Source organism: Lytechinus variegatus, chromosome 1, assembly GCF_018143015.1.
Source record: "Lytechinus variegatus isolate NC3 chromosome 1, Lvar_3.0, whole genome shotgun sequence".
Lineage (NCBI taxonomy): Eukaryota > Metazoa > Echinodermata > Echinoidea > Temnopleuroida > Toxopneustidae > Lytechinus > Lytechinus variegatus.
This window is the reverse complement of record NC_054740.1, coordinates 14,339,022-14,399,969: the sequence shown is the minus strand read 5'-3', so window position 1 is coordinate 14,399,969 and position 60,948 is coordinate 14,339,022. Positions and strand designations below refer to the sequence as shown.

Genomic DNA, 60,948 nt, shown 5'->3' with positions numbered 1-60,948 from the left:
TTTTTTTCTCATACAATCTTCTCTCACTTTGTGGATAAAATACTGTCAAATATTCCGCACCTATACATGTACACTAACCAAGTAAATTAGTTGCAGGTACTCAAACCATAACATAATTTCTAAACGAATAATTACATAATTTAGACATTCTGCATTATATACACTATGCACATCACATTTCAAATCATCCTTCTTTTTTGTAAGTTTTTTTCAAAATTTTCTTCTTTTTTTTTGGTGGTTCCCTTATCCATAAAATTTTGAACTACATGTAAAGAGAGAAAAGGAAAATAATTGCGTACTACATGCAGCCTTATTCTATAAGGCAAATTAATTTTTGTTTTTGCTTTTAACACCCCAATAAAGATACTTATCAAAGCTGAAATAGATGGCATATTGGGCAAACAAAATGTAGAGTCAAAAAGCCTCTCCTTTCATTTATTTCTCTTGAATAAATATCACTTGCATTTTTTTTTGGGGGGGGGAATCAAATCAGAATATCAAAATTATTAATCCAGAAGCAATTCTTTGAGGTGCTTTAACCTCTAGATGAAATAGGCCCACACAACCATTTGTAGGTTATTTTTTTACCCAAATCAATTTAAAAACAGGATCTGAATTTCGCATCTATTCCTAAAAAAAAGCTGTAGAATTTTCTACAGCTAGAGGATTTTAACATGAAATTGCAAAATAATTATGCTGTTTTGCATGCTCAATATTAAAAAAATAATATATTATTTCATAAAATGTTAAAATGCAAAATTTAATCTGGATTTAATACCCATTTAAAACAAAAAGGTTAGTTGTAACTTTGTGAACATAATGACCAATTAACTTCAATCTCCTTTTCCACTACTCAAGTCTAAATTTAAAGAATTTCTGATTTTGATGACATGAAAATAATAAGATATGCATCTATGAATACCAGTGAGAAGATCTCAAGCAAGAAAAAGTTATCAAATATTAAAATACCATGAAAATGAAAGAGTATTATATGAAAACTCAAGTCTGCAAAGCTAGACACTACAAAAATATTGTACTACAATTGTTCAAGGGAATGTTTTAACGTGATGTAAGTTTTCAAGACATTTAAGCAATTGGCTATTATACTTCCACACAGTGGACACATACATGTACTAAGTGCATCTTGGAGGCATCAACTAAAATTGTCTCATAATATCTCTTTTTTATAAGCGTATAAATTTATACTTATTTACATTCACACCCAGAGAGGAAAATTAAACATTATCAAGGCCAGTAAAAAGAAAAGGTAAAGAGACAATAATTTTTGTCATCATACATAGAGACAGCCAAAAAACAAGGTTTTTTTTGCATCTGTCATTCTAAAACATGAGATACAAAGTAGCATATCGCGGCTGGGCTGATAAAACCTTGTATCTCAAAATTTAAATATTTTGATGAGAGCTCAGAATAAGCTGGAGTTAAAACACGGGTAACAACTTTCTTTTGCATGGAAAGCGTTCTTCACAGGTATCAGGAGACTGTTTTCAGACAATATGAGACTCCCACCATTACTATATTTTTTCAATTACAGCCTTCTCAAGTTGCCCTCAAAACTTTTAAAGTTTGAGATACGAGGTTTTATCAGCCAAGCCACGATACATTTTATACTACTACCTCTACCATAGGGAGTTTCATGACCAAGTAAATGAGAAGCATGATGACCAATTACAGGAATAAGTTTACAAATATTATAATCATTTATCCAGGTTTCTAAAACATTACGACAGAGCTTCTGGTGGTTTTCTTTAAAAAAATTCTCTGCTTTCTCTAATATAAGAATTTTAAAAAATCAAAGATGACTGACATAATTTTTTTTCATCAGCCTTCCTAACTGAAAAGCTGCTTCAAAATAAAATACCATGACTTTTAAGACCACCTGAAAGTTTCTGTGTATAGTGCTTGTATATAATTGCAATATACTGTAAGAATTTCATTAAAAATGGGCCTACTATTATTTCATGGTTTTCTGTGTTTTATTTGAATGGTGAAAGGGAGATTGGTTCAATTGTCCAGTAGCTTGACTAAATCTTTTGTTTAAAAAAAAGTTTTTGAAGTAAAAGTACATTTGAAAACAAAATTAGTCAAGGTATTGGGCTAATATCTTTAAACTAATTTCCGTTCAACCATTCAGATCAATAACACCATGGACGCCAATAAATAATAGGCCAATTTTAAAGAAACTATTACAGTATAATACAATGATATACATGTGCCATAGACACAAAGTTTCAGGAGATGGTCTTAAACTTTTGCAAATGAAGGCAATACGTACAGCATTTGGGACTGGCACAAATAAGAATTTTTCTCCTATATCCATTCTCAGGTTTAATCACATTTTATCAAAAATATATTGTGACATATGCTTCATCTTCAGAGGCACCTTATCAAAATCCTGTGCTGGGCCTTTCTAGCAGGAATCTTGCAAGCAGTTTTTCATCACTAATCCTTAGACTTCATCATTGACAGAACAATGGGAAATGCAGGAAAGTCGCAATGAAAGATGCTGAGTGCCTTCAAGGTGGGATACCGGCTTGAGGACATGGCACAGACTTTTTATTGCGTATAAGTGTCATTTGGATATATAGACTGTGGGATGGTCGCTAAAATTGTGACTTTCCGTGGGGCGGCAAATACAACCACGGTTCTTGGACATGATAATTTGTAAAATATTATGAGTGAATACCTGCACAATGTTGCCATCGGTAAATTTTGCTCCTGACCTCAAAATTAAAATAATAATATGCAAAATCGTACCATTGATTCGACTGGAAATTCCGCCATTCACCCCGTGTGTTAAGGACTTCCGTGAACGGGCGCAAGCGTGCACAATGCATGTAACCTCGTTCGCGTTTTATTTTTTTTTATTCGCTGTACATGATATACGTTATAATACAGAATGTACGATGGCGGATAAGATGTCGTCGTCTTCGTCGTGTTTTGACAGCGAAAATGACGATTTATCACTAGCAAATATATGCTACATGCACGTCTTTCCCAAGGAAAGAGGGCCAGTAAATTCCTTTCAAGTAAAGAGCTAGAACAAATTTAAGCCTTTGCTGCATTCGTTGATGTAGACTACCTGGGACTTCAGAATAAAAATAGCTATTCGTGCAGCAGAGAAGTTTGCGATTGACTTGCAAGCATGCAGCCCGGCCCCGGGAGACCAGCCCGACGTCCGACCAGCTTTCAGCAAGATCCGAATGGATCAAAATAAATATAGATGTTCGATGTAGGCCTACCGCGTTTACATCTTGCCCAGAGCCAGGTCAAACATCTTTCGTATCACCAGCATTGAGCAATCAATCGATCGAAGGTATAATTTGTTTTCACTTTGTGCTCTTGCATTTCACTCTCTGCAAAAGTGAAGCGGTGCAAACTTTGATGATTTTTTTTGTATAGGTCTACATCTAGATTTCTTAATTGAGTCGATGAATAATGTGACTCATGACTTACTTCGTCTTCTATTCATAGGCTTGTAAATGTGGCGGTTAAGTAAGTCATGACATGAGTCACATTATGTATCGATTCAATTAAGAAATCTAGACCTATACAAAAATCATCAAAGCTTGTACTGCTTCACTTTTGCACAGAATGAAATGCAAAAGCACAAAGTGAAACAATTTTGGCATGGACAAAGATCGCTATAACAAGGATCACCATCTCAAAATCATCCTCTGTATCTTTTTCACCTTCGATAGTTTGATTGCTGGAATGCTGGTGATACGAACGATGTTTGACCTGGCTCTGAGCAAGATGTAACGCGTTACATCTATAACGTTAGTTTGATCCATTCGGATCTTGCTGCAATGCTGGTCGGGCTGGGCAGGAGCGTAACGGGTCGGTGGCCATGCAGGAGGGGCAAGAGCAAAAAAATCTCCGGTCTTATCAGGGGCAGATCCATGATTTTCCAAAAGGGGGCTAATTTTTCAGAGGAAAGTTTCGACCAGCCCCCCCCAAAAAAAAAAAGTTTTTCAACCAATTGACAAGCAAAAAAAAATGAAAAAGGTTTTCACCCACAATGAAGTATATTTCGTACACGGAAAAAAGGGTCTTCAATTTCAAAAGAGGGGGCACACCTTTGTTTTAATGGCATATTTACATTACAAATTTTAGTATTTTGCTTCTCAAAGGGGGGAGGGGCAGGCAATGGCGTCATGAGGCAACATTTTGAGGGGCGATATGGTGTATCGGGAAAAAAAAACAATGCGAGTGAGCAAAAAATTATACATTTTTATTATATACAAAAATCCAATTTCAGATTTTGACATAATGTTAAAGAAGATAACATATTTTTCACCCTTCTCTCTTTCCTTTTCCTTTTTTTTCTTGGTCTGTACGCCACGGTAAACAAGATTTTGTTTATGATTTTGCATGCATGCTTATTTTTAAAAAAATAAAATCACCTTTTCATGACAATCTATCTGTTCTTCTTTCTTTCCTTTTCCAGTTCCTCTTTTTCCCCTTTCCCTTTCATTCTCCCCCTTTTCTTTTTTCCCCTTTCATTCTCCCCCTTTTCTTTTTCCCCTTTAAGTTCCCGGTGAACTCCCCCAGGGGGATAGCTTGCCCCCCCCCTGCACTGTTAAGCCACTGCTCCCTGGGATGGACCGGGTTGCATGCAAGTCAATCGCAAACTTCTCTGCTGCACGAATAGCTATTTTTATTCTGAAGTCCCAGGTAGTCTACATCAATTAACAAATGCAGCAAAGGCTTAAATTTGTTCTAGCTCTTTACTTGAAAGGAATTTACTGGCCCTCTTTCCTTGGGTAAGACGTGCATGTAGCATATATTTGCTAGTGATAAATCGTCATTTTCGCTGTCAAAACACGACGAAGACGACGAAATCTTATCCGCCATCGTATATTCTGTATCTAACGTATATCATGTACAGCGAATAAAAAAAAATAAAACGCGAACGAGGTTACATGCATTGTGCACGCTTGCGCCCGTTCACGGAAGTCCTTAACACACGGGGTGAATGGCGGAATTTCCAGTCGAGTCAATGGTACGATTTTGCATATTATTATTTTAATTTTGAGGTCAGGAGCAGAATTTACCGATGGCAACATTATGCATGTATTCACTCATAATATTTTACATATTATCATGTCCAAGAACCGTGGTTGTATTTGCCGCCCCACGGAAATGAAAAACTAGAGACATTTTCCTTGTCCATCCCACAGTCTAATATCTAGTCTTCACACTTTTATCCAATAATTCTGAGCATCACCATGGTCAGGAAACACAAAGCTCCTGGATTGATTGTAGGATTACATAGGATGAATTATTATGATTGTTTCCATCATTGGAAATAATCAATCTCACATATCGAATGTTCCATCAATCTAAGCTTTGTATCATGAAAAGATTGTGGCTTGAGGTCACGCATAGTTGCCAATACATATGTCTAACACATTTTCTCACACACGACCGCGCAGAGATGCGCATCCCGCCAAACACAATCTGACCAATATGGTGATATGCAACATGCCACACTCGTCTAAGAACTTAAAAGTAACTTAAAGTCACATCAAACACTTCTCGACCGTTGCCATACATTTTTTACATTACGTAGATAACTATTAGATAGAAGCAAGTAAAAATATTGTGAACTGAACACGAAATGCAGCATAATAAAAGTCTACAAATAGATAAATATATATTGACGGACAATGTCAAGGACAAAACAAATATAATTACTTATACTTGTGCTTAAGAAAGTACTTCATATCATATATCTGGATGGCCTCCACTAATCTAGTAAAGAAGGATTAGGGTACTAATATAAAAGGTCAATTTTAAATGAGAACTTGATCAACAACGAAATTTGGCAGCCTTAACCCTATCTAGGCCGGGGTATTTTTGGAGTTCCTATGGCCGGGGGGGGGGGGGGGGGGGGGGGCCCTGGGAGGCCCCCCCCCTAAGATCTCGGCCGTCGACCGCGCGATCGCGCCGAAAATTGGCACGCGGTTTGCCTGGAGCATAATCTACAAGATTGTATAGTAATTTATTTCATGCGAATCGCTATTAAGTGATTATGCTAATTTATGCGTAATTAGTATGCGAAATCATACTTTTCCCTTTAACTCCCTAAATAAAGCTCCAAATGTACTAATTTTTGGTACAGAAACTCCTTGTGGTGTCCTTAGCAAGTGTACATGAAAAAAAATTGTGATATCAAATCATTTTCTTATGTATTATATTGTTTTTTGCAATTTCTTATGTATTTCTTTGTTTTTTTCAATGAAATTTGTTGGGGACTCTTCTGTGATCATAAAAAGCATAAAATGAATACATTTAGACTAGAAAAACTAAAAATAATCATACATTTATGAATTTTGGTTGAAAATACAATTTGCATTGACTTTGTACATGAAATCACGTTTTTGAGCAATTTTCGGTCTGACATGCACTTACATAATGTTGCGTAATTTCGTAACCATGTACCCGGGTGACGCAAAATTGGTCTCAAAAGTTGGGTAAGACTTGAAAGTAAAAAGTCAGCGAGCGGCGTGGTCAAAAAATTTCGCACGACGAAAATATCACGCGATTCGTTGAGGAGGGGGCTCCGAGGGCCCCCCCCCCCGGCCTAGATAGGGTTAAAGAGGGTGGAAGGTGAACAGACCTCAAACAAAATGTGATCTCATTCACTGAACCTATTTTGATCAAAACCACTCAATTTGATCCACTTGAAAGGATAGATGAAGACATTCCTGAAAACCATCCCCCCAAAACAGTGTCACTTATTGCTGTTGAAAATCTACATTTGTAATATCATTTCAGATACAACTTTGCACCATCTCGCGATTAAGAACTGGTTTTGGCACCAGTTTCACAGAGTTACAGCTATGGTTACTTGCTGAGCCCTGTTACCATAGTAACAGGGCTCATCAATCAATTACAACAACAGTTTCCCTGGTAGACACTATAGTGTTAAAATTACCATAGCTGTATATATTTATGAAAAGGGCCCCTGTTTCATAAGACTTGTGGTTATAGTAATTGTCATGGCAACCTGGTGGAGTCCGATTCGCTGCTCAGCCATGCTGCCATACTAGTTGCCATAAAAAGGACAAAGAACTATATTCACACAAGGGACCCTGAGGAAAACACCCAACATATTTTAACTCCAATAGGGGGCAATACAGCAGTGGTAACTACTTTTGGCAAAGGTTGGGTTACAAGCATTCCAAGGATTCATTAGAATGAGCAGGGTCAAATGCATTCATTCCATCATAATGGTATGGCTTGAAAGAAGAAGACAGTTACACTATGTAAACATCATCCAAGAATTATACTCGAAAATATACTTCACCAAGGACACGTCTTGCTAATCATTTCCTGTGTATTCAAAAGAAAATTGACAGTGAAGAAAGAAAAATAGAAGCTAGCCCCAAGCTAAAGAGCATGCAAAATCTCTCAAGATTAGCCTACTCAAGATACCAGGAGGCTTTTCATAAAGAATAGTGATTGATCGCCATTCTGACTTTTATGATTGATTACATTGGTCATTGTGTACAATCAAGCGTGGGAATAAGATGTACGATCAATTGCTAAACTTTGTGTTATGAGCCAAATCTCACCAGGCATTGGGCTACCAATAATGTAATTTGGATCATTGTTGTACACTCACATCGGGTTTTAAAGATGGGAAAGGCATCTATATTGTGCTTCTAACAACAGTGCTAACATCAAACTTGGAACCACCGATTGATAAGAGAGGGTATCATGGCAACTGTTAAACATCGTAGGAAGGAAAACACCGGACGCCTCTCAGCTCATGGCGATGCCTGACTGGTCAGTATAGCCAGGGTATAAATTCATGGAAGCAGATGACCTCCTGACCAGTAATGATCCATAGAGGGGCCCGACGGTCTTCGATATCAGTGGCGGAGAAACTCATTATCTATGATGATTAATTCCCAGATACCTAGTTTTCGCATCCCACTATGAAATTGAGCATGTTTTCCTTAGATATCCTTAGTAATCCGTGGTCGAGGACAGCAAGTTGCACAACTGGTCCAGGAGTTGATGCCTTCCGGGCCGAAACCCCATGCAAACTGAATGACTCCACTTCAGAGCGTCTGTTCCTACCAACAAGCATGCCACAGAAACGTGTTTCCAAGATCAGTCTTTGACGATTCACAATGCTGCAAGCTCAATGGCCCATCAAATCACAAATGGCATAATTCACATCCCTCAATGACAAGATGGCCATCTAGATGCTTTACTGCTGTGTAACAATGTTCTAGTACCATACGAAGCATTTGAATCCTGCGGGGGGTCGAGACAAGGCATTCATTCTTCCGCTCCCCCGACAGCACCCTGAGATTCCAGATTGCTCTGCTGTTCTGATTGGTCGGATGTGGACTGTTGTCTACTTCGACTGGACTTGGACTTCTTGGCGTCCCCGGATCCACTGGACTTCTTGTTCTCACTGATAGGGGGCTGCAAAGGACAATATAGAAAACAGTACACATGTGATTTCAAATAGAGCAGAGTCTGCTTAACTTGACCTTCTAGAAGTTGAATAATTGCCAAAGTAAAAGAAAATTCATGTAAGATTATACAAAACATGGTTATTTACATTGTTTCACCCAAACCCAACCGATTTATGTTGTCATCAGGGCAGATTAATCTGTTTGGGGTATTTGTGGTACATCAATAACAAGTTTTTGCTCAGCAACGCAGAATGAATCCTACAAGGGAAATGCATTGAAAATGCAAGCCTACGGGACGAGAGTTTCTTCTGATGTTTCTGAGCTGACAAGAAATCACAAATATCTTAAGTCCAGAGTGAGACGAAGCTGCCGTTTCAATTCAATGACCTCCGACAAAGAGTTCATTGTCATGAAGGGCATTTGACAATAGATTCTCTATGTTCCAAAAAAGCTTCTGCGTAGCTGTTGCGAAATCTCCCTATTCACCACAAAAGGGTTTCAGTTGTTCTGAAAAATCATGAATATCTAACATTTTGAAGAAATGGCCCAAGACTTTATCAAGCTAGGACACACGATGCAGAGAAACTGCCAAGAACGGAGCAAGCACACATACCTCCACCCTGAAGTCTTCAAGTGTCCTGTACTTCTTGAGTGCTTCAGACAGCTCGGGCAAGGTAGTCAGCTCTCTCAATCGGGAATACTTCAGGTAAGCCCAGAACTTCTCTAGACCATACAGTTGCCCTACATAGTAATCATTCAATGTTACAGTATTATAATATCATATCAATATCATCATAATAATATTTGGTTCTTTGACTCTATGTCACAATAACTGAAGAAGGAATGACTTCATGAATGCATAACTAGCCCCATTGAAGTAAATGTATTATTAGCCCCATTTAGTCAATAATACATTGATTACCAGACTAGTCGGAGAAAATGTTGAGGTGGTGATACCAAGTATAAATGTAGTAAATTCCATTAAGTGAAATATAACAATGCTTTGAGACCATACCTGATTCGTAATCCCGTAATGTCTCCGTCTGGAAGTCCTGATAGATATCTGGCCTAAACTTGACCTCCAGACCATAACTGAAATACCTAAAGAGACACTCTAGTCCGTAACGGTAGCCCTGCATCGAGTCCTCCACTGCAAGATTCTTGAACTCGTCGTACATCTTCTTGTTGAAGTTCGTTCGGAGGAAGAACGACCAGAAGCGGAAGAGGGTGTTCATTTCTTGAGACTTGCCGATTCCAAGCTTCTTGCGGTCTGAGGGAAAAAAAGGGGAATTTAATGAAGACTTTAGAAGAGATATAGACATTACATTGAACTTAATTTGAGAAATAAACAAGTATCAGTTCCATCACTGTTCAATAAGAAATCATTGCAAAATGGATGTAGAGTACGAACAAAATGGATAAATTGTGAACTACATGAAGTAGAAATGAATTCCTACACCATTACCAAATCTGAATCATACTGCACACTCATTTCCCCCAAAATTGAAAAAATGAACAGAAATTGATGCATGGGACTACTGTGACACACAAATGATCTTCCAGAAGTGTCAGCCAGTCCCCTAGATAAATGTTTGCCAAACAATGAGGGTCAATCGTCTATGATAATATCATGAACAGAACTTGAAACCTCACATATCATTTTTAGCTTGGCAAACTTATACTTTTTAAGACACTTTTGATGGTAGAATGAAGGTCAATTTATTTTCCCTCAATATCATGAACAGAACTTGAAACCAATTTTTTTTATCTAGATTGGGAAAACTTAAAAATACCTTTGAGACACTTTTGATGGTACTTGTGGTAAGCATGCTGAGTGAAGTTATTCTCTTTGAGAAGCTCATGGGAAGGATGCTCAAACTTGGGGAAGTTGAGTGGGGTTCCATAACTGGTGCTGATAGGTGCACCCTCTGACGGTGAGCTGAGAGAGAAAACAAAGAAACATTACCGTGCTGTTAAAAGCTACTCAACATTTCTAAAGTGAACACTCTAATAGTAATGAGACGAGAGTAGGTGTATTCTTAACACTTCATCAAACTCAACAATTGATTTTTTTAAAGCTTGAATGCAGAAGGAATAATTTTCTTGATATCGCATTGCAACTCACTTTTTTTTTAAGACTGCTACACAATGGTTGTTTGTGAAGAAGCACCTCAGAGGTTAAACTCACCTTGTGGTTGCGTGTACTGACCAAGCCATGCGTTCTCTTAGGTCTAACACCACATCTTCAAAGCTCTACCCAGGTGGGGGTGCTTTGCTTTGTCTTGATTAACCAAATTGTCCCCCCCCCCCCGACAAAATATGTGATTAACTCTTTGTGTGTTAGGCCATGAACCCCTGTGTGCTAAATTACTTTCAGGGAGGGAAACAATGCATTGTTTGCTTGAGAGTGAAATGCGACATTGAATTGAATTGAATTGAATTTATTTCCGTTAAAAAAACAGATAACAATACATATAAAATTATACATATGGATTGGTAAATAGAAAACGGGAGGATGGCCCTACTCAGCAGCATCAATCATGGTGCTGCTGGTCTACCGAGGGGTCCTCATATAGCATAAAAGAAAATTACACAAATATAAATTATACACAATATATAAATAACATACCAAAACAATAAGAAATAAAACTAATCGGTCATAACATCTAGCCCCCCACCCCCTACGTTAACACACCCTACATTTCAATGCATAGGAATTGAGCAACAGAGAATAATGTACAGTCAGACCCAATTTAAGATATGGTTATTAACTACGTTATTAAATGAGCTATAAGAAACAGAACATTTAGCATCACGTGGCAATTCATTAAAATATGTCGTACCCCTGTATGAAAACATTCTTCTACAGTATTCAGTCCGTGGTTTAGGGAGAGAAAGATTTTTATCAGAACGGAGAGAATATTTATGAGTAGAAAACTGAAATATATTATTCAAGTAAGGCGCACTAAGACCATTCAGACTCTTATACACCATTGAAAGAGTATGCTTTATACGCCTTGATTTTAATGACTCCCAGTTTAAGAGTTGATGAACAGTATGGTTTGATATATATTTATACGGATTAATTTTTAGTATTATTCTGCAAGCTCTATTTTGTATTTTTTGCAATTGTTGGGTACATTTCAAATTTGATGAATCAAAGACTACATCAGCATAATCAAACAATGGCAAGATTACTGAACGGTAAATTAATTTCAGACTATCCTCATTTAAAAATGAACGAAGCCGACCAAGGAAATTTACTAATTTACTGGTTTTAGCACAAAGTTTATCAATGTGGCAATTCCATTTTAACTCTGGATCAATAAAGACCCCCAAATATTTCACAAATTCTTTAGACTGAATATATTTTCCTGAAATTCTGACATTAAGAGACTTGTGCACAGACAACATGTGACGTGACCCAAATAACATACTTTCAGTTTTGTCGATATTAAGACTTAATTTACTTAAACACATCCATTCGTATATACGATTAAGGTCGGCGTTTAAATTGTTTTCAATGAGATTTACGTCATTATCAGAAAAATACAAAACAGAATCATCAGCGTATAGATGGATTTGACAGTGCTTAACTTGTTTAACTATGTCATCTATATATATAGTAAATAAAATAGGGCCCAATATTGAGCCTTGTGGTACTCCATAACTTACAAGCAAAGGATCAGATAACGTTGAGCTAATGAATGTACTGATTTGACGATTACTCAGATAACTTTCGAACCATATGAGACCATCATTAGATATTCCAATTGATTTAAGTTTCTTCAACAAAGTATGATGTTCGACCGTGTCGAAAGCCTTTTTCATATCGATAAAAACGGCTCCAGTATATAAACCAGAGTCAGTGGCGCGTAGCCAATCATCCGTAACTCGAATAAGAGACGTTATGGTCGAATGTTTTTTCCTAAAACCAGACTGTTCCATTGAAAGTATATTATTAGTTCTTAGATACTCGGTTAACTGTTTTTGAACTACTTTCTCCATAATTTTGGAAACAGGAGAGAGTATAGCGATTGGACGATAATTTGAAGGGGATGATTTGTCACCCGATTTATGTAAGGGAATTAACTTAGCCTGTTTCCATCTTATTGGTAGGACACCATCTGACATTGATTTGTTTATAAGGTAAGTAAGAGAACGGACAATGATGGGGCAGACAATTTGAGCATTTTCATTGAGATACCATCGATTCCAACAGATTTCTTGTTTTTCAAGCCACATATGATATTGAATACCTCGTCTTCAGTTACAGTATGAAGCGAAACAATAGAATCGGTAGAATCACAATGAGAGGAATTATGGGGAACTGTTGGAGGTATATTAGCAGCAAGGTCAGCGCCAATGTTTGCAAAATAGCTATTGAATATATTAGCTCTGGGTTTATCTTTTTGGGTGGTATCAGTGGATTTCGATACGTCTTTAGGCATCACTGATTTAAGAATAGTCCACACATCATTTTGAGTATTTGTCGACGATATTTTATTCGAAAAGAAGGATCGTTTACGTTTTCTAATCTTACTTGTGACCAAGTTCTGCGATTTCTTATATCGGGTCCACAGTTCACCGTACTTCCTCTCCAAAAGTTTTCTTTGAGATTCCACTGTTTCCTTCAACAAATTATATTTAAGTTTCATAGCTTTTGCTTTACACCTGTCTCTCTCATTTATCAACTTTACAATATCAGGACACATCCAGGGAGAGGAATTGTTTTTAACACGTATTTTACGGATTGGCATATGTTTGTTAATAACTTCAAAAACGAGATTCTCCCTACCTCCACAGCTTCGTCAATATCATCTTTATCAGACACAAGTTGCCAGGGTTGTAATTTTAATTCCTCAATATATGCGTTAGGATCAAAGTTTTTCATTTTTCTATACGTTATGGTGAGAGGTGCATAATTAGTAATATGGTGCTTCCAAACCAGAAAACAAATAGAATTATCAGAAATACCGGAGTGTATAATACCATGAGATGCAACCATATCAAAACAATTAGTCAACATATGATCAATAAGACTGCACGAGTCTTTTGATATCCTTGTATATTCTTCGGTGTTAATCAGGGATAAAGAATAAATACTATGAATTTGGTTTAAGTGTTTAGTCTCATTACTTAAATTTTGTTTCTTAATGTCACAATTTAGATCACCAACAATAACAATGTTTTTACCAAATGAATCAAGGAAAGAGAGTAATTCTTCATAATAATTAAACATTCCGATGGAACTATTTGGTGGACGGTACCATGTTGTTAGAATAGAAGATCTCGAGTGGTTGGTACCCACCAACAACGGAATGGCTTCGATATGTTCTAAGCTACTGTGAGTCAACAGCTGAAATTGAAGGTTGTTTTTTACAAAAATTGCTACACCTCCACCATTTCTATTTCTATCTTTCCGTATTAATTGGTAGCCATCTACATGGACTTCATTATCTAAAACAGAGCCATGAAGCCAAGTTTCATTTAACGATATAATATGCACATTATTTTCTATCAATAGAGTCTTGATTTCTGAAAAATTGCGGAGTAAACTGCGAACATTCAAATGTAGCACTATGAGACCTTTTTGGTGATTTAGTTCTTTAAATTTCAGATTTTTATCTCCCTGTTTATCAGGATGAGACTGAAAGAACGAAGATTGTGTGGATGCTACGAATGAGCAAGTCTTGTCATTATCTTCATCAGATATGTAGTTAGGCAAGTATTGAAACAAACATTTGGGACATTTCCAGTATAAAAAAATCACATAATGGATCATCATAATCAACAATACTAATTCCAACACATGCGATGTGAACCCATTTATGACATATTGTACAGCGTATTCCCTTCTGGTTGTGTTTTACAGGTTTAGAACAACTAACACAAGAAAAAACCCTGACCATTGAAACGAGAAAAAAAAACAATTAAATAAATAAATCACTGAATGAAATTAAAATCAAAGTTCAAACAAGCAAGAGCTAAAATAGCAGGATACACCAAAGCTCCAAGAGTACAATGTTGCATACATAGCAAAGTACAACTGAGTTTATTTTCAAACTGATCAAATACTGTCCAAGTCTCTTTCATGCGTGATGAGACGTTTTATTGTTTTTCCGCCACTGGCTGGGAGCAACGCGAAAATCCTTCCGTCAGCGGACCACGAAGCAAGAACCTTTTGACAGTTTTTCACTTTGTGTAGAAGCTGTGCATTGGGCCTGGTTAGATCCTCCTCAATGCCCAACTTTGACCCCTTGAGGACACGCCTTTTCGAAAGGATCAGACTGCGCATGCGGTAAGAGAGGAACTTGACTATTATAGTTCGCGGTCGTTCCGATTGCTTGCTGTTTCGCGCCGCTTTTCCACCAGCAGTTGAATTGCTATCTTGTTTCTTTGATGAAAGACGATGAGACCTTTCAATGTCATCTTTTGACAAAGCAACTTTAAGCTTTTCATTTGCTAAAATTCAAGCAGCACCAAGTGTGCATTGGCATTTAGTAATACGCAGAAAGAGTAAAAGTGCAGCCACATTCTGTTGCATGTTTTGGAACTAAATTTATGAAAACTCAAACGAATGGTCTTTTATTTTAAACAGATGGAGCACGGCTTACCTTGTAGATGCATGCCTGGATCTTGCTATATGTTCTCTTGAATCTAACACCCAACCAACATGGCTCTCGACAGGAGGGTCTTCACTGTGCTTCGTCTTGCGTTTCCTTGGAGTCTAGATGACAAAAAATATTAATAAATATGGGTTTAAACAGAGCAATGATGCCAGCATACCTGCCAACCTTGACAGCAAAGAAATAGGAACAAAGAGACCTTATGCTAAAAAATATGACACCATCTCACTAATCCTGCAGTCCTTGTATTGGCTGCCTGTTTAAAAAAGAGTCAAGAATCATCTTCAAATTTCTTTTACTAAGACATCATTCAGTTTATTCTCTCTCCCCAAATATCTGCGCAGATCTACCTCAAAATATCAGCCTACAATTGCATGATATATATACAAAATATCTGATAAACTCCTCAAAAAATGTTAGAATACTGTAAATTTTGAAGTGCGATGTTTGGAAAACGGCATGAAATTTCCTGACCGTTCCGTTCCGTGGAATTTCCCAGAACTAAAAATAAAGAGATGGAATGATGAGCTCACAAATGGATTGCATCACCACAAAACAAGCTCCTTTGGCACCACCCAGAGGCCTTTGCCTTGCAGCAGGCTGCACATGGCTGATGATGATGATGAATAAGAAGGAATTAAACCTTTTCTTCAAATAAAAATAATAATATGCAACATTTATATAGTGCTTAATACAAATGTTAATAAGCGCCGCATACTACTACCCCTGCTTTAGTAAGGCTATCCTGATTGGATGCTGGAGCATTCAAGGATTTTCTTCCTACCACGTACCCAAATTTACTACACCTGGGTGGATAGTGGTAAATATATACAATAGGCCTATAGATGAACGCCTAGCAAAAGGACGCGAATGCTGCAGTGGAATTTGAACCCCAGACCTTGTGGTTCAAAGTCTGGAGACTTATCCACTGAGCCACAACACCTCTACAGCCTCAAAATTGTAAGTGATCTCACCTTGTTATCAATGGGCTTGGTCTCCTTCATAACAGGGTAGAACCTAGGTGACATCTGAGCCTTGCCCCTTGGGGTACGTGGTGTCCTCATGGCCTCACGCAGGAGAGGGCCTTCTGGTACCGCTGTAGGTAATGACCTAGCTACCACTGACGATTCTGCCTTCACTAAACGCACTAGTTGGGGGGTAGACAAAGTTCACTCATATCAATGCATGGAAAAACATATCTGACTACTATAGGGGATGCCAATCCCACAAAATGAATTGCAGTATTTTTTGGTATAAAGGAGTATATATCACTAAACCTGCAGTGCTTTCATCCCCCTCCCTCCAAAATGCATAAAACACTGAAAAACAAGAATTGTTGGCATCGCTAAGCAACCATTTGTTTAAAGTATTGCAGCCATTGATTTATCTTGTCATTGATAACTAAAAAAGTTAAGTCTGAGGGTATATCCACTCTTTGATTGGTTGAACGCATAGAAGTCAACTCTCACTGACAAATATTTTCTACATGGAGTAGATCGAGTCCTAAAAGCAGCACCCGCATAATCCGTATTAATCATGCCAATCCTCAACATTTCCTTGATTGAAATAAGCCGCATCCAATCCGCACCCACAGATTCATGGAAGGGATAATAGCAGGAAAAAAAAATCCCTGTGGCTACTTTTTGAGCTCACCAGCCCAAGTTTGCTACATTGCATTACAGTCTACATTGGAACGTATGGATATTTCAGGGGCTCTTGATTAGTTTTACAGGGCTCTGTAGGGCATTTCAGGGACAGATATGCCGGGAGCCCCCATATATTTTGATTTTCCTGGGTATAAGCTACGTGCTACAGGCCCATGGAGAAAGTGAGTGGAACGAACACTCACCTGCACTCTTCTGGATTGCAATGCCTCCTTCTTCTCCTTCCGCTGCAGTCACGTCACCCTCTGGACTGCTCTCTGCTGGAGGAGCAGGGGGTACTGCCTGCCTGGTGTGGGGTTTCTCAGGGGTCAAGCAGGAGAACTCTTCGTTGGTGATGGTCTGGATTTTGCTGAAAGGTGTGTGGGTTCCCGTCGATGCAGCCAGTGCTGCTATGTCACCCTGCAATGAAAGAATAACAAAGGGAAATATTCATCTGTAGAATTCTATAACATGTCCATATTACCATTGAAAATTGTTATATCAATCACACTAAAGTGAGTGAGTGAGTTCTTGCTGGTGCAACCATTATCACTAAGCCACCCTACAAGATGAAAACAATGAATCATAACAGCAAAGAGATATATTTTCTAATAGATTTCTACAAGTACCCATACTTCTATTCAAGAGAAATAAACTCTCCACCGAATTGAAGAGAGAAGTACATACCTACCCGATGAAAACCAAGATTGGATGTTTTAATAGATTTAGTCAGGGACTATTCATTTCTAGTAAACAGGGGGGAGTTCACCCTGACGATAAGATGGTTTCATGAACTAGGTCCATATACTTTCTAAGCAATGATGACATTTCCATAACTTAACCTTAGAGTTTAAGATAAGCGACGCCTATAGTCTCACTCTGCTCTGCAGGTGAGACAAAAATTATAAATCTCTTATTCTTTGATGCTTTGATGTGTTTCATCAGTCCTTCATGGGTAATTTCTTTCATTTTGTTATTTTTATCGAAAACAAATATTGTCAAGGTTAACTTCCCCTTAACTCTGCTAAGACACAATAGCTCATCATACCTTAGTAAGATCTTCATCCCATAGATCCATTTCATAATAGTAGAGTCCATCGTTGATGATCTTGGCTAGGTTAGCGGTCATCTTGGAGCGTGAGACATGGTATCCTGTCCTGTCACCTCCGGGGTGCTTCTTCAGACAGGGCGGGGTCTGCGTCACGATGATGATCTTGTTGAGATCGTTGTCTGAGATCTCATAATCCTCATCGTCGTCATCGGACCTGTTCATTATTAATAATAATAATAACACAATTCAGGAAATAAATTGATAAAATACTTTCCTGGTGCTACTTTTTGAGCTCACCCAGTCCATAGTGGAAGTTAATGTATGGAAGCTCGCTTTCCCGATGCAGACATAGAGGGCCTCCTTGCTCCTAACTCAGTGCCAGTCCCCTCATCTCCCCTCCTGATGAGGGGACTAGCAATGTGATTGAGAGTCAGGCCTTGTGGTGTTAGCTTTGGTATAGGGAGTTCAATTAATTGTCCAATCTTGACTAGGGCCCACCAGGTAAAAATCTGCAAGATTGTATTACAATGTATATCATCAAGTATAGTACAATGAATATTGGTCCATATGGGAATTTCCAAGATTTCTTCAGTTTGGAGGCAAATTTTCCCTACGCCCCATGTAAGTTTTTTTCCCCTGAAGAGCTCGTTAACACTCTACTCAGTGCCCAAAGTGCAGCACAGAAGCATGAAGTAATGTTTGATCAGATTTCTCATCTAGATTGGCAAACAGTTATTTCTCTAAATGAAATAAACAGACATTACAAATAGCATACTTTAATATTTGAATGTGTCAGTTCACAAGGAGAAGTGATAATCTAATTATTTGACCAAACCACATTATGTGGCCAGTTGGACTCTCACCACTCTGAAAAGGTATTTTTCCTGCCAGTGATCTCTGTAAGCTCTTCATCAAACTGAAAGTCCAGCTCCTCCTGAGCTCCTTCAAAATGATCCTGTGATTCGGTTTGCGGAGACATCATCTTCTGAAAAGACAAGGTTCAATGATTATCTATCACAGTAAATCGGTATTCAAGTCAGTTCTTTTTTTTATTCTGAAGACAAATTTGATAAACTACTTTACAATAAAATACAAAAGAATAAGTTAGGATATGACATCATCCGCTCATTCATTGCATTCATATTCATGAAGACATGCAAAGAACTGTTTTCTAAAACTAATGCAAAAATTCAAAAATGTCATAGTTTGTCTGATTTTTATTCAATTTTCAGTGCTTTGTTTGACTATTTTACTTTACATGTTTAAAGCAGGTAACTTTCAGCTTGAAGTACCCTTATAAGCAAAAAATTTTAAAGAAACAAAACTTGATTTCACTAATATGGAAATTCCATATAAAATGATAAAATAATTTTTTTTAATAGGATGTTTTTCTGGGAGGGCATAGGAAAAGAAGGAAAAGAACACCATAATAAATTTTAAGAAAACTTAGAAAATAATTGTCACAGGATAGTTTAATTCATATTCTTTCCTCCAAATAAGAATGGTTTGGAGCAGAAGAACAATGAGCCAAAATTTACCGAGGATGATTGGATGGATACATTTGCAAGCAAGCCAAATGCTAATAATAAATATTCGGCTAGATTTTGGGTGTAAAATTCAGATTATATAGAAAGCAAAAGTAATTAAAGCAAATAACAATGTTGAAATATATCAACGGCACAATGATTTCACACCAAAATCATATCAAGAATTTGGAAGCACAGGCCCCCCCCCCATTTCAACCCAAAATGCTTGGGAGGGCAGCTGCAGCAGCCCTGGCCCATCATCCCCCCCCCCCCAACATCATCAGTGGTGTGAAATGAAGGGACAAAAGACTGTACCTTATCCTTAGGAGTTGGCGCTTTATGCCTCCTCTTGACCTCTGTCCAATTTCCTGGTTCTTTCTCTGGTAGGCTGGTGGAAAGTCCCGGTGTCATGGGTACCCTCATACTGGACATTCCTTGACCGCTGGTCTCACCATCAGAGGCTCTGTCACTAGACTCAATGGTCTCCACAGGTGTGGGGGAGACTGGTGCAGATTCTATGGATTACAGAAGATTTGAGGTTTTGATCAGTGAAGGTATAAAATACTGTCATTTGAATTCTGTTGTTTATAGGAGGGGGTTACAACTGAAATCAATGTAACAATGCTCCTCTTCATTTAAGTCCACTTTTGTCCAGGCTTCATCTTTTAAAATAAAATATGACAGACACAGTTGGCATATGGAATCTTGCAACTCAGATACAGATTATAAAATCAATAGCAACCAACTTTATCTGTACCTCATATTGTTTATATAGTGTTCCGTTTCTTTTTTAATTCTGAGATCCAGACATGTTTAAGACAAAACCATTTTGAAAGGGTGTGTTGTAATTAATTGCACTTTTCAGCATAAATGTCCATTCATGACATCCCATTTTGAAAGCATTAACTAAGAAATCAAGGGTCCAATACTCACCTGTATCTTTGTTATATGATGAGGTGTAAGGATAGGGTTTGCCAGGGATGAACTCTGGGCTGTCATAGGAGAGCTCGTATTTGGTGGGTGTTAGCGGATCGTTGATGACCCATTGCATGGGAGAGAGCCGGCAGCGGACCTTGGACTTGTCTGATGATAGCTCCACCTCGGTGCTGTCATTCAGGGCCTGTATCGAGAAAATTAACATCAATACACAAATAACGAATAGGCACGAGAACGATGGTACAAGATTTCGATCACGGTTAAAGAAGCTCTATCCAACAAGGAGTAGCCGAGTTGAATAGAATGTCTCCTTCTTTCACCTGCATTTACTAAGCGCTGTGCACTGAATCCCTTTGAATCACCTTGTTCCTGACGACCGTGCAATGGTATATCATGGACGGTACAAATGCAACGGTATGAATGTTTGACATTCGTCCTCCCATTTACTCGCGAACAACAAGCTAAGTGGGCACTGTACAATCGAGAGATGACAAAGGGGTTAGACATACCGTGGTGATGATGCCAACATCACTAGTCAGGGCCTTGACTCGATGGAAACTGGCAATAAGACTGATCGGCAGGTATCCCTCTGCATCCATCTGAAACAACACAAAAATACAGGGCTCGAATTAGGAATTCCAAGGGGCACGGCCATTTTGTAATAGGGCAATTAAAGGAAAGGGAAGGCGTCCAAGGCCATTAAGGAGGGGCATCATTTATAGTAAAATTTACTCTTCAATGGGACACATGCACTGGATTACAGCAGGGCACCAAGGTCTCGGGCGGAAAGAGCATCTTATTTTGGCCTTAAGTCTACAAATATTTGGAAGGGCATCAATATCATTTTGATTAAGTTCTCGGCGATCATTTAGAAAATCATGGACAATACATTGTGCACTGATTTGACCAATAGGGCGCAACTAAAGAGAGAATTATTTCTTTAAACAAGTGGAATGCCTCTGGCCGTCTCACCTGCATCACGTGGTTCAATATAGCAGCAGTGCTGACTTTGCATACTACTCTAACTCGCACAAGATGTTCAGTGATACATGGTTACTCTTATGTCATCTTTTTATGAACTAGACCAATAAACTTACTGAGATATGATGGTTATTCAATAAAAAACCCCAACATGGCCAAAGTTCATTGACCTTACATGACCTTTGACCTTGATCATGTGACCTGAAACTGGAACAGGATGTTCAGTGATACTTGATTACTCTTATGTACAAGTTTCATGAATCAGATCCATAAACTTTCAAAGTTATGATGGTAATTCAACAGATACACCCAATTCGGCTAAAGTTCATTGACCTTTGACCTTGGACATGTGACCTGAAACACGCACAGGATGTTCAGTGATACTTGGTTACTCTAATGTCCAAGTTTAACGAACTAGACCAATAAACTTTCAAAGTTATGATGGTAATTCAACAGATACCCCCGATTCGGCCAAAGTTCATTGACCCTAAATGACCTATGACCTTAATCATGAGACCTGAAACTTGCACAAAATGTTCAGTGATGCTTGATTACTATTATGTCCAAGTTTCATGAATCAGATCCATAAACTTTCAAAGTTATGATGGGAATTCACAGATATCCCCAATTCGGCCAAAGTTCATTGACCCTAAATGACCTTTGACCTTGATCATGTGACCTGAAACTTGCACAAAATGTTCAGTGATGCTTGATTACTATTATGTCCAAGTTTCATGAATCAGATCCATAAACTTTCAAAGTTATGATGGGAATTCAACAGATATCCCCAATTCGTCCAAAGTTCATTGACCCTAAATGACCTTTGACCTTGGTCATGTGACGTGAAACTCATGCAGGATGTTTATTGATACTTGATTAACCTTATGTCCAAGTTTCATGAACTAGGTCCATATATTTTCTAAGTTATGATGACATTTCAAAAACTTAACCTCAGGTTAAGATTTCGATGTTGATTCCTCCAACATGGTCTAAGTTCATTGACCCTAAATGACCTTTGACCTTGGTCATGTGACATGAAACTCTAATAGGATGTTCAGTAATACTTGATTAACCTTATGGCTAAGTTTTATTAACTAGGTCCATATACTTTCTAAGTTATGATGTCATTTCAAAAACTTAACCTCAGGTTAAGATTTGATGTTGACGCCGCCGTCGCCGTCGGAAAAGCGGCGCCTATAGTCTCACTTTGCTTCGCAGGTGAGACAAAAACAGCAAAAAATGTCTGGGATTTACAGAAACAAGAAATAGCACACTGATCTCACAGCAGAATCAATTTTATTTCTCTTGAATTTTACGAAGAAGAAATCAATAAGCCAAAAAAAAAGAAAAACATGAAAAACTAACTTACAGTCCATATATCACTTGCTTCCTTTGTCAAAGTAAGGCAACATTATCATGTACCAACGTTAGTGATGGTTCACCACCAAAGTTTCAATCAATCCCAATTTACTTCCTATCTTATCAGAACAAAAAGGAAAGTCTTTCCTCAGAAAAAAAACAAATATTGATGGTATGCAGAAAACCACGGAATGAATAAAAAATATAGAAGTAATCAAAAGAAATGCATTTACATGGTAGTGTGTCATGTAAGAAACGTGAAAAGCCAATAGGAATGCATTGATTGAAGTATATTACCTTCTTCCTCAAAAATATATCCTTCACAAGATTCTCTACACTGAAGTAGTACTCACTGAAAATAAAACAGAAAGTAAAACGTCCATGAAAAGAAAGAAAGAGATTGGAGATTTGTCAATCAAATGATTAATATATCCATTACATATGCAAATATATTACACATCAATAACCTTAGGAACATCATTATCTTTCATGTTTCATTTGATAATCATAATACTTGATAGCATATATAGTGATTACCAAGATTCAATGGTGCACTTTATTTATTACTCCTGTTAGCTGCAACTAATATTCAAATGAAATAACTAGGCAGTAGTACTGTGTCAAGTGACAACGGACTCAAAACCTCTCAGAGCAGGATCGAATCTGGCAAAGCTGAGAATTGCCAAACCTTACAAGGAATATAATGGTAGACACTATGGCGATAGATCAATAATCAATATCTCATCATCAAAAATAAGTGTCAGTCTGCGATGATGTTAGCATTTTCCCCAGCTCATAAATGTAGTAAAAGAGACAGCAATAACAAAACTCACATTTGTTTCTTGACATAATCTTTAAGGGTGCCCTCATCCAGAGAGAAGGAGAGAGACGACGTCGAGGCAAGGCTTGGAGTATACACCGGGGTGGAGCCATCGTAGAATACAGGGTTGTTATACTGCGGAGTCACAAACTGAGGGGTATCAAAGTCTGCATCCCCACCGGCGCTGGCCGATCTGGTGCCAGTGCTGACCCTGGAGGTGGTGGTGGTGGTAGTGGTGCCACCGGTGGTGCCTCCGGTTGCAGTGGCATCGGCGCTGCCCAGGTCATAGTACTGTGGCACAAATTCTTGGAATAATTCAGAATCTGGAGATGCTGTGATGAATGGGAAAGGAAAAAAGGATTGTTACAGAACGGTTAGGCAGGGCTCGACACTAGCGGCGGTCCGACGGTCCCAGACCGGTAAAAATCGCTGTTGGGCCAGTAGATTTTCAGAAATTGGAAGATTTACTGGTCCGACATGACCAGTAAAAATATCATTGTCGGGCCAGTAATTTTTCCAAAAATAGCAAGATTTAAGGGTCTGACATGACCAGTAATAAAAACCATTGTTGGGCCAATAACTTTTCCAGAAATGGTCAAATTCACAGCAAACCATTTCCCCCGTTCAATTCTGCAATTCACACACAGAATACACACAGAATGAATCGCACGTGTTACTAGAGTACTATACAGCATGCGTACAGTGTACATGTAGTCAGCCACACAATCCACATGGTGAATTCTCCACTGGCCGCACGAACGAAGCCTGGCTAAACTCTGGCAGAAATCTCTCACAGAACTGTCAAAATTCACGGTTCATACTCATGAAAGGCTCTTATAATGTCCATATTTCCTAAAAATTGGAGTAACTCTGTCATCTGTAAGCAGTAAAAGGGTAAATTTTCACTTCTGTTTGGTTCAAACAGATCGGGTCTCGGGAGGTATCGTCTGAATACATATAGCCCCACATATGCATTTATGTGTGTGTTGATACACTTGGTTTCTGACTTTCTTTCGTAGCTATTTTAATTGAGCCAAAAAAGAAACAAATTATTTATAATAGTTTTAGCTTTCTTCCTCTGTTTTCTTCCTGTTTTCTTTCCTTCTTTCTTTTCAATCTTTCTTTTAATTTTTTTTCTCTATTTCTTTCCTTCCTTCTTTCCTTCCTTCTTTCATTCCTTCCTCCTTTCCTTCCTTCTTTCATTCCTTCTTTCCTTCCATCCTTTCTTTCTTTCTTACTTTCCTTCCTTCTTTCCTTCCTTCTTTCCTCCCTTCTTTCCTCCCTTCCTCCTTCCTTCCTTCCATCCTTTCTTTCTTTCTTTCCTTCCTTCCTTCTTTCCTTCCTTCCTTATTTCCTTCCTTCTTTCCTTCCTTCTTTCCTTCCTTCTTTCCTTCCTTCTTTCCTTCCTTCCTTCTTTCCTTCCTTCTTTCCTTCCTTCTTTCCTTCCTTCTTTCCTTCCTTCTTTCTTTCTTTCTTTCCTTCCTTCCTTCCTTCCTCCTTTCCTCCCTTCTTTCCTTCCTTCCATCCTTTCTTACTTTCCTTCCTTCCTTCTTTCCTCCCTTCTTTCCTCCCTTCCTTCCTCCTTCCTTCCATCCTTTCTTTCTTACTTTCCTTCCTTCTTTCCTTCCTTCCATCCTTTCTTCCTTCCTTCTTTTCTTCCTTCCTTCCATCCTTTCTTTCTGACTTTCCTTCCTTCTTTCTTTCCTTCCTTCTTTCTTTCCTTCCTTCCTTCTTTCCTTCCTTCCTCCTTTCCTTCCTTCTTTCCTTCCATCCTTTCTTACTTTCCTTCCTTCCTTCTTTCCTTCCTTCTTTCCTCCCTTCTTTCCTCCCTTCCTTCCTTCCTACCTCCTTCCTTCCATCCTTTCTTTCTTACTTTCCTTCCTTCCATCCTTTCTTTCTTTCTTACTTTCCTTCTTTCCTTCCTACCTTCCTTCTTTCCTTCCATCCTTTCTTTCTGACTTTCCTTCCTTCTTTCTTTCTTTCTTACTCTCTTCGTTTCTGTCTTGCTTTCTTTTTGTCCTTCATTCCTTCGTTTTACGGGGGGGGTCACGAAAGGCTAGAAAAATAATCTTGCGCCTTTTTTTAAATGTTTTCTTTACTTTTTGGGACCAGTAGATTTTAGGTTCGGACCAGTAAAAATTTGAAAAACTGGGTATCTACTGGTCCGACATGAATAGGTTGGACCAGTAGAAAAAATGGGTTAGTGTGGAGCCCTGGGTTAGGAATGATAGAATTTCATGTTTCATGAGGTAAAGTGGAATTCACAAATCTTAATTAAAGATAAATACCAGTTTTGGTAATGATCTAAGAATGAGTTCAAACAGAATCCAATAAAATTACCACACAAGTGTTGGTATATACGAATAAAAATGAAGGTAAAGTCAAGTCCCTTTGACATTTTTGTGATAACGATGTCATGTGAAAAGCTCTCCATTCAACAAGTCATAACTTCTTTCCTCAAATCTCAGGCATCATTTGATACCAAACTTGTGACACCCGGGAATAAGGTTCTGAATTCTGGAACACTTCTTGCGATCAACAACAGATCTTTAGCCATGCCAATTATTTCCAGCCTCTACAATATCCCAGTATAAATACAGTGAATGAATACCTGACCACTTGGCTTATAACAATCTGACATAAAAGATTTCCAATAAAAACTAAAGTACATTTGCTTCAGAGATTTTGATAATAAATCCCGGGCACTAACTGCCTTTAAAAGCAATAAACCGGGGTATACAACAAGTGGAATGCCTCTGGCCGTCTCACCTGCATCACGCGGTCCAATATAGCAGCAGTGCTGACTTTGCATACTACTCTAACTCGCACAAGATGTTCAGTGATACATGGTTACTCTTATGTCCTCTTTTTATGAACTAGACCAATAAACTTACAGAGATATGATGGTTATTCAACAAAAAACCCCAACATGGCCAAAGTTCATTGACCTTACATGACCTTTGACCTTGATCATGTGACCTGAAACTCGCACAGGATGTTCAGTGATACTTGATTACTCTTATGTACAAGTTTCATGAATCAGATCCATAAACTTTCAAAGTTATGATGGTAATTCAACAGATACACCCAATTCGGCTAAAGTTCATTGACCTTTGACCTTGGACATGTGACCTGAAACACGCACAGGATGTTCAGTGATACTTGATTACTCTAATGTCCAAGTTTAACGAACTAGACCAATAAACTTTCAAAGTTATGATGGTAATTCAACAGATACCCCCCATTCGGCCAAAGTTCATTGACCTTACATGACCTTTGACCTTGATCATGTGACCTGAAACTCGCACAGGATGTTCAGTGATACTTGATTACTCTTATGTACAAGTTTCATGAATCAGATCCATAAACTTTCAAAGTTATGATGGTAATTCAACAGATACACCCAATTCGGCTAAAGTTCATTGACCTTTGACCTTGGACATGTGACCTGAAACACGCACAGGATGTTCAGTGATACTTGATTACTCTAATGTCCAAGTTTAACGAACTAGACCAATAAACTTTCAAAGTTATGATGGTAATTCAACAGATACCCCCCATTCGGCCAAAGTTCATTGACCCTAAATGACCTTTGACCTTAATCATGAGACCTGAAACTTGCACAAAATGTTCAGTGATGCTTAATTACTATTATGTCCAAGTTTCATGAATCAGATCCATAAACTTTCAAAGTTATGATGGGAATTCAACAGATATCCCCAAATCGGCCAAAGTTCATTGACCCTAAATGACCTTTGACCTTGATCATGTGACCTGAAACTTGCACAAAATGTTCAGTGATGCTTGATTACTATTATGTCCAAGTTTCATGAATCAGATCCATAAACTTTCAAAGTTATGATGGGAATTCAACAGATATCCCCAATTCGTCCAAAGTTCATTGACACTAAATGACCTTTGACCTTGGTCATGTGACGTGAAACTCATGCAGGATGTTCATTGATACTTGATTAACCTTATGGCCAAGTTTTATGAACTAGGTCCATATATTTTCTAAGTAATGATGACATTTCAAAAACTTAACCTCAGGTTAAGATTTCGATGTTGATTCCTCCAACATGGTCTAAGTTCATTGACCCTAAATAACCTTTGACCTTGGTCATGTGACATGAAACTCTAATAGGATGTTCAGTAATACTTGATTAACCTTATGGCCAAGTTTTATTAACTAGGTCCATATACTTTCTAAGTTATGATGTCATTTCAAAAACTTAACCTCAGGTTAAGATTTGATGTTGACGCCGCCGCCGCCGGAAAAGCGGCGCCTATAGTCTCACTTTGCTTCGCAGGTGAGACAAAAACTACTCCATGAATGAAATGGGCATTGTGGTGCGCCTGTAATCCAGGCTATGTTCACATCTTTCGGATGGTGACGTTAAATGTTGATCCCAGACATAAATAGTTATATCTGATTAATACACGACTGAAAAACTTGATTAACACACAAACACACTTACTTTGTTCGTTATTAGTTGTTCCTGGGACATCCATGCTGTTGCTCTGCCAGAAGTTACCAGAGTAGCTACCTCGTCCACCGCCCCCTCTGCCTCTCCCACCTCTTCCTCTTCCCCTGCCTCTACCTCGGTAGCTCCTCTGGCTCTGCCAGCTACGGCTGTCAACGCTCGATGCGCTAGGGCTGCGACTCCTGTCGTCCTTGGGTGGAGCAAAACCGGCAGCTATCAATAGAGGGGAGAAGATGAAATAATTTATGATATATCCTCAGACCCTCAAGATTACCTTTCATCCTAAACAGATGATTGATAGACTAAAACTAAACAAAAGAAACAAACATAGTCTTGATTGATTATATATTATTTCATTATAACTTCACAGGGATGATTATTTTACAAAGTCACCATTATAATTTTCCATTAATATCCAGAGCTTAATTCCCCATTCATGTCTGCAAAATGACATCCATTAACTTCAAGAGAGTAATAGGATACCGCTTGCATTTTATATCATACAATTAAGAATTTAAAAATTCAGAAATTATATTGGATTTTCTCCAAATCTTCATAAATATTTTTCTCCGATTCCATTGCTTTTTTAACAAATTAACTTGAAATCATGGTGGGCTGGGTAAAATAAAATGGTGTCTCCTTACCCTTTGTCAATGTTTCTCTGCTGGTCCTGCTATCCCCACGGGGACGTTCTGACCTCTTCGCTGGCTCGGATCCACTACTGCGAGGCACATCACGCCAGTTCATCTCGCGGTCACAGTCTCTCACTGGTCTATCTCGCATCCTACCTCCTCCTGATGCGTTGCGACCCCTAACATGGTCCCGATCACGATCCCGACCTCCCTTACCTCTTGGCTCAGGTGGGTCTAGCTGAAGGGGGATCCACTTTTGTTTCTTGTCTGCTTTATAAAGAAAAATAATTGCTGTAAGTATCCAGAATAACATTACCAACAAGGGGCCCATAACACAAAGCTTAGCAATGATCGTACAATTTTCTAGGATTAATTGCATTGACTACAATTTACAATCAATAGTGAAAATCAAACGTACGATTAATCGCTAACCTTTGTGTTACGGGGCCCAGGACTTGAAGCTAACAAGGCAGGCATTCCCCAAAAGGCACCATTATGCTTTCAGCAGACCCCTAAAATATGCCCACAGCTGTAAATGGTGCATCCCTAAGGTAACCACCAGAAAAACGACAAACTAGATACGATTTTCACAGTACATCCTGTACCATCTAGACACAAAATGTAAAATACGACAGACCTTCATTTTAAAAAAAAATAACAAAATATCGCGCTCCGAGTAAAAAAGAAAAATCACAAAAAGTTGCTGAAATTTCATATTTTACATCTTTAGATTCATGAAATAGGCATCTATTTTCAATAACTCCTTGAAAGTATTTTGATTTAGTTGGAAACTACAGAAAAAATGAAGAATATTCACCTCTTTCCTGACTCTGATTTGATGTTAAACTTGGTAAATATTGCAGTCCCATATGTAGATTTTCATGGTGTTGACCAAGTGTAAAACGATCAAAACGACCAACTCTCGATGACCGTTTTCAGATAATGTTGCAACACCATAGAAGTCTACATGTGGGACTACAATATCTACCAATTGTTACATCATCAATCAGAGTTTAGAAAGAGCTGAATTTTCTGAATTTTATTTACTTATACTTAAACAAAATAATTTCAAGGAATTATGGAAAATAGATGGCCATTTCATGGAAGGATGTAAAATGTGAAAGTTTACCAATTTTTTGTGGAGTATTTTTTGTAAAGTTTTTTTTTTTGAAGCAGGAGCACGATATCATGTAAACGTATTGACCTAGGCCTAGTTTCACCACAGATTAATTAATGGCTACACAGCTATTGCATTTACAATTATAAGGAAAATCTACAATTTATCATACATGTATTGTATTGAATTGATTTATGCTCCTCAAGCAGAGCGATTCTGAGGAGCTAAATTGAGCTCCTCAAAAAAATAAGGAGAGCGATTAATTGAGCGCCACGAAATTATAAACATGAAGGACTGATACGAGAATCTACAACATTTGTTTTTCATTCAATCACACTTTGGCTAGCCTAGAGAGTACGAGAATTAAAAAGAAGGGGAAAGACAATAAAAGACAAAGGAAAATTCTTTTCAAAACTCAGAAATCTGTGTTGATGTTGGAAATTTCACATGCCTGAATAATAATAACATCAATTTTACATGTTAAAGGAGAAGTCCAACTGTCTTTCATGCTGTATGTCCATCCATGTATTCTCATCCTACACCTGGAGTCATCATCAACAAACATTCACTTCAATCTATACCTTTACCACGATTTTTCTTGTTTCCTTTCTGTCCATCCCCCTTTCCATCATCCGCCTGCTTGTCCTTCTCTGCAGACGATGCCGTTGACTGCTGCGCCTTGGCTCTCGGAGATGTGACATCCTTGGTGACCACAGGAGCAGGTACAGGAGCTGCAGGAGCAGCTGAAGCTGGAGCCGGCGAGGCCTGGTCCGTTGAGATGGGCTTGGGTGACCTTGGGGAGGTGGTAGCAGCAGCAACAGAAGGTGCTGCCGGGACAGTAGCTGAAGTGTTGGGCGTAGGGGCAGTCTCTACCTGCTCGCTCACCAACGGGGGCGTTGTGGACGTGACAGGTGGGGTCTTTGAACCAGCAGAGTTGGTTTCCTTCTTGCGTCTTGGTGATTGGGGATCCTATAAGTATTAAGTAAAGATTTCAACATTTCATCAGAAAATAATTCACTTATATGCCCCAACCCCCCTACCCTCAATAATGAAAATGAAATAAATAACAGAATAAATAAATATTTTTTTCAATAAAAGGATATTATTTTGTTATTTGTTGTGAAAACATGATAAAGGTATCATACATATATCTTCATTCTAGGTCCAATGCCTGAACTGATTAATGTTGGAAATAAGATATCTCATTCTTAATAGTTGTAAGAAAGGGAAGAAATGATTATCAGCTTCCAAATCAATAGTATCCACACAAAGGATTTCAAAACAAATGCTTAAATATGCTACAGATTTAATATTTATGTAGTGCCATAAAGATATAAATGCAACTGTGAAGTTCTCATTACTCTGTTTATATCTTTCTTTTCTTCAAGCAGTTTGCTGATTACAAAACCTTACAAATTCTTCAATGTCAATCCTTCCAAAGCACTAACACAGTTACTTCTACAGTTCGATGTCATAAGAACAATCATTAACCTTGATTGACAACTCTCCATCAATGAAAGCAGTATGAAGGTTTTTGCTGGTACCCAACACCCCTAAATCATCTGCCGCTGTCTGAGCAAAACTGGTGTTGCTAAAAGTAATTTGCATTCGGTTTCATTTCTAAAATGAACAACTTCCTCATCCGCTTTATGATAGGAAGATCGATTTGAAAATTTGAAACAGGACGGAGTCATTACGTTTTTTTTTTACTAGTAACCATCCAGGATTTTTGTGTGAAGACTGGTGGAAAGCTAAAATAAAGAAATACATCAACCATTCAGTGCCACCAAAGACTGAATGAATAAGAATATAAACTACTGCACTTTAAGGATTGATATAGATAAAACTTTCAATACTATATTTGATGAACCAAGTAGAGCTTTGAAAATAATAGTGCCGAGCGGCATTTCTCAATTTTCCTCCCTGAATTCATCTAACCGTACCGGCCATGTTGTTTTGTTTGTTTGCATCACTTAGTTACTCCACTGAAGCATTGCAGCAGACTACTTAAACTAAAGGTCACAAACAGAACAAACTGGCTGCGTCCATGCACAGGGATCATAAAATTACAAGCTGATAAATTCAAGCAAGAAAATTGAGAAAACCTGCTCAGTACAATCATTTTCATAGTTCTATTGGTTGAATAAAGGTTAGAAAACAAAGTATCGTGTGAAAGTTTTGATATATGGATCGAGATAAGGAAAATGGGTCTTATAAATAGTTGATATTCTCAGTCTTTGGTGACAAAGTGTTTTCAATGCTTCCTAATTTTACCACTACAATGGTCGGGTGACCGGCAGCAACCGTCAGTCACCAGTGGACTGCATGCTTTGTCAAGAAGGAAATACTGCTAAAATTCTTGGAAGTTGACAACCAAACCCAAATACTTTCAAGGAAATTATGGACAATAGACAGACATTTCATCCATCCTGGTATATAAAATTTGAATTTTAATAAGTTAAGTTAAGGAGCAAAGCATTTTATTATTATCATTATTAATCATTCCAACGTTCAACTAGATTCTCCCTTTCTACAAAAGAGGTTTAATGCTAGTAGAAATCCCATAATGCCTCAGACCTATCTAAAATTCATCTGTATTTCCAAAATAATATCAGACCTATTTAAAATTCATCTATATTGACAAAATAATATCAGTAGACTCACCGATCCGTCCTTGTTAGCAGCACCTAAAGATGGCCAACTGTTCAAGTCATTGAAATCACTTGCCTGCAATAATAAAACAAATGAAACAACAAATGTAGGTACATAAATATTATATAAACGTTAGAAACAGAATTGGAAATTCAATTAAACAATTACCTCTCAATCAACATTAGGTAGAGGGTCTTTATTGCAAAAAAAAAAATGTTTTACTGAACCATATTGCACATTTCCCAGAAAGTTTGATGACTAGAGTACGAGTTCTTAATTAACTACAATGGTAAGATACCATAAATAAATTTTTCTCGAGCTAACAAACAAGCACATCTCCACCTGGATAACTGAGGAAAATTAGAATAGCTCGCTAATTTGGAGTGAAAAAAATAAGCATTTAAGTTCACGAAGGGTCAGCATTTCAAGATTAAAGGTAAAAGATAGTAGTTGCAGCAAACAATTATTTCATGTGAATGTCTTTAAAATCAAGGTTAATTGTCACAATATTATCATATATCTAGATCTGGGGGGCATTTCATCAACATTTTTGTCTGACAAGTTGTCAGATCTGACAACTTTTCTGGATTTTGATTGGCTGAGAAGCACTAATACTATGTTAACTGTCGGATAAAGTGGGACTTGTTGGATAAAATGTCTGACAAGTCCTATCATGAAACGCTCCCCAGGTACATTCATGTATAATTATCTTTGTGAAATCATGAAATCATAGCTCAAAACCAATCATTCTGATGATCACCAACACAGAAGCATATATGGGACAGTGTATTAATATTGCCTGGAAAAATGCCCAACATTTGATGGAATTCTGTGCTTATTTTTCACATTTCTTGGCAATCACGCATTTTCTTCCAGAAGCACTATATTTTTCATTAATATTCATACAAACACTTTTGGGTGGTAATTAAAAAGATTCTGTTCGAACTCACTTTGAGATCGTTACCACAACTGGTATTTATCATTAAACAAACTGTGTCTCCTTTACAAATAACCTTGAGATCGGGGTAATTTGCTGGATCAGAAATAAAAGTATAATTTGACAACTTGGGCTTACAATATGTAAATGTACATTAACTGATCAACTTCTATGGAAAGAACAATGTGCTTGATCCTTTTAGTAGCACAATCACTATTTTTTATAATGGAGACACAGTCGCAGTCGCACCTGCCCAATCATAAAATAAACCTTGAACAGGAACGTTTTCAAGCCATGAATACCCGAGAGGTATCTTGTGCATTCAAATGTATTAGAACCAGATCAAGCTCTTGTCGTTCTAGGCATTCAACATGCTATTCACAATCCTTGATGGTATACCAGTTTTTGTACTTGTCATCCTGAGCACTACCTTGGAGAAAAAAAAATCTCAGCGAAGACCTTTATTATAAATTTGCGAGGGTTTTTTTTTTCCCAAGAGTTTTATACATTTATGTACTTTCCTTTCTCACTTGCAAGATAGAGGGGTCGGGCAAGGGTAAATACACCACCTAAGAAATTGACTTACCACAGTGTTTTTGCCCTTGGAAGCAGCCTTCACAACCGATGGAGCAGAAACTGAAGCATTCACTGGTGCAGAAGAAACCACAGGAGCTGGCTTTTCCTTTGGTTCTGTTAAGATAAAACGGGGAACAAAAACAAATTATTCTTGGACCAAATACAGACTGATACATATATAAGTAAAATCATGTCAACAAAACTTTCTATTCTTGGACCAGAGTAAAATCATGTCAAAAAAGCAAACCAAAAATTAGTTATATACAAGCCTTTTTTTTAACCAGGTACAAGTATTTCAAGGAATGGATCCTGTTGGTGTGGAGAAATCCCTTGCTGAAGGAAATTAATGCCATGCCTTGGATTCGGACCCTAAACCCTCAAATTGAAAAGCAAAAGTCAGAACCACTAGACCACAGTGCTTCCTCAGTATACTCACTTTTAATCGTTCACTGACATCATAACTGCCTTTTCCTTTTGCTTATTTTTTTTTGTTCCCTCATTATTCAAGAGTTCTATTCATAAACTATTTGTTCCTGGAAGCATAAAACCAAATTTACCACAACAAAAATCACAAAATTTGAATATATCACTTCAAATATTATTTTTGCTGTTATGAGATAAAACTATGAATCATAATGTCCATGAATACTGCTCCATTGATATCACTTCCAAAGTAGAGCCTTTATCCCAGTTAAATCTATCAAGAGAAAGCCTATTGCCTGGCCTAAAATGTGAGCCAGGAAACAAGATAGTTCAAGTCTGACTGGGCCTAAAGTAAAACTAGTGGGAAAAGCCATGCATTATTTGTGTGTGCATGTAAATCACAAACAGCTTTATAAAAAAAAACAGAATGGAGATCTCTGAAACCTTATTTATATCTATCAGGCAAAAAAAAATAAAAGTTTTCATTTTGGGGGGCTACTTTCAAAACCTACTGCGTAAATCTGCAGCATTGGACAAGTTCAAGCATTGCAGTGAATTGAGATTTTCCAGGGATCTTTTGAGCATTATGAGCCACCACTGTATAATTGTCTTTTTTCCCTGACATGTATGACCTCTATTTCTAACATTTTGAGACTCATTAAGGCCTGCACAGCATGAGCTGCCCTGGCTTTCTTCTTTTTTCTAATTTTACCCCTACACTCGGGTGATCACTGAGCATAAGCCACCACCAAATGGCCATGTAAGGGCCGTCTGCACCATCCCGAGTTTTCAAATTAGCGCGCTATTTCTGATCCGGCAAATTATCCCGATCTGAAAAATCTCGAGATTGTTTGTAATGCAGACGCAATTATCGCGCTAGTTCGTAGGATTAATCTCGAGATTGCAATCCCAAGTCAACTCGGGTTTATTTGCAAAATAGCGCGCTATTTACGAATTATCGCGCTAATTCGTAGGTGCAGACGCACTCGGGTTTGGACTCGGGTTAATTTATTCATGACCTTCAGTCCATTCTGCAATTCGCGTTCCATTTCTGCCTTGGTCAAAACATAAACACATCGCGATTGTACCGAACGCATGCGAAAGTAGTTCATCATTCCCCCAATCAGCAACGATGGTGTCAAGCCCCCCGTGAATGGATTTTGGGAGAGACCAGACCGATGGGGGAGGCGCTCATTATCGACGATGGTCATAGTCAATAACAATACTGACAGCATTGTCGTCTTATTCCTTCGCAAAATGTGAGCAAATAGCATTTCTTTCCTCCCCCCTCTCTCTCTCCCCCTCTGTCGTTGCCTCGGAGTCCGCCATCATATTAAACGAAGAATACTTCACTCGCTTATGATTATAGCGCGGCTGAGCTGAGAGGATTGTTGCATAACAACGGTTGAATTCGGCGAAAGAGTACATGTACTTGATTGCATATCGCGGGAAGTTATTCAAAAGCGCGGGCCGTTGAAACTCCAAGATCGAAAGTGCGCATGCTCGGAATATCGGCTTGTTGCCTCGCTCGAGCAAGAATCGCTCTTCGTGCGATGGTGGAGACGGGGTTTCTTGAATCTCGAGATTAATCGCGAAGAGGGCTGATCGGGCTAAAATCTCGAGATTGAGCAAACTCGGGATGGTGCAGCACCGCCTGTAGTATCTTCAGTTCCTCATAATGAACTCACTGGGAATATGCAGCCTTGACACAATTCGGCATGGTTATTTGGCACAGTTACAATATGCAGTGATTGCACCGTGAATCTCTGCTGCAGTTATGACATCACTGTGCATTACATGCATCGGCGAGCAGAGTTTCTGCACCGTAATTCACAGCTGTTGACGTATCATGTCATCATTGGGTTTCACTATTATAAACTCATTTCTAATGCACTGAACAGGTCGCTCTTTTAATATAAGCCATCAAAGAGGGATCATGCAAAAAAAACTAATTCAGGAAAGAACAGAGTTCTTCATAGAATTCTTACAAAGGTCCTCAAAAATATGTGTATTGTGTTGTGTATTGTACATCATTAATATGGATTTTTTTTTGAAAACCCAGCAACATGATAGCACTTATCATGTGACTATCAATTCTCTTCTTAGAAAAATATGTATATATCGGCAACAACAATTTATTAGAAGGGCACATTCAATTGGGTTTGATTATTTCAAGCTACATGTAAACCACAAATGCATAAAATCCAAAAGCATTGCATTTTCCCAATGAAGAAAAATCCATAAAGCAACTATGATTTAAAACTATGTACTTTGAGTACCATGTTTCTAGATTAAAAAATTGTGTTGATTGACTGCAACCTAAAATCAGTTTCACTTCCCGGCCCTGAGATGTACATGTAAAGAACCTGCTTTTTGATAATTTTCTTCTTTATCAAGTCTCATCAAAACCTACAGTACATAGAGCACAAACTCTGTACTTTAATATGTAATTTGTTTTTTGTCATCATGCATCAGTATCATTTTCATCTTCTGCTGTACAGATTGCACGTACATTTTACTTACATTAAAAGATGAAATTTATCTTCAATCAAGACCAATAACTATGACTGAGACAACTGTATAGAACACCTACAGTTCCAAAAGCATACAAGTTCCTGAGGCCCCAGAATTACAATGTATCCCATGAACCATAACAAAGTTGAAAACCTTGTTTGTAAGACTGTAAAAAGGGTGTATTTACAGTTTTCCTATTATGTGTTGCAAACAAAATAAAAGGCTCTTGAATACTACATGTAATGCAATGGTATTAGATCAAGTTCATATATTTACAGGCAGATATATCCAAGCAAGAATATTCGGTTATATAGTTCTATTTGGTTGTTTAAATACTTGAAATTTAATATCATCTACAATACATTCTGAATTCTTTTTATAAATAAAAAAAATCTTAAACTGCTAATTTTGATGATACTGAATTCCATATAAACTTTTTAGGTAACCCATCCATACATGTATGCCCATGCCAAAAGTCACAGATTGGCCCATGTCAAGAAAAAGCTATTATGAATATCAAAGAAGTGATTTTTTATTGCCATCTGGAGTGGAATCAAATACATTTTTTATAAAGCCCGAGTTGTTTTTAAATGGTACTACTTAAATCGTGAGGCCTTCCTGTCTAGTTATCAAAATCTCACTGTGTTGTGAAAATGAAGAGTTACATCATGGGTGCCATACATGTTTGTAACTTGATGAATGAAAAAAGGTCTTGAACCTATTTACATACTCAGAAGACTTGTCCTGGAAAAGTTCCACACATTTCCTGACACAGCCATATTACAAGTCAATGATCCCTCTGTCATTCAATTTACATGTTTTTTATATTTCTCCAAAGACAATTACGGTACAAAATACCATCAAGTAGTCGACTGTCGGTTGATGAATCCAGTAATGACTTGAAACGGTAATATATCGAAACTAGGTACATGCAGTCAGTACAGAATGCATGTAGGATACGATGTGAGGAGCACCAGCCAATCATTTACACAAAAAGACAGCACGTAAGTTTCCACATTAAAAAAATCCTGATCGGAAAGTCTGGAAAACTTGTAATATCCTAATGAGCATAATCCCCAAAACAGTAACTTTTCACGTGATATGGAACCAACGTTAAAGAACCACATCTGCTTCCCAATATAAAAGGTGATGCCACATGTCAGCGGGCCGGTACACCAAACTGTACATTGACCAATCAAAGTCTTTTTGCCGCTTCCTCCTGTTCTCACGTTGGCATATGGAATGTAAGGCAACACTGGGCATGATTGTATGGCGTCACAAGGCCCATCATGTATGACTACACCTTGTACAATTCCTGGTAACTACAGTGGAGGGAGGCAGGATGAGAGTCTTGCCACCTGTGCGCTAGTTTATCTATGAAAATGGGCACTTGGTAAACAGAGAATCATATTTTTGCAGCCTTGTGTGACAGGTGTTGATGTCTACATATGGATGCAAGTGTAGAATTGGAGAAACAGACCATTTAATGAATTCCTGAGCAACCCCTCCCTTTTCAGTCCTGACCCCACCATCAGTTAAAAAGGACAATTGATTAGCCAATATAATAAAAAATAGAATAATTTAAGTAAGTAAGTAAATAAATATATAAATACATGTAAATAAATAAATAAAATAATATTGAGTTAATGAAAATAAATCAATTTGATGAATGGATTGAGGAAAATAACTATGCTGCTGCTGGTTATGATGAGGTATAGTTCATTATTTTATTGAGGGCACTTTTCAGGTAAATAACCATTGTGACCTTTGACCTGTACTGTACATGTATCAATGTTACCAGATCATCTAAAAAAAATCTCTGTCATGAGATGAACATTCTAATTTAATAAACTGCCCTTTTGACCTTTGACTTTACATGTATTACCAAAAAATCTGATGATAATGATGTCAAACCTACTAATGTAAATAAAGACTAACTTTGAGTTACATACATTACTGTACATATGTTTGTTGTCAATTTCTTTGGTTATTGCAAGGATATAAAGCCATTTCAAGGCACTTGTCCTGCATGCATGTACCTGTATTTCTTTTATAAGAAAATAAAATTACACCTATATTAGCTTCCCATACATGTATGATTATGGATTCAACAGCATAAATTGACATTCATTATTCATTTTTCTTTTTTCAATAATGTATTATATTATTATGGGGAGAATAATTCAAGCAAATAATGCATATATGTGTGGCAGGGAAAGATAACATTATCAGACCTTCATTTTTGAAGCCGCGATCGCGCTCCTAAAAAAAATAAGGAGAGCAAATTGAAAAAAATTGCTAAAATTTCACATTTTACATCTTTAAAATCTTGAAATGGCCATCTATTTTCCATAATTCTTTGAAATTATTGTGACTTACTTGGAAAACTATCAGAAAAATGAAGAATATTCACCTCTTTCCCAACTCTGATTTGCATTTGAACTCGGTAAATATTGTAATCCGATAACACCATGGTAATACCATTGAAGTCTACATGTGGGACTACAATATTTACCTAGAGTAAGTTCAAATCAGAGTTGGGAAAGAGGTGGATATTCTTCATTTTTCTGATAGTTTTCAACTAAATCACAATAATTTCAAGGAATTATGGAAAACAGATGGCCATTTCAAGGATTTAAAGATGTAAAATGTGAAATTTTAGCAATTTTTTTCAATTTTTTTTTTTAGCAGGAGCGCGATATTTTGTAAATGTATTGACCCAGGACTTGTTTCACCAGATTAGTTAATAGCTACACAGCTATTGCATATGTATACGATGTGACGAAAAATCTACAATTTTGAATTGTAGATGTGACGAAAAATCTAAAATTTTGAATTGATTTGAGCTCCTCAAGGAGAGCGATTCTGAGGAGCTCAATTGAGCTCCTCAAAAAATAAAGGAGAGCAATTTATTGAGCTCCACAAAATTATAAACGTGAAGGACTGCATTATCACGTTCACCCATACATCAAAGAGATCAATGTACTGGATACCAGTAGTGCCTTACATGTAAACATCAGACCTTCATTTTTGAGGAGCGTGATCGCGCCGGAGCTCCTACCGCGCTCCTTAGAAAAAATAAGGAGAGCAAAAAATCACGCTCCTCAAAAAAAAAATTGCTAAAATTTCATATTTCACATCTTTAAATCCACGACATGGCCTTCTTTTTTCCATAATTCCTTGAAATTACTTTTAGTTGAAATCTATCAGAAAAATGAAGAATATTCATCTCTTTCCAGACTCTGATTTTAATCTAATCTCGGTAAATATTGCAGTCCCATGTAGTCCCATATGTAGATTTTCATGGCAACACCATGGAAGTCTACATGTGGGACTACAATATTTACCAAAGTGAGTTCAAATCAGAGTCGGGCAAGTGGTGAATATTCTTCATTTTTCTGATAGTTTTCAACTAAATCAAAGTAACTTCAAGGTATTATGGAAAAAAGAAGGCCATTTCATGGATTTAAAGATGTAAAATGTGAAATTTTAGCAATTTTTTTTTTCTTTTAGCAGGAGCGTGTAAATCTTGTAAACGTATTGACGTGACCCAGGCTTAGTTTCACCACAGATTAATTAATAGCTAACACAGCTATTGTATATATACAATGTTAAGAAAAATCTACAATTTATCATACATGTATTGTAATGAATTGATTTGAGCTCCTCACGGAGAGTGATTCTGAGGAGCTCAATTGAGTTCCTCCAAAAAATAAGGAGAGCGATTTATCGAGCTCCACGAAATTATAAACGTGAAGGACTGAAACATGCATTCATTTGTAACATACTCATGTATGTTTTGAATACCCACAGATTTTTTAATTCTATGAACATGTTATTTCCTTTTCTAAAGCCTATTTTGATGAATAATGATTTGATGGGGGGGGGGTTACCGCAAATGGTAAATCAATGCAAATTATACATCCCTCTTAGTCCAGGATGGTTGTATGCAATAGACTGAATTTGATGCTGAAAGAAGAAAATGCATGCACATGTATTTTTATAAATTTGGTATGGTACTGTCTATTGATCTGAGGTGTATGTCTTTTCAGATAAGTAGTACAATTACATGTACATGATGAAATCAGTGCATACTTGTAAGATTTCCACTGTCTGTGTACATGTAAGCCTACATGCAGCATTTTTTCCCCAAACCATCTACATACATGTAGGCCTGCATATATACTCTGGCATATCTTATACTACACACATATAATTGTTTTGGATTGTGTAGTACTATACGGTAGTGTACAACATGTAATAGATAATAGCTGGTCCAGTTTTTCACTGCATGCATGCATCATGAATCACAACCAGGGGCCAAGTACGCATGTAGTGTATACCAGTATACAATCATCTCCACACTACACTACATGTATATATTTACAAGCTGTTTACAGCATAATCTATAAAGATGGGACAATGAATTGAATTTGTATTCCAGCCTTATTTGATAAACCTCTTCCTCTTTAACAGCAGTATTTTATAGATTCTCTTTCTTTTTCATTTTAGATCCTAAAATTTACAATTATTTATTAAAAGAGAATGTCTTTATTTTTTTAAATAACATGTGACTTTGCATTATGAAAACAACAAGTTTGAGTAGGACCAAGTCAAAAAGTTTAAATGGTATTCAAACGACAATTAAACGCAGAAATGTTTTTTTTTCTGATTTGACAATGTCAGGTAAATATAGACCATATGGGGAAAAACCATTGGAGCACCTCTGGCAGTCTCGCCTGCAGTACCCGATTCAATAGCAGCAGTGCTGAATTTGAAAGAACTATTGAATAATGATTCACAAAAAGAAACACCATTCATGATGATAAAATACTATTGTATGTTCACTGACCCTAAATGACATTTGACCTTGATTTTGTGACCAAACACTTTTGCAAGATGATCAGTGATACTTGATTACCCTTATGTCCACATTTTATAAACTACATGTACATATCCATAAACTTTTAAAATTTATGATGGCAACTACCCCCGCAACATCGCCAAAGTTTGACCTTGGGCATGTATCCTGAAACTCACGCAGGATGTTCACTAGGTGGTTTCAGACCGCCTCGAAGTTCATCAGTTCCAGGTATTCTCTGATCGGGAAATTTCAATACCCCGATCAGAAAATACCAGGTATTTTGGTAATGTGAAAGCAAACTGTGCGTAATTTCCCAGAAGGAAAATACCCGCTAAATAGTAGGTACTTGGCGAAATTACGAGAACTTTCGCGGGGATTTTTCCAAGGTCGCAGGTATTTTGGCAATGTGAAAGCAATTTACGGGAACTTTTAGCCCAGCGTTTCATTGGGCGTGGGAGCTGTGGGTGGCTGTTGGGCTAGTGATTTTAAATCTCGTGCCTTGCCTGCTTATCAGACCATACTGCGCATGCTCGTAACTTCAGGAACTTATCCCGAAGGGTATGTTTCGGGGCGGTGTGAATGCAGGAATAAGTAATGGGTATTTTTCAGCCTAAAAAAGTAATTGTAATTTAACGGGATGCTTGTGATCGAGGCAGTTTGAAACCACCTATTGATGCTTGATTACTGAACTAGATCCATATGAGTTATGATATTTAAAAAAATTAACTTTGGTTAAAAATTCTTTTTGATTCCCCAGCATAATCTAAGGTCATTGACCCTATATGAACTTTGACCTACATGTAAATCAAGTGACCTGAAATTCACAAAAGATGAAGATACTCTTACATGTATGTCCAAGTTTCATGAACCAAATCAATAAAATTTGAAAGTCAAGATGGAAAACAACAAATACCCCCAACATGGCCAAAGTTCATTGACCCTAAATGACCTTTGACCTTGGTCATGTGACATCAATCTCTGGCAGGATGTTTAGTCATAATAACCATTATGTCCAAGTTTCATGAATTAGGCCCATATACTTTCTAAGTTATATGACATTTCAAAAACTTAACCTTCGGTTAAGATTTGATGTTGACGACGCTACCGCCGCCAAAAGATTTCAAAAAATTTCACATTTAACTTCTTTACATCCATAAAATGCCCATCTCTTTTACATATGGCCCTGAAATTACTTTGATTTAGTGTTAAAATATCAAGCAAGTCTTGAATATTCCCTTATTTATTGACTGCCAAAGATCGTTTGGTCTACACACGGTCTACCTACACGAAAGTCTACGTGTGGCCAGTGTGGGACTACACTAATGTGGTCCCACATGTGCAAGTGATTGTTCTTCAGAATCAAAATTCAAAGGTTGATTTTTTTTTAGCTTTGTAAATTACTAAGTAAAAATTTTGATATGAATAAAGAAATATAGAATGGCTTCCATGTACATGTAGTCCTAACCAGATTTTTTTTTCCACAGGCACTCCTGTCCTGGCAAAATCAAACCAGGTCAGGATAGGGAATGGTAGAGAATCAGTGTCAAACAGTATTGACTGTACTGACTACGCACTACTGTACGGTAATCAAACAATTTATCAACACCATATTTGGCTTTGTGACAATTGCAATATTATCAATGGTTCCACTATGGAAATTAGCAAAGGCTCTATCAAGAATGACCTTTGTATTCTTGGATCAGATACATACATGTAAGAGGTAACCCATATGCATTTTGTGTACACAGAAGAGTGTGAGTCTCCAGTCTCCAGTACAGCTCTGGTACTTTCTCTCTACCTCTCCCTCCCTCCGTAATTGGTGGACAGGGACATCATGCCTCCTCAAGTACATTCATTTTAACAAATTTCTACAATAAGGAGAACATGCCAAGATTTATTGTACATACATAAATATGTCTTTGCAATTTAATTTGATGCGACACTTGCTTTCCATATTGCCCTGCAGGCCTGTAACAGGCACAACAAACAAACCTGCTTGCCCGCTGAACCAGGACAACTAAAAAAAATCTGGGCAAGCAATAGCAATAGTTGAAAATCATGTGCAGTCAGTCACACAAAGGAATGTCGGGGAATAATTTTCCTGGTATCGCATCGCAATTTGCTCCACATTTTTGAAAGACTGCTACATGTATGCATATTAAGTCTTTTGTATAGCATATTTTTACATACGACTGTACATTACTTAGCTGAGGGCTTTTCACTCATGAACAAAAATGCTATTTAAATTTGGAAAGCAAAATTATTCCCAGAATGTAAGTCGTTCAATGACCTGTTTACATGTTACTTGCTACTCTGTGGCTTTCATTTTCATTTTCAACCCAAATCATTTGGCTATGAATTTTTAATTTTGTTCCCCTTCTGTGTGAAACACATACATGTACCAGTATATAAAATCTGAATTTGAATATTTCAAGGAGAAACTCCTACTTGTATTGTGGGAAAATAGTCACTTTTTTCAGGAAATGGTCTCTGTTTTAAAGATGATTACTCCTCTCTACCCGAAAATTTGAAATACATTATGACACATTGTTGAGACTGAAAATTTGTGTATTATAATCCCATGTACATGTATTTCTGGTAAATTGCAAAATTGAAAAAATGGAAAATAGACCATGTCCATGTGAATGGTGGACAAACTGACGGTAGACCAAATGATAGTAGACGAGTTGGCACTTGGACGAATTGGCAGTAGACCAATTGAAAATAAACCAAACCTGTATTTCCATGTAGAATTCATGTGATTCACAGCGTAACTCATTTGATTTAAGATCAAAGTAATTTCAAAATCTTACATTGTAGGCCTAAAATTTAAACAATGTTGGGTGCACAACAGAGAATCATATCCTAGACAGAGACCAGCCTGACAGAGACACTTGTGCCAAGAATCACCCAAAACCAATGTGCCACACACACCACTCAATGTCTGGAGAAAGACCTCAAGAGTCCAACGTTATACATCCAGGCCTTCATTTTTGAGGAGCGCGATCGCTCCGGCGCTCCTAAAAAAATAAGGAGAGCAAAAAATCTCGCTCCTAAAAAAAAAAAAAAAAAAATTCACATTTTACATTTTTAAATCCATGAAATGGCCTTCTTTTTTCCATAATTCTTTGAAATTGCTTTGATTTAGTTGAAAACTATCAGAAAAATGAAGAATATTCATCTCTTTCCTGACTCTGATTTTAATTTAAACTCGGTAAATATTGCAGTCCCATGTAGTCCCATATGTAGATTTTCATGGCAACACCATGGAAGTCTACATGTGGGACTACAATATTTACCGAGGTAAGTTCAATTCAGAGTCGGGAAAGAGGTGAATATTCTTCATTTTTCTGATTGTTTTCAACTATATCAAAGTAATTTCAAGGAATTATGGAAAAAAAGAAGGCCATTTCATGGATTTAAAGATGTAAAATGTGAAATTTTAGCAATTTTTTTTTTCATTTTTTTTTTTTTTTTAGGAGTGCGTACATCTTGCAAACGTATTGACGTGGCCCAGGCCTAGTTTCACCACAGATTAATTAATAGCTAACACAGCTATTGCATATATACAATGTTAAGAAAAATCTACAATTTACATACATGTATTGTAATGAATTGATTTGAGCTCCTCATGGAGAGCGATTCTGAAAAGCTCAATTGAGCTCCTCAAAAAAATAAGGAGAGCGATTTAGAATATTCCAGAATGATAAGTAAAGCTTTGTTAGGCATGCCTACACCTATTTAAAGTCTGAGGAATTTTGTTATTTCTGAATAGAGATTGCTACACATAAGACTGTACATAGTGGAAGTGAAAAGAACAATAGGATTAGCTGTGTTGTTTACATTGTTAATTTCACTGAGGTCATTTGAGAGTCTTCTAAAATTAGACTGCTCTAGAAATTGGCAGAATGTTCTTTTTATAGACAATAGTAGAAGCTTCCAGAATAGTTGAAATTTACATTATAAGCTGGCAGTTTCTTCAAGGACATCATCACCTCACTTAAGAACTCAGAGTTTCACACCAACTTCATGTCAGAGCATAGTCTATTTCTAACTGGAATACAACATTTATCTTCTGTGAAATTATTTGCACGCCATCAATGAACTGTTTGCAGTTACTTTGAGGAATTCTCAGTTCTCATCAAGATCATCAACCTGTTTTAATGAACGCTTTTCAACCCATGGAGTGCTGAAATTGACTGTTTACCATCATGAACATCATCTTCAAGGACATTTCAACTTGTTACAGTGACTCTTGTTATTCATCGCGCTTCAACATCTGTTTCATCATCGCCATCATTTTGAACTTTAATTCAAGGAATTTTCACCAGCCAACGTGGATTTTATCTGGATTTGACTTTGGATTATAATCAGAACTGACATTTCAAGAAATGTAAGATCAACAATTATTTGTTTTGTTTAGTGATCCATTATTTCCTGTAATAAAAGGAAATCAAATTTAAAACTAAATTTTCATTGTTATTTCTTGCAGTATCGTAACTCAATATTAAATTGATTTGAACAAAGTCAGAAAAAAATAGTACACGTACATTACTGATGAGTGATGATGCATCAAAATCAGATGTAAATTGAGAAAGTTATGGCATTCTTTCATCTCTTCTGGCAGGAGGAATATATTTTTCATCTCCTGGGCTTTTTCAGTGACCAAAAGTCTTTTTTTTTTTCTTCTTCTTTGAAAAGATAAAAATACCTGGAAATGTAATCAATGCGCTTCAGATTTACAGAACATGAATAATCTTCAACATTCTATACACACGTACATGTATCTGTATCATTTTGACCAAACAAGAGCTCTGTGAGGCAAGTTAGTAAAAAATGGATCATCCCTCTGATTTGTCTCGTCAGATCACCCTGGTAACAAGTGGAATGCCTCTGGCCATCTCACCTGCATCACGCGATTCAACATAGCAGCAGTGCTGACTTTGAAAACTACTATAACTCGCACAAGATGTTCAGTGATACTTGGTTACTCTTATTTCCATGTTTTATGAACTAGACCAGAGCTGCCAAGTTGTATTTTGCATTTTCAGTATTCTTATCCCCCAAAATCAGTATTTTGACCCCAAAATCCGTATTTTTACCATGAGATAAATATGCATGCATAATGGCAAAGTTCGATCACTTCTTACATTATTTTGCGCCCCACACCGTCGCACACGAGACCGAAAGCTTCAGTCTAGATTTTGGTTGTTCCGCTGAACAGCGTTGGCTGACTCACCAATACATACATGTAGACTGAAGAATTTGGAGGCCCGTACGTACAGACAACGTATTAGCGGTAACGATAGATCTAACATTCAACGGAAACCTGGGTTTTTTTCCGATCGTTTTCTTGCACATAAAATCATAAAATGTCACATTATGAAAAAGAAATTGCATCCATATTTACGGGAAAATGTATGAAATTCAGAAATATCGTACCTTAGACCGCAGTTACGGCTAATTCGTTTCAAATTATGATCGAAACATCGTCATCTTCGATCCTTCCGTCGGTCAACGTAAGTTGCCATCTTGGATGACGTCAGCATCCTTACAGACGTATTTACCAGTCGCAAAATATCGCGATTTGAGCCGCTGCTTTGCGCTTGTAAACTACGTGCGTGCGCTCGGAACTTGTCACCCGCATTGATTCGCCAGGATATCGAAAATTCTAATCGGAAAGCCTTGATGAAAGCATAACTCATTGAACGTAGAGGGCAGCAACACACGGAATACCTTTTCTTCTCTAATTTGTTTTTTCCCGTATTTTATCATGAAAAAGCGTACTGCCGTATTTTAAATTGATTTCCGTATGAAATACGGAAAAATCGTACTACTTGGCAGCTCTGCTAGACCAATACACTTACAGAGATAGGATGGTAATTCAACAAATACCCCCAATGTGGCCAAAATTCATTGACCTCACATGACCTTTGACCTTGATCATGTGACCTGAAACTTGCACAGGATATTCAGTGATACTTGATTACTCTTATGTCCAAGTTTCAAAAGTCAGATCAATAAACTTGCAAAGTTATGATGGTAATTCAACAGATACCCCCATTATGGCCAAAGCTCATTGACCTTTGACCTTGGTCATGTGACCTAAAATGCGCACAGGATGTTCAGTTATACTTGACTACTCTTTATGTTCAAGTTTTATGAACTAGACCAACATACTTTCAAAGTTATGATGGTAATTCAACAAATACCCCCAATTTGGCCAAAGTTCATTGACCCTAAATGACCTTTGACCTTGAACATGTGACCTGAAACTTGCACAGGATGTTCAGTGATACTTGATTACTATTATGTCCAAGTTTCATGAATCAGATAAAAAAACTTTTAAAGTTTTGATTGTAATTCAACAGATACCCCCAAATCGGCCAAAGTTCATTGACCCTAAATGACCTTTGACCTTGGTCATGTGACGTGAAACTCATGCAGGATGTTTGGTGATACTTGATTAACCTTATGTCCAAGTTTAATGAACTAGGTCCATATATTTTCTAAGTTATGATGACATTTCAAAAACTTAACCTCAGGTTACGATTTTGATGTTGATTCCCCCAATACGGTCTAAGTTCATTGACCCTAAATGACCTTTCACCTTGGTCATGTGACATGAAACTCTGACAGGATGTTCAGTAACACTTCATTAACCTTATGGCCAAATTTCATGAACTAGGTCTATATACTTTCTAAGTTATGATGTCATTTCAAAAACTTAAACTTAGGTGAAGATTTGATGTTGACGCCACCGCTGCTGCCGTCGGAAAAGCGGCGCCTTTAGTCTCACTCTATGCAGGCGAGACAAAAAATTATTCTTACACAGAACTTACCTGCAGCACTGACGGCTGACGGGACAGGATCCGCAGCATCTTCTGTTCCATTACCATTAGCCATCGGAGGCACCACTGGGGGTACAACTGAGTTTATTGGCGCTTTGGTCCAAGCGTTTACTTTAGGGGGTGGAGCAGGAGTGGTTTCAACCATGCGTTTCTTGGCTGCCTCCTTCTTGTTCTCTTCCAAATCCTTGGGATCTTTTGTGGAAGTCTTCTCCGCCTTTGGACTCTTTGCACTTTTCTCACGTGGCCCATTAAACTGTCTTGAGTTAGTCCTACCTCCCCCTGGCTTTGAAGCCTGGTGAGATTTAGTGTTGTGGGATGCTTGTCTTTGAGAGGGATTTTGTGGTTGCTTTGAAGCAGCAAGTGTTGCCGCGGCTGCTGCGGGGGTCGGTGACGTTACATTGTTTGGCACTACAGCAGGAGGGGGTGGTGTTTGCTTGTTCCTATGCCAGGCATTCACCTTAGGAGGCGGTGCTGGTACAAATTTCTTCTTCTCTTCATTCTTTTCAGAATTCTTCCCTTCACCTTTATCTTCATCCTTTCCATCTTGCGAAGCTGGGGGTGGAGCAGAAGGGTTCACATTCTCTTTCGATTCTGAAGAGTCCTGCTGCTCAGAGACTTGATGGTTCTCATTCGGGAGCATGTCCTGTGCAACTTTCTCTGGTGGTCCCAACACAGCGCTGCTGTAGCTCGGCTGTTTAGCCACTTCAGCAGCCATGCCTAACACTGTGTTGTACCACTCTGAAATTCTCTGGAATCCTTATAGCGTTAAGATACTTTTTTTTTTAAAGCAACTGTGTCTACTCTGATAAAGTGGGTTTCTTCATGCTTGTTGAAAAGCCATCTTATCCTGTCAAACTGTCTCACAAACTGCCTCAAAGTTGCAATATCTTCTTTGGAACAGACGGCAGTACAACTGTAGAATCTGCAAAAAAGGGAAGAAAAGTGAAGATGTGTTATTAAGGACAAGTCCACCCCAACGACATGTTTATTTGAATAAGAGAAAAATCAAACAAGCATTAACACTGAAAATTTCATTGATCTCAGATGTGAAATAAAGTTATGTTTGCTCATATTCATGTATATGCACATTCTGGTCAGTGTGCAAATGATTGACGACATTGCCCACTGAGCCCCACTCACAAATTTTTGTGTTTTAATACATGAAATATGAACTATTCTAATTTTCTCCCCATTGTCCTGTGAAACAGAGTTTCATTTCTCCCTAAACATGTAGAATTACCATTGTTTAACATTTTATGGTTCAGTCAAGTTTGTCCTTATTGTTATATCTGTAAAAATTGAAATATTGTATGATTCAAACAGCAAAAACATAAGAAATAGTGAGGGATATCATTGATTCTCTCATTTGCATTCGATTGATGATGATAATAAAAATGTGATCCTGCTCATGAGTGGCAGTTTGCAATTATCTTAAGGAAAAAAAAAATATCCACTCCTGCAAATATTTGATTTGAATAAAAAGAGAAAAATCTAACAAGCATACCACTGAAAAATTCCTCAAAATCAGATGTAAAATAAGAAAGTTATAACAATTTAAAAATTTGCTAATGTTCACAAAACACTTATATGCACATCCTGGTCGAGATACAAACGAGGAGACTGATGTCATCCACTCACTATTTCTTTTGTATTGTATTATATGAAATATCATATTTTCTCCGACTCTGATTTGAACTTACCTCGGTAAATATTGTAGTCCCACATGTAGACTTCCATGGTGTTGCCATGAAAATCTACATATGGGACTGCAATATTTACCAAGTTTAAATTGAAATCAGAGTCTGGAAAGAGATGAATATTCTTCATTTTTCTGATAGTTTTCGACTAAATCAAAGTAATTTCAAGGAATTATGGAAAAAAGAAGGCCATTTCATGGATTTAAAGATGTAAAATGTAAATTTTTTTTTTTTTTAGGAGCGCGATTTTTTGCTCCCCTTGTTTTTAGGAGCGCGGTAGGAGCGCCGGCGCGATCGCACTCCTCAAAAATTCTTCTAGGGTGGACTTGACTTGACCTTTAGATAAAGTTATGTTTCCAAAATAAACATCATGATACTTAGGACTGCATGTTAGCCTGCACTGCAGTAGCCAGGAATTAAGACTTCACATTGACTTCTTCTTCTTCTTCCTAAATAAGTACATACCACCTGTGGTGTATTGTCGTACTGTATAATTGTGGATTTGAATTGCTAGTGTTGAGCATCCACCATTTGGTGACTTCCATAAAAAAAGGTTGTGGTCAAAAAGCCAACATACCGGTATGTAATATTTACATATTTACAAACAAATGCAGACTAACATAGCCTTAGCCTGGGGCGTTTTGGGGAGTGAAAGTTATATACTGTACGTATGGAGTCACTCCCCACTAACGCCTGGGATTCCTCCCTATACTTCCCCACATACGGGTACAAAACCAGAAACTTTCGCCCCCGAGAATTCTACTTTCCCTCTAAAAGATCTAGCCCTAAAACATGTACATGGGGTCCAACTTCATTTCCAACATTTCAGCGATATTGATTTCATTTTTAAAGAAGAATTCATTAAAAAAACGAGAGATTTGTTTTGAAAAGATGGAAAGAGCTTACTTCCGTGTTTACGTCGCCATCTTGATTTCTTTGTCTTCCGCTTGGCGACAGCACGCAAACCCCGCGATTTGCGTGCTGTCGCCAAGCGGAAGACAAAGAAATCAAGATGGCGACGTAAACACGGAAGTAAGCTCTTTCCATCTTTTCAAAACAAATCTCTCGTTTTTTTAATGAATTCTTCTTTAAAAATGAAATCAATATCGCTGAAATGTTGGAAATGAAGTTGGACCCCATGTACATGTTTTAGGGCTAGATCTTTTAGAGGGAAAGTAGAATTCTCGGGGGCGAAAGTTTCTGGTTTTGTACCCGTATGTGGGGAAGTATAGGGAGGAATCCCAGGCGTTAGTGGGGAGTGACTCCATACGTACAGTATATAACTTTCACTCCCCAAAACGCCCCAGGCTACATAGCCTGACATGTTGCACCTCACACTTGAATATATTTGCTGAGGTGCTGTCAACGTCCCGAGCCTACATGTACGCATGGTCATGATAGGGAATTCCATCTATATCTATTTACCTGGCAGTGGCAGGAAAGAAGGAATTTTTGTAACATTCCCTCTTCACCCGATCTCGAGACTCGAACATGAACATACATCATGTTACATTACCATTTCACAAAGAGCTTGCAGTTCACTCCCTGCTAGTGCAAGCGCTAGCTCCACTTTTCAACATGAGCATGACAAACAACATCATGCCACGGCCATTCACTTCACTACGAGAATCTCACCATATGATTCATGTTCGATGTCGCGCACATGCACACTGCACAACTGCAATGCAGTCTGCATGCAGCACCGAACAAATGCGTATACAACACACTACACACACACACGAGGGACAGTCGACATTGGGCGATGACAATGTGAAATATGCAGTTAGAAAATCTCTATTTCACTACTATTTTAATTGATACGCACATGGGTAGTAACTGAAAATGAATATTTAGAGAGCTCATTACCAATAATTATCAATTTGATTTCATGAAATTGAAAAATTAAGAACAAACTCGATAAAATTAATATGACCATTCCTTTTTTTCTGGCTCGCAAGCCACGACACTCGACAGGTACGGTACCGTAACGTAGATTTGTACGTGTCCTTACCGTTCTCCTTTTCTCCTAATGGCGCTTTTCAGCTCCAATAATCTCCTAAAAGACAGTACAATAAACGATCAGTTTATCTTAAAACTTTCGTTTCACTTATATCCACGGGATTAAGGGGCTGTTGTCTCCGATCTGCAATATGTATTAAGGCAATTTCATGAATTCCGTTCGTATCGCACTCAAAACCGTGCACATGTCGCCATTCTTGGGAAAGAGGGTACCTTGATGTACGCGCATGCGCGGCGCGAACGATACGATCGAGCCCATGCATGTGACGTCAAATTGGTATCAGTTTGCAATTTGATTTTTCTTTGCTTATATTGAACATTGTAGGCTTCGGGTATTACAGTAAGTGATGAGGGCGCGAAGCGCAAGTTGAATGGAAGGGGGGGGGGGGTAACCTAAAAACGGCCATTCTAAGCACCTTCTAAAATATGAACAAGATGAGTAATTAACTAAACAATATGCAAAGAACTGAAAACGTTTGATACACGGTGTGTATCGAGCTGACCAGAAAAGGGGACAGATGGGACAGATAAAAGATTGTTTATTGGAATTCAGGAATGGAATACATACTTCGCAAATGAGAAAATGCAAGCTAATTGTTTCATATATATTCAGCACGGTGTTGTAATCATGAGCAGGGTGCATGTCTCGCTAAAAAAAGTATAATGAAACTCGAATCGCGCTGCCAAGTCCACCTCCGAAAATGATGATTATATAGAAAAATCAAACAAGCTGAAAATTTCATCAAAATTGGATGTATAATAAGAAAGTTATGACATTTTAAAGTTTCGCTTATTTTTCACAAAATGGTTATATGCACAATTTAGTCACATTGGAGAATCGATGATGTCCCTCACTCACTATTTTTTTTATTGTTTAAATTATTCAATATATAGGTTACAAATTTGACAATAAGCTAGACCAACTTAACTAAATTCCACATGATCAGGGAAAAATAAAACTTTGTTTCACAGGACGATGGGGAGAAAATTGGAACATTTCATATAATTAAAAATACAAAAGAAATAGTGAATGAGTGATGTCATCACCTCATTGCTTCCCCCCCTTCCTTTCTCTCTCTTTCCCTCCATTTCTCTCTCTTTGATTTTCGCTAAATTTCCCTCTCTTTCTAATTCCTATTGTATCTTCTTTTCTTCTCTCTGTCCTTTGCTTTGAGTTAACAACTTAAAATGATGAACTCATTATTTCTTTATAAGATTTTGAATCATGTTAATGCGGGAAAGTAAAACGAATCTTGCCATTCAGATATAAATTTTGAATTAATCTGAATTTTTACAAAATCAACACACAATTTTATCTCTAAATGCATGTACTGTCAGTATCGATCTGTCAGTTAATTTATATCGTGATATTATAAGTGTATTTATGGGTTGTATGCTTTATTTCTAGTGCGGCCAGTTAATTAAAACAATGTACACCTTATACTGAATCATTAATCTACCAGGATCTATGATAGTAGAAATTCTCATTGTTACACTCTAGTCTGCTATGCAGACTCTGAATGGCTCGTGAGGTGGGAACTCAGCGCGCGAAGCGAGCTGCTGTTGCGAAGCAAACCAGCCTGAAAGGGCAAGCGTAGCGAGCCATTTGCAGCTCCAGTACGTATTTAACTCTATGGCTCCGTAAACCTAGTCTGCCATGCAGACTCCTTGAATCAGCTGTTGTGCTACACACACTGCAGATGTGGGTCTACAGTTGTAGCATAGATCTCTGTTAGCTCCATGGTTGTAGACTAGTTACACCCTCGCACACACATACTCTCCCTCTCCCTCCCCCTCCCCACCTCTCTCTCTCTCTTTCTCTCTCCATCTCTGTTTCTCTTTTTTTTCTTTTCTTTATTCCCATCTCTTTCGTGCTAATTTCTGGTTCGACAGAATTTATTGTTTTTATGTTATTTGGCCGCATGTATTTTCAATTTTGATTTATCATGATGGAAGAATGTCATAATTTAATACATGCGCTCCCAACATTTCATTTCGTTTATTTCCATTTTCAACAATTACAGTTTGTTTTGTACATTTTGACACATAATATAACAAAACATATTTCAAGTAATCCTGTACAAAATTATGTTCAAGATCATTGGCGGCGGAAGCCAAAAATTTTAGGAGGGGACACAACGTAAATTATTTTGACAAGCAAAAAAAAAAAAAAAAAAAAAGGGTCTCAACCCAAACATTTTAAGGGGGACGTAGGAAAATAAATTGACAAGCAAAAAAAAAAGGCCTTCAGCAACAAATTTAGGGGGGATCGTCCCCCCTCCTCAAATTTAGGGGGGACACGTCCCCCCCGCTTCCGCCGCCTATGTTCAAGATTATTACATATCAGGTTGGAAATGGAGGAGGCTGTTAAAATGCGGAGCTTGTAGAATGCAGCCTCCTAATAAATATTCTTGCAGTTACATAGAATATTCAAAATCCCAACATGATAAACAACCTTTCCATGTGTTTTGATAGTTCTTGTGATGTAGAATTTGTGTAAATTGAGCTTTTTTTATTTGATGTTGATTTATTTTATGTAAATGATTGTAAAGGTTAATGCAATTCGGCCTTTCAGCCGCTATACCCTCAGTTGAAATAAACCGTTTTAAATAAATAAATTTTGTAAAAATCGATCTATCCCCCCCCCCCCACGGTAGTTACACTCCTGGTGAGATTCATAGTAAGCAATGGTCAGTATGGTTTTAACAAAGGGCATTTATTTGAAGAAAATTTGCCATCATCTCATTATTGGCCTAAAAATATCTGTAAAAATTTAGCCTCATTCCGGGGCCTCATTAATTCCCTTGGAATATCGGCCCTTTTGAAAAGCGGTCGATGTGAAAGACTGGGATTTTACGTACAGCGCCCTCTACGCTTTTTGTTTTATGCCCAGTTGCACTATTACTGCATTCGGCATTGTGATGATAAAACGTGGTAGGTTCCCGATTTCCCTCAAATATTCTCATTTTTTGCAGTTTTAAGAAGTTGTTTAAAGATGTACATAGCAAAGATATTCAATATTATTATTTTTACATTATGAAGTCTAAAAAGAACCAAAGACCTCAAAAATTGCTTTCGAAGAATATGATATAGGCCTAATGATATTGGAAAATTCTACAGCCACCTGGCAAGATACTTCTTTCTTCATCAAAATAATTATCCTACTTGGGTATTACGAGCCCTATGAAGAAGGGATTAAAATTTTTATGTTCTAAATTTCAAATCGGAATTTGAGGAAATTAGACGAAGTTGAATATATCAGGGGTGAATTACCAGATGGTCTATGGTCTAATAGGTCTTGGTCAGTCTACGTTACAGTTCGTCCAGGGAGTTCTTTCAACTTCACCTAGTCTAAACCCATTTCGTTTAATAAGTTCGTCTAATATCTAATTCGTCAAATTGGGTCTAATATCCAATTCGTCTGATGAGAAGTTGGGCTAAAACCATTTAGTTTAATTTCCAGTTTGCTTAACTTGGTCTAATTTCCACTTTGGCTAATTTCCACTTGGTATATTTCTAATTGTCGTATGGTCTAATGACCGTTAAATCTAATTTACACTTGCCATGGTCTAATTTCCATTTGGCTAATTTTCACTTGGTCTTTATATCCAATTGGCCGACCACTTGGTCTAATAGCCATATCATGGTTTATTCACCAGTTGGGATAATTTCGATTTAGAGATTTAGATTTAGACTTATTTATTTCCGTTCAAAAATGATATAATCGAAGTAACAGTGTAAATACATGTTCAAAATAATATATACATACTCGAAGTAATACATACATTTCAATGATATTTCATAAAAAATATTGAAGATAAATTAACTGAACGTACATAACTGAACATAATCGTCAATTGGTCTAATTCATTTCGTCTAATTGCCATATGGTCGAATGATCGTGTGATCTAATGTCCATTTAGTCTAATATAAAATAATTCATTATGATTTATTTAGTATTTGATTTAAAATTAACACATATTTTCATGGATAAATAAAATACACCATGCATCAGTTAATACATTTTCCTCCTCCTCCTCTTCCTCCTCCTCACCCCCCCCCCCCCCCTCCTCCTCCTCTTCTTCTTCTTCTTCATCAACAACTTTTGTTTTTAATGTAGAGCATCTTCATTCAACCTTTATCATTCTAATTTCCTCTTAATTCATTTTTCGCTCGTTCTTATTTTTTATTCCTCCCCCATCCCCTCTCATTTTTCATTCACATTTAAGAAAATGGACAGGCCTAATATAAGGCCTAGCGGAGCGGACAGCATGCAATGCAATATCAAATTTCTACAGTCTTCAGGTCCAAAAAAAAAAAAACATAATTAACATGAATAAATTGACAAACTGGCATGTAGACGAAATAAATGTTAGACTATCTGGAAATTAGATGAAGTGGAAATTAGCCGAAGTGGAAATTAGCCGAAATGGAAATTAGACCAAGTGAGAATTAGACGAACTAGTATTAGATCAAGTGGCATTAGACTAACTGATAATTAGACGAACTAGTATTAGATCAAGTGACAATGAAATACAAAAGACGAAATGGCAATTAGACCAAATGAATATTAAACCATGACGATTGGCCGGCCTAACTGGGCATTAAACCAATTAGCTATTATAGACCAAGTGGTCATTAGACAAATTGGTTATTTGACCAAGTAGTCAAAGCCCATCTGAAGATTAGACCAAGTAATATCAGACCGACCATAAATAATAATTATTTTAGGGTCTTGCTATAAGTCCTCTTATGAACAAAAAACAAAACAAAGATAGTCAATATTGTTATTGCTACTGTTTTAAGTCTAAAATGAACAAAAGACTTCAAATATTAAAACATTCCTTAGATCATCCATTAAATCTTACAAATTGAAATTCGTATTTATTGATTTCCTACAGAAAATGATACTAATCATTACATGATTACACTATAGCTGAGAAGTAACACAAAAAGTATACAAACCCATGTTATTTTTGTTTTATAATATACAAATAATTCATACTATACAAATAATGCACGCCATGAGCGCGTGCATGCAGGGCCAAATAATGAATGATGAGCGAATGGATATACCCAAAGGATATACCGCACCGAGGTCCGCAGGACCGAGTGAGGTATATTTGGCAAGTCGAGCACAGATTTCATTAGTAGGTCCTCTATGCACAAGAATGCGTGCATTGTATGTTTTATACAACCCCTTCTCCCCCACGAGTTACTGAGTTGCCCCGAATGCTATTTTGATCTAAATTCTAGATAATTCTCGATAATTCCAGACCCTTGCACTATCCTGCACTCTGACGTCAGAGTGCAGGATAGTGTATTTTGGATGCAATAGTGCATTTCGCTGAATATCATGTGATCCGATTTGGACCAATCAGATTACAGAACATTCTTGGGAGTATAGCCTACACATTTGAATGATACTGATAAAAAACACATTCAACATGAAATATGCAACAATGAATACTGTCAGTGCCAGCTAGTGCATGTCAGACATGTCCTGCCTCTGGAAAAGTGGTTGGTATGCAACGATGCCGATGTATCATCCACATAAACTTATTTCAGAGTGCCCCCCCCCCTCCTCAGAGACCTGTTTTGTTTGCTCGTCATTATTTTATATAAAAAACTAGCACCCCCTTCTTAGAAAATCATTACCAGGCCCCTGGTGTCTGTGTCATATATCAGACATGTCAAAAGGATCATTGAAACATTCATATACATTAAACAACCAGAATACTGAAGGGCGCCATCATCGGATGATCACTTTCAACATCAAGAGAACATGCTCGACAATAATAGTACATGAAACACTGATCTGAATACTATACAGTGCGCCCCCCCCCCAAAAAAAAATATACACTTTTGAAATGGCTGCCAAATGACAAAAATATCACTTTGGGGAAAAGGACTTATATACATGGAAAGCAAATAAAGTCAACTTTCTAATGACAACAAATAGTTGGAAAACTATTCAGGCTTGAGCGAGCACTGCACTGAAACAAAGGGTATGAATTAGACTGGGCCGGAATTAGCCTTTCAACTTCTTTCAGGGCTTTTTTGTTTGGAACTTGCAAAGTTGATGGTTTTGTGATGAATTAATGATTAATTGTGATCAGTTTGTTGTTTGAGAAAATTTGATGCGCTATTGAATTGAAATTTAATGCATGAGTGATCATAAATTGCAATTTTTAGTGCAGCATTCTGACTTTATCAAGTGGATCTCAGCAATGTGTTCATGAAGACATGAGAAATAGAGGGTAAGGTCAGGAGAATAGGGGGTAAGATAGGACCTAAGAAGGTAAAGTACGTTGATGGGATAAAGGTCAACAGAACATTTTAGCAAACCCTCCTTCCATCTCTACCCCCCCCCCCCACTTCTCTCCTCCTTAGAGACTAAGCTCGGCTAGGCTGGGCAGGAATTAGACTTACAGTTGTTTTGAAAGGTTAGTCCTTTGGAACTTGCAAAGCTAAGGGTGTGATGCTAAATTAATGAGTGAGATAAGTTTTTGTTTCTTAGGCAAATTTCACGAGTTTCTAAATTGAAATTTAATGCATGAGTGAACAGGAATTGTAATTTATTTATCTTGTGGACCTCAGCATTGTGTTCGTGAGAGTCAGAGTAATGTGATGGTATACCTGTTACAAACAAGAGGGCGAGATATGGTAAGACTTAATTGGTGAAAAGGCCATTCAATCTTCTTTTTGTCCTTTTACAAATTAAAAGTCATATTTCCCCCTCCACCTCCATTTCTCAGGCTCCCGCCCCTCTCTCTCCCTCCCTCAGTGTCTCACCTCCTGGATTGCAGCCTATTCAAAACTTAACTGCTATAAGTGACCGATGGCTGATGGTCATTGTTTTTTGTTCATTGAATGATTACCAAGAAATTGACTGATTATGATAATATATGAAATAATTTATTGAAAAACTGAATATTAATTTGATTGATCACATTGCACACTGAATAATTGATTTATTGATAAATTGTTGATTAAATGATTGATAGGAAAAAGTTGATACCCCAATTCAGAATTTATCATTAAATCAACATTCTGCTATGGACTTCACGCGTACATGACAATAGCAATCAGTCACTGAACAGGAGGGGAGGGTGGGAGAGAGGGAGGGGGGAGCTAAAAGTTCGGTTGACCCTTATTCCATCAACCTACCTCTCCCACTTAAGTCCTATCTCACCCCTTATTCTCCTGACTTCCATGAACACATTGCTGAGATCCACATGATAAAGTTGAAATGCTGCCCAAAAAGTGTAATTTGTGTTCACTCATGCATTAGAGTTCAATTTAATAATTTATGAAATTTGCTTAAACAACCAAAACTGGTCCCGGTTAATCATTAATCACAACGCCCTTAACTTTGCAAGTTCCAAAGGATTTGCCTCTCAAAAACTGGCATTAATTGGAAAGATAATTCCGGCCCAGCCTAATTTTCATACCCCTTTTTTCAGTGAGAAGTGCTCGCTCAAGCATGAATAGTTTTCCAACTTTTTTGGTGTCATTTGAAATTTGACTTTATTGGCTTCCATATATGTAAGTGTTTTCCCCCAAAGTAATATATCTTTTATTTGGAAGCCATTTGAAAAGTGTATAGTGTTTTTTTTTTGGGGGGGGGGCGCACTGTAGTGTACAGGACAGTGGACTCGACTAAAGGTAGCATTTGTTGAAAGTTTTCCACAGAAATCCCAGTTACGGGTGAAATATTGCTTTTATTTCATTATGAATATTATCTTTACAAGGGATGTATAAATTTTGAAATAAAATATCTAAATTCAGTCACTCATGAGTCTTTTCCAAAAATATTCATACAGTGTCAATTTTAGCGCACTCATGCGGGCAGTGGCCGATCTAGCTAATTCGAGAGGGGGGGGGGGGCTATGAATGAAACAATGAAACATGTTGGGAATGCGTTCTCCTTTGTACGGGGGTGTAGATCACCGTAATTATACTAGTAATCAAGTTCATATGGCACCGTTTTTCCCCATTGTCAATTCTGCGATCTTGAATGTTCTTAGACTTACCCTGTTCACCAATCAGGTAAAGATGTATAGGAACATTTAATCTATAGTTAAGCTTTATTTTTATATAGAACCCTACCCCTTTATCGTGCATTGGCGTACATCCATGACATCTGTGGGGAGATGAAACAATATTTCATCCACCCCCGAACAATACAGGTTCACTGCTCGGATTTACGCCAGTGATATTGTGTATCTATAAAGTTTATTTCTTGATTTTCTTTCTTTTTAATTTCCTTCTTCTTTCTTTCCTTCTCAACTCGATCCTTGTTTTATTTTCAAGGGAACTGTATTATATCTTTATTAGTGCTAATTGTCCTGTGTAACGTTTTGAATAAGGTAAGCCATGTTTTTTTCTTCGTAGAGTAACTGACTTCAATTTAATAATTTCCATATACCCGTGTTTTTTTTTTACTATTCTTTGCAATGTACACTAAACAGACGCATGCCCATATAACATAACCAAACCAACCTAATCAAATCAAATTGAGAGATGTAACGACAATATGTTAATGTATATAAAGGCGAAGGGAGAAGTAATTAAACGATGCGGGCAACAGAATATGAGCTCGACCCCCTCCCCCTCCACTTCCCCATTGATTATTAAAACGCCAAAATCGTACAATTGGATGCAAGCATAATTATGTTCATGATGCAAGCCAGTAAATTTTGATCCCATATAAGACAAGGATACGATAATAATATCATAATATCATTTATCATGGCAATTATCAAATAGCATAAA

The 60,948-nt window shown here is 37.5% G+C and overlaps 1 protein-coding gene across 6 annotated transcripts; it reads right to left on the bottom strand.

Annotated features, from left to right (window-relative positions):
* Window positions 1–7,011: 7,011 nt before the first annotated feature.
* LOC121406698 (la-related protein 1-like) lies at window positions 7,012–52,409 on the bottom strand. 6 transcript variants are annotated; one of them, XM_041597651.1, is made up of 21 exons: window positions 52,163–52,409; window positions 48,446–49,376; window positions 33,813–33,916; window positions 32,302–32,364; window positions 30,219–30,606; window positions 28,533–28,790; window positions 27,883–28,101; window positions 23,418–23,736; window positions 22,882–22,936; window positions 20,754–20,843; window positions 20,242–20,428; window positions 19,624–19,823; window positions 18,646–18,764; window positions 17,780–17,996; window positions 16,938–17,151; window positions 16,063–16,235; window positions 15,077–15,189; window positions 10,253–10,398; window positions 9,475–9,729; window positions 9,073–9,200; window positions 7,012–8,466 (listed from the first exon to the last, which is right to left on the bottom strand). In XM_041597651.1, the coding sequence occupies exons 2-21, from the start codon at window positions 49,167–49,169 to the stop codon at window positions 8,317–8,319; spliced, it is 4,122 nt and encodes a 1,373-aa protein (XP_041453585.1). In that variant the 5' UTR covers window positions 49,170–49,376; window positions 52,163–52,409; the 3' UTR covers window positions 7,012–8,316. The 6 variants fall into 6 exon arrangements, with proteins under 6 accessions (XP_041453585.1, XP_041453582.1, XP_041453584.1 ...); XM_041597648.1 differs by having other exon boundaries at window positions 18,646–18,767; window positions 52,163–52,408; XM_041597650.1 differs by having other exon boundaries at window positions 18,646–18,767; window positions 28,533–28,787; window positions 52,163–52,408.
* Window positions 52,410–60,948: the final 8,539 nt, after the last annotated feature.

Coding starts and splice junctions, on each gene's coding strand:
- LOC121406698 (XM_041597648.1), bottom strand. CDS start 49,169: ATGGCTGCTGAAGTGGCTAAACAGCCGAGCTACAGCAGCGCTGTGTTG. Junction 23,737..27,882: donor AACAACTAATAACGAACAAA/GTAAGTGTGTTT, acceptor CATTCATCACAG/CATCTCCAGATTCTGAATTA. Junction 8,467..9,072: donor TTGAAGACTTCAGGGTGGAG/GTATGTGTGCTT, acceptor TGTCCTTTGCAG/CCCCCTATCAGTGAGAACAA.